The following is a 54,989-nucleotide window of genomic DNA, read 5'->3' as shown; positions in this document are numbered from 1 at the left end:
ATTTTAATTAATTAAATAAATAAGTATTATAATAATGAATTGCGTGTGTGCTTGTGTATGTGTGTGTGTCATGTTAAAGAAAATAGCTATCGTCAAATATACATCACAAATTATTGTCTCTGTCTGGCAATTGATCAAGGTCTATGATTTAATAAGAAGAATTATTTTTAATCAATGTTAAGTAAATGTTCGTTGGAATGTAATAGCGTACGTACAGAAGATGTGAACTTGTCACATGTATCTAGATTCATTCATTGTTACACATATTTACTTAGATTTATTACAATCCATTTTGACATTTATTTCTTGTTAATTCTTAATACAGAAAATTATGTTTTGATTAAATTGTAAATAAGCGGTTTCGTAATATGTAGTAATATATGAAATGTTGCGTGCCAAGTCGATATATTCCGTGTAAAGATGCGTGTCGCATCATAATAAGAGATTAATCATGAGTGTGCACATTCAAAGAATAAAGTGCAGTGTGAAACATTACACTAGATTTCTATATGTTGTTGATATAGATTATCTCTATGTCTAAAACTGTTATTTAGTTTGTAAAATATATACAGCAAGTACAAAGAGAATTCGTATAGAGAAAATATTTAAAAAAACTTATTTTTAAAAGTAAACAAAAATATTTAAAAAACTTATTTTTAAAAGTATAAACAAAAATATTTAAAAAACTTATTTTTAAAAGTAAACATTATCCGGTACGGAATGATTCATCGAATAGATACCGAATTGATAAGATGATATGATAATTCCGATACCAATTCTACGTCGATTCCATGTCTAATTAATGATTATTTGTTGCTGGGTATAATTAATAATTTATTAATAAAGAATAAAATAAACTGTATGTTTCTCAAAAATTTAAAAATGATTTTCTGGCCGCTCAAAACATATAAGTAATCGAAAAATTTAGCATAAAAATCAGGGATACACGCGAAGCTTATTTGTTTATGTTAAAACTAAATTTATTAACCGTAAAATTGCTAATTAATATTTATTTTTTACAAATCAGGCTTTTTTTTACAAAAAATGTTTTTGTACGAATACTTTTTGCTCTTTCTGTATAAAGTTATTGTATCGGCTAGATTTTTCTCATATAAATTTTTAAAGTAATTTGAAAAAAATATATTAAAAACGCTAAAATAGAATTTCAGGAAACTGCTAATATTTATTAATTAATTATTGATTATTTGACTTCTATGACGTGCAGACTAATCCAAAAATTGATATTAATTACTATATAATATATATAATTTAAATTACATCACTTTGCAGCTTTAAATAAAATGGAAATAAGTATTAATTACAGAACGTTATAGCAACTAAAACGTAAAATTACTTTCTTTATTTGTTAATAAATGATTAGCCAACTAAAGTTATAAATATATTAATTTAATATATTTATTAATATTTAACATATTTAGTATAAGAGATGATACAATATTTGTTAGACTACAATACATAAGTACGGTTTCAAATCTTTTCGAATTTTTTCTTATCTTCCAGAAAGTATGATTGCACATGTGTGCCTGAGAGGTCTTGTGCACTTGTGCAATAATCCGGTAGATAATACCAATCGTAAAACAAAAGTAACGTATCTACATATATTCTAAATTTAAAAATTTTCGTTAATATTTATAAGAACCTCCAAATTGATATAACATAACATATTACATATTACATATATGAATAACAATTATAAAAATATAATAAGCATTACTTATTATAGATAATCTTATCATAAATAATGCCGCAATCGTAAATAATAATAGTAAACTTTTTAAATTTTTTAAATACTAATAACTGTGTTGTACAAATATCTTAAAATTTTTCATTTATCTTTTATGTGATTTATTCATAGACTTTTTGTTTACTTTTAAAAATAAGTAAGTGTAATAGAAAATTTGACTATACTATATTACAGAATCTTAATCATAAAAAATTTCGTAGAAATATTTTGTTCATAAAGTTATTTATGTATTGTTAATGGATCTGAGTCAACACACAGCATCATGAGCTACCGTCCTTGGTAGCGATACGATGGCTCATGCTTCCGTTTACAATAATTGTTGTCGACAATGCTGATATTATACGATAAGACAATCTTACGCTTACAATGAATATATATATGTTGCTAACTTTATCAGTAATTTTTTTGATATAATATTTTATATAATTCTTTTTATTAGCCAATCTCACGTGTTTATTATCATTCCGTTTATATTCATTTCCGCATTCGCCTCAATTTAGTAAATCATGTAGTAGAAAATAGAAAGTACCTTATATATGAGCACACTTATGCACTGTTTCGGAGCATCCCCTTTTAAGAACTTTCACCCAGCTGTTTTCGGACCAATCGAACCCTGAAGAGAGCAACATGCACTTTCCAGCACGCTTTTTAGCAATCGCGAAAGCAACTCGTCACAACGTCACCATTAGTGATCACAAACGCATCGCGTCCAGGAGTTCACTAAACTACTGTGTATTCCTTGTGATTTTATGAATGATAACACTCGTTTATGTCTACGTGTCATCTATTGTAAAATTGACGGAGCATCGACCGACTCTCAGTTCGCATACGACTATAACCGACTTCAGCCGACCACCGAGGTCTGGTCGACGCCGGTTGGCCACTGACTGGTTTGGTCGTCAGACGCCTAGCCAAGGCTGACTCTGGTGTTCGCATTTAATCGTATACAACAAAGCCTAGCGTGCATGCGCGATAACTGTGTGCGTCATCGACATTATCTTATACTGTGATTCTCTTTCTTGCCGTTCGATATAATATAATTAATCGATATAATATATTAAATTATTAAATTAAAAAGAACCTTTTATCGTCGCATTTTTTATACATATTTAATGTATAATGTATGTATTATCATATGATGACGATAAAGAAATCGTTATGACAGATTATCTATATATGTTTGCAAATTTATACTATCATGATGACGGAAGAATATAAAATTCGTAAACAATATAAGGTACATATACTATTCATTTTTGCATTTTATTAAATTATTATAAAATAAATTAAATAATTTTTGAATAATAATATCATGATCTCCACAGAGATGGCGCATGACGTTCCCTTTTTTCATTGTCTAGGAAACGAACCATGCTACCGACATATATCAAATCTAGACAAATGATTCGGAGCGCTTCGCAGGCGCTACTGTATATGTATATGTATAACTGACTTATAAAAATGATACACATATACGTATGGTGTATAATAAATTCATTATTTTAAGTCAGTTCTTCGTATCAAGATTATTACTTAGATATTCAACTGTTTCATCATGTAATGGAGTATCGAGAAGTTAAATCCCAATGGTACGCTAGTCACCTCAATCCACGCCCATTGAAAATATGCACACATTTTGATATTGCATTAATGAATTATAAATTCAGCTATAGATGAAAGATTATTTAATCAGATAAAGACAAATGTAAATAGATGGAAAAGGCACGTCAAAAAGGAATATATTTTCAATTTATCTTCTGAGAGAATATATTAAAATTTTAACATTCACTCTTATATTCAAAACTATATATAGCAGTCTTTTTGTTCGCGTCACTATTTTAAACCAATAAAGAATAATTGCTCCAAATGTAACATAAATTATGACAGCATGTAGTAAAATTTATAAAGCTATAAAAAGAAACAGTCCAATTTTTGACGACGTTACGTCAAAGTACATAATTTAATTAATCAATAAGAGTAAAAGAATTTTACTAATTATAATTAACCAATCAAAAAAAATGCTTCGAAGCAGTGTAGTATCAAATAAATGGATCGCGTAGCCAAAGTGTATATAAGAGAAAATAGAAATATTCATAACTTTAACTTCATACATTGATAAAAAATTCAACTAATTAATAATTGTTGTGACAAATTATAATACCTTTCTCAGTAATTTCTACAAAGTTATACAAATGTATCAAATACAATTTTTAATTAAGAAAAAGAGATTCTTGTAGTTTTTATATGCTAAATCTGCCGAATTCCTAAATTAAAAAAAATACTCTAATACACCAAGTTTACGAAAAAAAATCGTTAAAATGCTCCAAAAATACACGATATTATCAAAAAATACATTGAACCTTACTTATTTCAGAAATTTATCGTGCTGGTAAAATTTATTTTTTAACATTCAAAATTTATTTAAAAAATCTTGTCTGATTCAAAGTTCAAACATTTGGATGTAAACTAGTGTAATTAAGAAATAATATATAGGGTTTTATAAGAAGGTCCGGTTATTTTGTATTGTTATATTTTGAATTTTATTTAATTTATATTACAAAGTAAATAAAGTAATTTTTTATGTTTATTATATTTCTATGTTTATGTCTAAATAACAATTTTAACAATGACATGATCTTTACAGAGATGGCGTCTGATATTCCTTTCTCCTCGTTCATTTTACGTAATAAGAAGCTAACCAAACTCCGTTGTGTATCAAATGTATACAAGTAATGTAACCTTCTTATATATAAGAACAATACATAATACAATTATACATAATTTTATATATGTATGTATAAAAAAATAAATATTAAATTTTTATATTTAATAAAGACGTAAATTTATTTTTTAAAACTGTCTTTCATATCAAGATTGTCATTTAGACATCCAATTGTTTCATCATATAATGAAAGATAGCAAGTATCGAGAAGCTAAATCCCAACGGTATGCAGGTCGCCTTAATCCACGCCCATGCACTGCAAATATGCATATTTTAATATTGCATTAATGAATTATGGATTTAGTCGTGTCATTAAAAAAGTTATTATGAAGATAAAAGTAAACATAAAGAAAATGCATAATATGTATACGTTAAAGAATAAATTCAAATCTACCTTCCGAGAGTATTAAAATTTTAACGTTTATTTTTTTCTATACTTATAAAGCAGTCTTTTTGTTTACAGAATCAAAGTACAAAACAATCAAGTATATAAATATTGTATATTGTTTTGAAAAGTAACATAAATTGTAAGTGTATGCAGCTCCAAGCCTATAAAGCTAACAAAGCATATAAAATATATAGCATATAAAATATTCGTATTTTTAATTTTACATCTACTAAAATGTTACTTAACTAATTAATTATTGTTACAACATTTACGCCTCTCAATTTATAAGGTGCAAATATTATTAACATACAGTCTTTAATTAATAAAAGAAAGTGCAACAACTTAATTAAGCCATGAAAAAGTCAGGGAAAAGAAACAAATGATTAATTTAATAATATTAAAGTCGCATCAATAATGTTAAATTACTCGTGAGGATTATCTGATACAGTAAATGGCTTCGTTGGAAGAATTCCGCTATCGTAAATTATTATAGGCACGAGTGGAAATTCATCTTTATCCGTTTTGGTTTGTTCAATCTTAAAGACTACTGCTTCGCCGCTAATCACCTATCACAGAAAAATTATTTAACGAAATTAATCAACAAAAAAGTGTGTTGAATCTATTAACTTAAAATGTATTAAGATATTAAGTAAAAAGAATTGTCCGACTGATTATTTTTCAAATATGTAAAACACAAACAGATAACAAATTAAGTATATTTTTTATATATAATTATATATTTTTTTATTACTTTTCCAAATGCTGTATAGTCATCATCTAGCCAAGGAGTTGGTATAGTAGTAATGAAAAATTGACAACCGTTTGTGTTCTTTCCTCTATTTGCCATGCTGATGATCAATGGTCCATGTTTTATCTCAAAAGTTTCATCGTCAAAAAATTTTCCATAAATACTAATGGAACCAGTACCATCGCGATTTTCAACATCGCCACCTGTAACATACCCATAATCACAAATTGAATTTATAATTTAATGTATGTAATAATAAATACATAAAAATAATTTTATATCAAAAAAATTGAAACGTAACCTTGAATCATAAATCTCTTTGCTACGCGATGGAAATTGGTTCCTGCATATTTTTTTCCATCTATTCCAGTTGTTGCAAGAGTGATAAAGTTTTTCACCGTTTTTGGTGCAATATCGCCGAACAGACCAATAACAATCCTGCCAACTGGATGATTATCAATCATGATATCAAAATATACTTGATCAGTAACTTTAAACGTTTCTGCCTGAAATATGCACTATTGCAAAGTATAATCTTTAATAAGCATGTTATAACTAGCTTATTGTAGTAACAAAGGAATTTACAATATATAGTAGGGGAGAGTGGTCTAAACCGGACCTATTTGCAGTTATTGTTCTCTACAAGGCGTAAATAAAGTCAGATCATAAAACCAATGGTGCCTTTCGAAAAATCATTTAATTTCCTTCACTTTTTGCTTCAAATCATTGACGTATCTCTTACCTGTGTCGAACTATAATGGAAAATGTAAAAATGCATTTTTCGGTCCGATTTGGACACAGGTTCTTTCGAACTATTGGAACAAATTTTATAATAAACCGCAAAAGTAATCACAAAACTCTTGATATTTTTGAATTCTACATTCTTTAATTATTTTAAGTCAATTACCGTTCAAATTTTTAACATCTTTTAAATAATGATTTACAAGCATCTTCTTTTTTAAAATATTTTCGCATGATAGCTGAAAATACATATTTATGTCTATTCTATGAACGTTATGACAAAGTACTGCCAAACTGCTGTCACATGTTCGATGTCTTATAAGGACTTTACATTATAAATAGCACGTAAATCTGCTTAACCGTATTTAATTAAATTAAAAAGGTCCGATTTGGGACACAGTCCGATTTAGGACATTCTCCCCTATACTAATTTTTTTAATAGAACTTACAAGGAAATTACATTCTTATCAAAGTGATCTTTTCAAACATCTATAAAAATGCGTAAAAATATTATAAAGAAATTGTATTATAGTTAATGTTTCAAAATACGATAAATATAGATAGTACAATATGTAGAATTTATAGTTATAAAAAATGTTACATTTAATTAAAATTACATACATTGGGATCACATGGCGTTAAAGTACAAGATGGCATTATTTAAACAGTTATGAACAAGTGTGCAGTTTACTATTTAGTAATGCTGTTAAGAAAAACATTGATAAATAAGTAATTCTAGTACCATCATATTCTAGCCCGCACATTGAAATTCATAATGGAAAGTTGATGTTACTACGTTATTACGTTGCTAATTATTGCAAAGTATAAAGATTTTTGTCTATCTAAATTACTAAATTAGTTTATGTTGAAATTGAAAACGCTTTCTTGTACGAGCGTTATTTCGTTCCATAGTTTTCGCAGAACAAGGTGTAATATTTAATTAAATTAAAAAGCATGTACTTAAAATGGAAATAGCATTTTGTATTTATTAAATAGTTTTTGGAAAACCATTTTTATTTTATACTTGAAGAAAATTACATCTACACTGAAAAAAATAATGTAGTATCAACAATATTAACTAAAAATAATTTTGTTACTTTAACAACACCATTAATGAAACAAATCAATATTTACCCTAATAGAAAAAATGTGTCAAAAGTTGTCCGAAAAATATAAAAAATGATAAATTCAGACATTCTTACCGAATTTGATGAAAAGTATCTAATTTTGTCTGTAATGATGTTTAATCACAGTAAATTTCCTCACAACCAAGGAATAAAATCTGATATTAATTCCATCTAACAGAACATATTACAATAAATGGAAATAAATAAGTAATTAAAGAAAAATAAGAGAAAGAAATGAATAGTATGCCAAAAGTAAGAAAATTTAGGTTAATTTTGAAAATAGATTTATTATAATTGCATATTTTACCGGGAGTGAGGAGGCTCACTATGTTCACAATGATACCATATTGTAAACATTATTCTCAATATTCAAAAACCGGTCTTTAGAACATTTAGGCCAATCAGTGTCAGACACATTGAGTCACTTTAATTGTTTGACGGTATTAAATTGAAAATACCGAAAATATACAAATATCAATTCAATACCGAATCTGTTTTAATACATTTCAACAATTTTCTAAATTTTCGGAGAAATTTCGAATGAATTCGGACACATTTGGACAACATTTGGAACAATTTCGTACAAATTTCTCAACCAAAAAATATGCTTTTGTTTTAATAAAATTTTATTTGTTTCATTAATACTGTTGTTAAATCAACAAGCAGTGTTGGAACAAATACCGTTTGAAAGTATCTAGATATAGAATATAGATATAAGTATTGTGTAGGAAAAGTATTTAGATATATGTATAAATATAGATACATTTTTTACAATTACCTAGGTATAGATATACATATAAATAAAAAGTATCTGAAAATTTGGATATTTTTTAGATACTTTCAACAAAAAAAGAAAACATAGGAGAAAATAAGAAAACAGAAAGTAATAAGCAATGTAAATTAAATATCACATTTCATTTGTTTATTTTAACATATTAAAAAATATCTCGATATTTAAAAAATGTCTCGATAATGTGAAAATATAGAGACTACAAAATATAACTTTACAATGCTGTACATTACAAAACAATTTAAAGGAAGATCTACATAATATTACAAATATTTTTAAGTTTTTCTATTTCTCACGTTTTCTTAAAATTAATAAAGTTTCAAATATTGTGTCGAACAATCGATTTCTTTTTGGAATTAAAATTTAGCCACCTGAACTGTGTATGAACAGCCTTTCAACAGGTGCTGAGGACGGCAGAATAGTATTATATACTGTCTATTCAAATATTTTTGAATTAGATTATAATTAAGTAACGAATCAACAGTCTTGCTCTTATCTTCAAAGTAGCGTAAATATTCCATTTGTACAACGTTTTGTTTTTCTATTGAATTATTTGTATTGAAATTCTTGATGAAAAAGATATGAAAAAAATTTTCATCATCATTACTCGTTGAAGAGTTCCTCTCCTTATTTGTGCCTACTTTCCATCGGTACAACTTTGCACATTCGTATAAAAATAAAATTTTTACTAATTGTAAGTGTAATCATCATCGCTACTATTCAACATCTCAATTTAAATTTTGGATGTGAAACCGTTATCAAGATATAAGGTTTAGATTTACTGTTGTTCAAGTCCAAAATATACCACCAAAAATTTCAAAATATTATTAAATAATTATTCTAAATACGCGAATAAATACAGCTAATTTTGTTGTCAAATTTTGTATAAAACATTTTTTTATATCTCAAATAGTTTTCGAAATATAACAGAAAAAGCTGAAAACTTTTGTACACGTAAGGAATTATTTCACCTTTTCAATGCATTTTTTTTGGCCGCAACTGATCTTTTCTAAATTCATTTCTTTATGTAAGCTACAAGTTCACAAAGTTCCATCAAAATCAAAATTTGACATCTCGAGAGGTTGCCTTATTAGTGAATTTATAGTATTTTTAATTTGAAGTGAGGTAGGAATTACGTAGCCTAAATAGCAAAATTCATTCTGCAGGAAATCTAAAGACTTTGCGATCAATCTCATTACTGTGACATATTCAACTAGAAACTCAATTTCAGTGCTTTTTAATTTAGGTTTCTGGAGTTTCTCGCAAATTGCTGATAGATGATCTCTTAATAATAGTACTCTGTCAATATTATCATAGAACGAATTCCAATTTTACATGCATATGTACCATATATATATCTACGAAACTAATAAATCATAAAATTAATAGTACGTTATCAATTTCTTAATTTTAATTAATCTTACATAAATTTTTAGTAATTTTTAAATATAGTTTTAACCGTAAGAATATCGGTCTTTAAGTATATTAGTGCATAGGAACTAGTACTGTATTGCTAACTTCTGAGCTGATTTAATGTGCCTTCCAACAAGCGACACAGATACGGTGTAAGGCACATTGTACCATTACGTCCTCATTGTTCGTCAATGTTTAAACAAGAATGAGATGATTACTGTGTTGTACTGTGTCGCTTGTTGGCAGGCACGGCGACAGTATTTGTCTTCTTCTTCTTCAATAAATGGCACTTGATCAGAACTAGGTCGAAACAGCCAGTAACGAAAAATGCCGCACAAGACGTGAGTAACGTAAAGTCTTTTTAAAAAAATGACGCAATAACCCGCGAAAATGGTGAGAATCGCACGAACACCGGGCGTCTGCGTCCACGACGTCGCGTCGTCATGGTCACGCCGCTAATACGCGCGTCAGGACGAATAAACGGGACATCCAAAATCGCGGGACCGCTAGGCGGATTTTGAATAATCGCAAGGCATAGTCAAAGTCGGCAACACTTTTCAAAAATATAACAGAAACAAGCACCCGACAAAGACGCGTCCGTCCAAGACGGGTGATGCAACAAGACTCGACAGCATTTGTGCATAAATACATTGTATCTATGTATCTAAAACTTAAAAGATACCGTATCAAAAAATAACTAGATACAAATATAGGTATCTCCGCCTATAAATATCTAGATAATTCACTTAGGTACAGCTAAAATATCTATTATATTGTATCTAGATACTTTTACCTAGATACGTTCCAACATTGTCAATAAGATTATTTTTAATTAAGGTAAAGATGTTAAAACATCACTTGTTTTTAGTATATATACATTTAACTATTTGTAAAATACGTAAATGGTTTTTCCAAGTGTTCACAAGTGTTCGACAGCGACATTGACGGTGAAGGCTCCGTTTGCTTACAAATTGATTGTCTACAGCACCATTTGCCTACATATTTACTGACAGCTTGTTTGCGCACAAAATTATTGTCTACGATTACTATCACGCATAAATATAAAATTAAGAGGAAAAGACGTATGTACACACGACACTATTGCGCACAAACTTCATTAGACACATAATATTATTATCTACAGATCGATTGCAAGCACTTTTGCGTACAAATCTAAAATTAAGATTAAATTATATAAAAAAATAATTTGTGTTTTTAAGCAGAAAATAGTGCTTATAAGCATTCGATCTGTAAGTAATAATTAAACATCGGATTCTTATATAATTTCATATTTTTTAGGAAGCAGGTTGGACAATATTATAATATCAAAATAGAAATTTGTCTTATTGCAAAAGGATTTTAAAAATGCATATTGTTTTGTGTATATTGTGCATATTTGCATATTTGTGCATGCTACAAAAATATCTGCATAAAAAATCCGATATTTAGTAATAATACATGTGTGCAAACGTGTCTTCGTATCTATTATATCTTAATTATACAATATACATATTATATTTATGCGCAAAAATGTTTGTAGGCAATCGATCTGTAGACAATAATATTATAGGTGTGTAATGCAGTTTGTGCGCAACAGTGTCGTGTGTGCAAGTATATATTTTTCTCATTTATGCAATATAGTGCATGTAGGCAATAGAGTTTGCAGACAATTGTTATGCGCAAATAAACTATCGGCAAATGTGATGTAGGTAAACGGAGTCCTTTATTATTGACGTATAAGAGAAATCAAGTTTCGTAATTGGCCAAAACACAGAGAGAGTTTATTCTATAACCAATCTTAAAATTGACACACTGCTCTACTCCAAGACTAATACAAAATTATCAAAATATTGATTATTTTCTAGAATTTTAAATAATAAACGTGTGTATGTGTTTAAATTAAACAATAATATTTAAATATTAAATCTTATCGGACCGTACATTTGAAAAACACAACTAATAAGAAATTGCCTTCAACGGTTGAGCTGGATCTTAGGTGCTATTATAACCCCGGATCTACAATAGATTTTTAAGCCTTATGTCATAAGAAATGGACGAATTACAGTCAATTATTCTCCTCGTATTTGACTGTAATTGGTCAATTTCTTACGGCTTAAGGCTTAAAACAACTATTGTAGATCTGGACTAATTCCGTGTAAATTTATATATTACGTATGCAGTCTCTTTTTTTAATGTTTAGATGAAACAAATTAGATAATATGACGCCGCGTTTATTTCTTACAATAAATTAATATGACGGTTTTTTTATTAAATATGAGAAAGGCTACAAGCTAAAATCAATAGATGTAATGTTCGTAAATAAAAGTAAAGGTAATATAAACATAGTTAAATACATACAAAGGTTTCAACTCCTATCGGGTGATTATCAATGTTAGACATATCCTAATTTAGACGATTAAGTGTAAAAACAATAAAATATAATGCGAGATCTACAATAGAAATGGTAGCAGTAGTAGAAAATTAAGCCGTAGAAATTTAACCAATCACAGTCGAATGTGAAAAGAATACTATAACTATGATTGATCAATTTTCTACGACTTAAGACCCTACGATCACTACGACTTCTATTGTAAACCCCGCATAAAAGAATTACAGACGTAATTATTATAATTTATTAACCATTATTTAACATTATCTAAGATGTGTGGAAGATATTAACTTTTATTTTTTCAATAATACATTTTATTTTATACATAAATTAAATTTAATTGTAATGCAAAAAGTTGCGATTACATTTCGATATTGTTATTTTTTTAAATATTTATAAAAATGTTAAATGTATGTTGCAAATCCTGTTAATATTATTTGAAATGTGCTTTGAATATTGTAAGAGCTTAAAACTAACACAAAAGTATCAAGTAACAGAATAGAACTTTCCTTTCTATTAATTTAATTATATTTGCAAGAGCACATCTATGTAGTTGCATGTAGGGTTGCATTCAAGGCAACATACACATTTACAGAAGAATTATTTGTGTGTAGAGCTTATGATAGATGCGTATGTTTATGTATGCACATATGTATCGAAGAGATCAAAGAAACCTTACAACATATAAAGGTAATACATAGACACGTTCGTCTGACCTATTACTGTTTCATCTATAATATTTTTATTTTCACTGTATATAAAAAAATAATTCCGAACTTCAAGTTAATTAATTTATTGTAAAATAACATTCAAGTTATTATATTATTATGTTAATATATGTTAATATATGTTAATATATAACGGATATAGAATCTTCATTGTAGGATTTATAAAATTATACCTTTTTGATCAAAATTTACCAAATAAATATCCATCATAAGAATTCAACGCGGACGAACATAATATTTTACTATAAATTAAATTCCTTTTTTATGAGAATTCATTATCACTGTAAACAATTAATATTAGAAGTCATCGGAAATTGATATCAAATATACAAATGAAAGAAGAAAGAGGTATTCTTTTAATGCAACAAAACAATTAATTTCTATACCAAACGTTGAATTAACGGTATCAAAAAAATGCAGTTACGGTTAGGGAAGATATAATCAAAATCGTCTTAAATACGCAAAGCAAACGGTACCTTAATGGTCGAGGTAATAGCCATGAGAATAATGATCGTCAATAAGCACTTCATACTTTTACGATTTTGTCCCAAATAATGTCTTCAGGTGATACAGATATTATAGTACTACTTTTTTTTATTAATTGTAATCACGACGTAGCGGTGCAAGAACGATGCAAGAAGTATGTGCAGAAGCCGCGTGTCTGCCCGCGATTTGTACCGTCGTCGTCAAGAGTCGCGTCGGCGCGGTGTCCTAAATTAAATAAAGTAGTTGTGCAATTGTGCATCAATGGGTCTGTTACAATAAAGGCGTCTTATAAGTTACATTACAACTAAACGCTTAAGAGGCTAAAATTATTTTAAGCGTTTAGTTAGTTATCATTACAGTCAAAAAAATTGCAACATTGTTATCACATTGTTATAAAAAGTAACTGTAAAAGTGTGTAACTGTTGGAATTATTCTCTAAATTTCTACTATGTTTTTTAAGGAAAATAAAGTAATTCCAAATAAAATTAATTCCAAATATTTTATAATCCAGAATATAAGATTTTATCCTGCAATTTTTAATTGTTGATTTGATGTTATTGTGAAAATATAGCTTTATACATATAAACATGTCTACAACCGACGCGTGATTCGACCATGTAATGAAATACATTAAATCAAAAGAAGACTGTTTAGATTCATTATATATATTCTTTTATGAATAAAAGTACATATACACACGAGAGTGTCTAACTCAAAAGTATTCGTTAACAGTGCATTTTTATTTTAATATGAATTTGTTACGGTTGGATTCGGCAAACTCCGGATCTTCGATCGAGTAATTCCGTTACTCCCGATCTGCAATCGTGTCGCGTATTATAAAAGCTGGGTATATTTTGCTCTTAAGAACAGTTTCAGCTAAAATGAGGAACAGTGGAAGAGATCACATAAAATTGGTGGCGTTGATAACGATAACAATCGTTGTCTTCGTTGATGCTACCGTAAATCTTAAAACAGACGAATCTATAGCTTATGAGAGAACGGCTAAAGAAGATTTCAAAGAAGTTTTCAGTAAAAAAGTTTATTACGTTGGCGACCAAGTGTGGAGAATCTACAAGCATAACGATTCAGTAAATGATTTGGTGGAGCAACACGATCAACACGGTTGTAGATAATAAATAAAATTTATATTAATTGTAATATTTTATTGTGTTTCAAAATGGATGTACATTATTAAAAGTTTTACAAGATCAACAGCTATAAACAAAATCTAACAGTTTTTTTTTTACATAGCATACTTAATATGGTCGAACCAACCAATGGCTATCGATATTTTCGTTCGAAGCCAGATGCTTTATGACGTCGATTCGTTATTAAACAATTGCAGAATAAAATATGATGTTCTGATCAAAGATGTGCAAAAAGCGATTGATGACGGGAATGTTCGACTTACAACCACAATGCAAGCAGAACTTGAAGGACGCAAAGGTTTTTATTACAATGCATTAAACTTTATCATTTTTTTAATTGCTATATCATGAAATTATTCAGCAATATAATCGCAGGGAAGATAAAACATTCTTCAAAGATAAATAGTAATAACAATACTATTAATATTTACATATAATAACATTTATTGATATATTCACGCATTGTTTGAATGCTTTTAATAATAATTATTATTAAGTGGTCACACTTCTCATCAAATTATCACAGCTTATTGTTTATGCTTCACAATTAGTCGCTCTTCATCATTTTTCTACACTTTTTGACAATCTCATTAATAATGAAAAAGAAGCAATCAATCTTTACAGTTATCTTATTTCACTGATTCATAAAATTTTCAGAAAATTACTATCATTTGATTGGTAATTATTATTAAGAACTTAAATACTTCGTATCACAAGTCATCGTTGCTTATTGTGTGTGTTTATGCTTCATAATTAATATTACTCTCAATTTATTATTTTTATTCATTTTTTAACAATTTCATTAATAATAGAAAAGAAGCAATAATTAGTCTTTGTAATTTGTTTCTCATTGATATTTGTAAAGTCATGGAAGAAATTATTGTTTGATTAGTCATGTAGCAAAAGCAGCTAATTAAAATAAATTAATAATTTATTCAAATATATACACTCAAAAGTGAGTTATTGCTAATGACAGATAGTTGTTAATTTTTAATTGGATTACGTAATTTAAATAGTTTCTCTTTACTTAATTTATTATTTATTTAAAATTGCAAATTAAATAATTAAAATAAATTTAAAATTCCATTGTTCTAATTAAATATTCTTAATTGTGTCGTAATTAAACTAAATTGTTATAGTATTTGTAACAATTAGGACATTATGTAAAAAAATACAGTGAACATTATAACCAAAAAACTATAAGAATACTTATTAATAATAACTATATCAGTATAAAACAAAAATAAAGTTGAAGGACTCAGACCCTTTATGTAATAAAGAGATTTAATTCAAAACATAATAAAGACGGTTACATTACATACGTTTTGATATCGATCGGGTCATTTTCATGTTACATTAATTATTACAATTGTATTTTGTAACGGAAAAATTATTGGAAAGTATAATTTCCAAACTATAAGTTATATAACAATGTGAAAATTGTTTAGTGTAGATTAGTAATATATTTTGAAAATTGTGCCATTTTATGTAATACATGTATGTGTTAAATATGTGTAAGTTATTGTTAAAATCGTAAACTGGAATACACATATTCCAAACAGGAAAGTTAATACATTAATTAAGGTAAATGTACCGATTATTGGACAGTTAAGGAATTGCACGACGAAATCATTTATTTAAACTTTAGAAACATTAAAATTTTAGTTTATTACACATGCTTAGTAAGAATGGATGTTTTCTGAAACTAAATCCATTATCAAATATGTTATTTGTGTTTATTATAAATTGTATTTAGTCATAAATATAATATCATTCAAATGTCCTAATTATTGGACAAAAAATGTGACGTGTCTCTGTGTCCATAAAAGTATGACCCAATTATTAGACAAATAATAAGCAATTTTCTTATTATAGAAGAGAATCGCATTTTACTTACTTATCAATCAAGATTGTTCAAAAAAGTTTATCGAAATTGTAATTAGTGAAGTTTTATATAAAGTTTTATATGTAATATATACAAAATATGTTTGCAGTAAACAGGTACGCTAATGTCCAATAATTGATACACGCATATATGTCAATGTCCTAATAAATGGACAATTGTCCATAAACGAAATTTTTTTTACAAAAGTATCATTTTTAATATGAAAAAATTATATAATACTTAATTTCTAAATAATATGAAAAATTGCTTAAAAATTCATTTAGAGTAACACATATCATCAAAAGCTTAATATTTAAAATTGTCACAATTTGTCCAACAATTGGGTCGTGTCCACGAACTGGTACATTTACCTTAATGACTTCAAATTATTATTCATTTTCAAAGAAAAACAGTTTAAAATGAATCGAGGTTGTTGACCTTGTGTGAATCCCACTTAGTAACCCGGTTTCGCTTCAATGCTGATTAACATTAACAGTTATACTTTACTTGTAAGGCGTGTGTTAAACACACACGTAGTCTTCGCACGTATAGGCGTTCAGCGACGTTTCATCGTTTTCTGCGATCGTTTGCATAGTCGGTCGATCTGATCTCGATGCCGTTATCCAAAGCGGATTCGATGAGATTCGGTTTTCGTGCAAGAAATTATTACATCTGTAAACAGTATTGAAAAAATCGAAAAGTCGCTGAAACGCGAATTAAACTATAGGAATAAATATGAGTATTTGGGAATTTTTATAATAAGTGCACCGCTTTCGTCATCGAGTATTCAGTAATTTTTTAGCTCGTTACGCTTGGTGGCAGGGAGTCAGACGTAGATATCCACGTCCTCGTCCTCTTCGTTATCCTGTTAGTGTATATGGTGGGGGTGCTCCGTGGCATTTTAGGGGTGAGCTTTCTTTAGACGCGCTTAATCCGTTTCGTCGATTCAGAATGATATATCAAATGTATAGTATAATATAATGAGAATTGAGAAAAGTATTTTGTAAGATGAAAATGCCTGCGTTTTGTGTTGAGCTGAATCTACGAAGCGGTTGCTATACAAGCTCACGAAGGCACGGAACGTGCAATCTCTGAATAATCTTGAAGATATATCCATCAGGTCATCGAATGGAATGGACCAGCTACCATGAAATAAATGACATATATAACTACTTGGATTATCTCGCGAACACGTATCCCGATGTTTGCTCCGTTCAGCACATCGGTAATTCCATCGAAGGACAGCCCCTTGTGGTAACCATCTAATCTATTTTAATACTGATAAAAAAATTTGATGTTTAAGGTCTTAATAGTTTTATAAATATTAAAAGGTTCTAAGAATTAGTAACGGTAAGAACAAGAATGCACCTGCGATATGGATCGATGGTGGTATACATGCCAGAGAATGGATCTCACCTGCAGCTGTGACTTATATCATCGATTATCTGGTAGAAAATAGCGACGTTTCAGGAACAGACTATTACATTCTGCCAGTTATCAATCCAGATGGCTACAGATATACTTTTAAATACGATCGTTTATGGAGAAAAAATAGAAGGAAAGGCGTTGTATGCTCAGGTGTAGACTTAAATAGGAACTTTGGTTATCGCTGGGGTGGAAAAGGAACTAGCAAAGATATGTGTCATGAAACGTACCCAGGATCTAAACCATTTTCAGAGCCAGAAACTAAAGCAATTCAAAATTTCTTCGAAAACAGTTTAGCAAATTTCAAGGTTAGTTAAAATATTTTGCATAAAAATCCACGAGTTTGTATTTACTTGGCATTAATGATTTTATTTTTTTTAAATGCATCAATTATAGCAATGCTATCAACAACTATTTTTAACTTAATATCGTGAACATAATAATAGTTAGATCATACGGATTTTTTTTAAATTCAAAATATTTTACAAATATATATGTGTATATATTATAATAATAACATTTTATATCAATCAATCCACGGACAATTTAATCTCAGAAATTAAGTTTATAAATTATAAATATTCCATTCATGTCACTGCACTATTCCATTAAATTTTCTTACAGGCATATGTATCATTTCATTCATATGGTCAATATATTCTCTATCCATGGGGATATGATCAATGTTTGCCGCCTGATTATCGAGATCTTAACGCGGTAGGGCTTGAAGCAGCTAGATATATGAAGTATGAAGGAGGCAATAATACCGTGTACACCGTCGGCAATAGCGCGATATTGTTGTACCCTGCTGCTGGTGGCTCTGATGACTGGGCTAAGGCTTTAGCCAAGATCAAATATACATACACGATTGAACTGCGAGACACTGGCAGACACGGCTTTCTACTTCCACCGCAATATATCATTCCAACAGCCAAGGAAGCACTGGCCGCAATAAAAGTAATCACGAGTGCTATCAGTCGTAAATGAATTGTTAAATATACATTTGTAAAATATATTTGATTGGAGCATTTGACTAGGAAAATGAGTTTTTCAACTATTTGCCTTGCTACTATATTTTATATACTGTATAAAAGTCTAAAGAAGTCTTTAATTTTTAACATTCGGATTAGTGCATGGTTATTCAAAACTATTTTTTGTGATATTCTATAAATGTATTCTTATTTAATCATAATATAATAATATTATCAATCAATGGCATAAAATCTGAAAATAATTCTTTACAGTGCAATAGTTTGGTATCTATCGCATTTAAATTTACGTATTAAAAGGTATAAATTGAAAATATATGTAATTAATTTATTTTGCATGTATATTGCATATACATTTTGTGAAGCTATACCTCATGCTTTTCCGCATAAGTTTAATAATAATTTCAGTTTGACATTTGCAACGTTAAATTTATTTTTGTAATAATTATATGATTATTCTATTATTAACTATTAGATTCAAGAATAGCTTTTGTTTCATGTAAGTATATTAATTACTTAGAATAGGTATTATATAAGATGTATTAGCCAGTGCCACTGCGACAAGTATATATTTATAAGATAATTTATGTATGGCTATTATTTGTCGAATAAAATTAAAACACGAATAGTTATCATAGTTTTCTTCATTTGATCAAATTTATTACTATTTAGTTTTCTACTATATGTAGATTGGAATAAGAGACATTATTTACTTATATAAGATCATTATTTACTTAAGCTACATGTTTATTTTTCGTCGAATAATATACAATAATTCGTCATTCAGTATACATTTGATACATTGTCAATATTGCTACTATTAATAATTACCGGTTTTCTGTGTGATCCAATTATTGAAACTGGATACCTTGGTGTATACGGATGGTGCACCGGCAGTGCCACATGGGAAAATACCCCAAGATACAATTCCAGTGAGTAACGGTTTTTGTCCATTACATGAAATTAATGGGCCACCAGAATCGCCCTGAAAGTGTATTAAAAACTCAACATTAAATAATTAATAGACTATAACAAAGCTATTACCATTCACTGAATTTATTATCTGGCGAACGTGTCTGGTACTTACGCTGCATGCGGAAGTTGCTTTATTCGATGGCCCAGTACAGATATTGGTTTTGTGAACAGGAGAAGGAGAAGATCCTGTCAGACTACTGACGGCTTCGTCGCAAGTTGTGCGATCGATGTACTCCATCTGAACTTGTTGAAGTTTATCTGGCATTCTGGGAAAAATGCTAGTTGAGGTGGATCCCCATCCACAAAGCCATGCCTTTCCAGTTGGTTCACTTTCTGGCGGTGCTAATTCAATTGCTTGTACGTCCTTCGTTAATTTCAATGGAGCAGCAAGCTTAAGCAGAGCAATGTCATATGGCCCAACACCACTAAAAAGTATAAGATCGTATAAAATATGACGTATAATTACAAAATTATATATTCATTAATAAGAAATAGATATTAATTAGTATATAAATTACGAGTCCTTATTGCTGTTTAATATTTGACTTACCCTTGATAATTTTCATGTACATAAACTTCTATTACTTGGACCGTCTGTTCGGAAGCTTCATTAAGTCGAATGTTGTATTTTCCAGCCTTAACGCAAAGAAGGTTCAAAGAAGAAACTGCCTGAGCACAGTGTGCAGCTGTTATGACCCATTCTTTGTTCAAGATAGATCCGGCGCAAAAGTGCCGAGAATTCATTTGAAGGGAAACTATAAATGGGTAACCTCCTATTGGTGCATCTTCACCTCCGACTACTTGAGGCAGAATCGGGCGAGAAAAATATGGCAAAATTGGCGGCATCTGAAGCCCGACTCGGGGCTTTTCTAAAATTTGAATTAATATTTGTGTAACTATGTATATTTGTGACAGGAATAATTGATAATAAGAGCATCTGAAATAGCTTCTCATGAAATAAGGTTAGATGTTAGTTTTATTTAAACTCCTTGCACAGTTTATTTTTCCTTTTTTTTCTCCAACGTGAAAATAAAGAGGAATAATAAAGAAGTTCAACTAAAAAATGCAGACCGTAAAAGAATTTGTAATAATAAATAAAAATTAAATCTCTCTTTTGTTATTTGCTTCATAATTCTTGAACTGATAATTTAATTATTATTTGTTTAACAAATTTAAGATTGTCTAATAAAAAAGTTTCTTTATGTATTATTTTAACGTAAATTTTTTAGATACGACATTTAATACAATAAAAAAAAATATATATATATACACCGAAAAAATTGACTTACCAGTGACTGCCACTGCTAGAAAAGCAAAAAGCACGACTACTTTGGGAAACATTTTGCTGTTTGATGTTAATCCAATGAATTGGCTGCATTTTATATTGGTTAAGTGCACTTGCATCATAAGATATCAGTAACGATAATGCGATAATTCATTGTAATCTATAAAAATTCATGATACGTTTACGATAAGAAAAATCATATTGTGTGCTGAAATTCTCTTTGTTACTTGAGGTGTATTGACATAAATATTGAATTAGGTGGTATGTGTGTGTGATGTAGCTGATTTAAATAAAACAAATCTTCTAATTTGTCACATTTACAGAATATTGCAATACAAAACGTTTTCTACAAAAATTAGATATGCTGAAAAAAATGTATTATAAAAACTGAAAGTTCCATAAAGGGACCAAATATATTATACATATTTTATATATAAAGTTTAATTTATTTAATTTGCAGTTAGATCAAATCTCCATTAGAACAATGTTTTAGGTGAAATTTCTGTATTTGCATATTTATGTATATTTAAACATATATTTATATATATAATGTTTAAGCATATCTATATAAAAGTTTTCCGAGATTTATTCTTTTTTAGATAAAAGTGCCTATGCGGAAATCAAACAAAGCTATTCAAATAAAATTATGTTAAAATAATAGATGTAAAACTATAATAGATATAGGTATTTTAAATAAAAGATGCTCTAATTATTCTGATATAATTTTGAAATAAATTAATTCAAGAGAAACAACAATAATTATAAAAATATCAACTTTCTTTCTATTTGTGTGCATGCCACCTTTGATTCCATACATTTTAAATTATTGTCTTAATGTGCTACGTAAATATAAAGTTTATTTAAATACCGAGGCCTTATTAATAATATTCTTCGCAATAATTGGTATATGTGAAGTAATAAACGTTATGGACACTTGCGCGTAAAGTAAGATATCCGGGTTCGATTCCCGACCGAGGTAATATTTTTCGCAATAAGAAGAATTATTTCCAGATTTAGTATTTTCAGATCTTAATATAGTTTAACATCGATATAAAATGCCAAAAAGAGCATCAATTAATTATTAAATTGTTAATCAATTTAATTCGTGTACTATGGTAGTTTATTAGAGTTGCGTTTTAATACCGACAATTGTTCGGCGCGCAGTTTGGAAGGACTACACATATTAGTATATCAATTCACGCAAAATTACATATATAAGTATCTAAAATCCAAGCTAGACTGTTATAGGCTTCGTATTCGTATTAGTTACGTTCTTACATTGACGGTCTTTAGATTTGAATATTGTTTATTTAAATAGCCATAAAACATTTTTTTAGTTTTTTTTTAAGTTATAAATTTATGATTGATCGTGTTATTGTTAACAGATCATATATATGATCTGTAATCAATCTGTATATGATCAATCATAATCCCTCAATAAAGATATGAAAGGAATGCGGAAAAATTGACAATCTGATACACAATATGAAAGAATAAATAAATTTATTTATAATCAAGATTAAAATCTAGCTGTGATAAAAATAAATTTCAGATTTAAAGTGCAATCCCAATAAAGAGTTTATATCGAAAATAAAGTAATTACGGAGTATATCTTTAAATAACGGTCATCAATAATTAATACTTATTTCTACGTTTTAAATATATTTTTTAATTACATATATTTTTCTATATACATATGTATATATGTATGTATGAACTATTTGAGGATTATTATTTATCGAAAATGCAATTATAAACTGAAATTGGCATAGAATTACAAATTAAATTGACTGTCAATTTTAATTGCCTTATTCGACAGTCTTTTATTTATTTGTGTTAGGTTATATAAATAACCTAATTTAATGGTTTATTTAACACATATCATTTGAAAAAGATAATGTTCTTTTTTATTTGAGATAAAACTGAAGTTAATTATAGGTATTAGTTAATTATTTGACGTCTTTTCAATTAATTTCTGAATGATCATTAAAATAGATATAGGTATTTTAAAAAAATTTGTTATTGTTATCTATTAAATAAAATTAATAAAATAAATGAGAATAACAATGTCTTTTGTCACAAATGTTTATCTCATAAAATTCATGTTTAGTTTTTGTATAATATTATGTAGGATAGGAAGAAAAAGAACATTAATTTCAATTTATGCTGGATATTTATTTTACACGTTAAATAATATGTAATAATTCGTTATTCAGTATTATACATTCATACATCGTCAATATTGCCATCGTCAATTTTTGATGTTCTGTTCAATCCAAGAAATGAAATGGGATACCTTAGCGTATACGGATGGTGCGTTTGGACTACCACATGGTACAATACCCCAAGATACAATTCCCTGAATCACTGGTTTTCCTCCTTCATTCGAGATAAGTGGACCACCGGAATCACCCTAAAAATATATTAAAAACAATATATTAAATTGCTACATTAATAGAGAATAACAAAGTTATTATTATTAACTGAATTTACTGAACGTCTGGCACTTACGTTGCATGCGGAAAGTGGTATCTGCGCTGGCGAAGTGCAAATATTGGTTTCATCAACAGGAGAAGGAGATCCCAGAAGTTTAGTCATGGCTTTGTCGCAAGCTACGTAATCGAGGAATTGCATCTGAACATGTTGAAGTGTAGATGGCATTATTGGAGAATTAGTAGTCGAGGTAGAGCCCCATCCACTAAGCCATGCCACTCCAGTTGGTTCACTGTTTGCTTGTGGTAATGCGATAGCCTGTACGTCATTGTTCAATTTCAATGGGGATGCAAGCTTAAGCAAAGCAATGTCATTCGGGCCAACATCACTAAAAATTAGAAAATATATATTTCAATACACACACACACACACACACACACACTAAAAAAAATATTTCAGCTAACGTGTTAAACTATAAAGACGGTTGTAGTATTACTGAAAGAATAGTATTAATCTACAGAATTAATTGAATACACGTGTATATGACAATATAAATGATAAAATATAATTTGTATATCATTACTTATTTCAGATGTAGCTTTCTAATATCATATTATACTTCCAATATTAGATATATTTTTCTAATATTTTAACCAGTAAACCTACCCAAGTATGACACTCCGATTTTAATGAGTTTTTAATATGTTGTTGTCCATACAAAAATAAGGAACACGTATTTTTTTATACGTGCTCATACGTACTTTTAAGGGGTGAAACACTCTTTTGAAAAAATCGGTTTTTCTCTTTCTAAACGAATATCTTCGAAACAATAAGAGGTAGAAAAAATTTCTAGAATAAAAATTGAATGGATTTAAGAGTACTTTAGAAATGTAATTAAAAAAATTAGTTTTTATAAATAAATATTATTATAAATAAATTTAAAAAAAATATTATTTAATTATAGGTTTTTAATTATAGTTTTAAAGTACTCTTAAAACCATTCAATTTTCAATGTAAAATTTTTTTCTATCTCTTATAGTTTTGAAGATGTTCGCTTCGAAAGAGAAAAAACCGATTTTTTTCAAAGAGGTGTTTTTCACCACTTAAAAGTGCGTATGGTAACGTATAAAAAAATACGCTTATATTTATTTGGAGAACAACGTACTAAAAACTTAAAATCGGAGTGTCACACTTGAGTGGGTTTAATTATAAGAAATCATTACTGATCACACGATATTGATATCAATAATGCGACATTACATTGTCAATAGTAGTTTCCTTCATTGTACATTTATTTTACAAATAGTACTACTGTTCGGTATTGATGCAAGAGCTATTATGTTCAAGATTATCTCTATATGTACAATTAAAAATAAGTTATAAACATAATATTAATTAGAAATAAAACAGATATTACTTAAATATAAATAAATTTAATTGTTCGTGTATTTACTGCTAACGTTCTGCTTACCCTCTATATTTGGAATGTACGATCGCTTTCGACACTCGGACTGCCTGTTCGGTAGTCTCTTTTGTGTTAAGATTGAACTTTCCAGCCTTGACGGTAATAAGACCTGCAATAGGAACGGCACCTACACAATGCCCTGCAGTTACAACATATCTTTCGTTCAAAATGGATCCGCCGCAAAAGTGTTGGGACAAAAATTGAAGGGAAACTATAAATTTGTATTGTCCAGTTGGTGCTGTGGAACCTCCAACCACACGAGTCTCAAAATTACGAATATGAGGCAGCTGAACACGTGGCATATTGTGGCCGATTCGCACTACAATTTAAATTAATAGTGTTTAAGAAAACATTTATGGAAGATGTCGATCATAGCACATCAAAATTATATCTTTATAAAATATTATTTTAGAAAAAAATTTTTAATTAGAAACAAAACTTTGCTATTTGCTCTGTAATTTTTACAACAATATACAATAAACAAACTAGAAGAAGGAAGCCATTAACGGTCAAAGCTGGATCACAGTGCTTATTATAATTGTGTGAATTTTAAATACTGCGTATATAGTTCCCCCCCGCGACGCTGATAGATTTTCAGCATTGACGCATACATATTCACTACCGCAGTAATATCAGTTAAATGGACAAGCAATCTTACAATCTGATGCTTATAGCATCTTATTGGATCTTAATAATATGTTGAAAGACATATATTAAAATTTTTTTAACGATGTAATATCAAAGTAATGATTAATTAAATTAAACCCTATGAAAAGTAAGATTTGCGAAGAATATCACAAGTTGGCGTTTCGTCCCGGTTTCCATTACTTGACTCATCAGTAAGGTATTGGGAAACCTATGTACCTTAGACGCCGGTGTAAGTTATTAAATCGAGATTCTATATAAAGAGATATACGCGTGTCTCAGCACTTGTGAGAATTTACGAATATCGATAGACCGTTAATGGCTTCCTTCTTCTAGTTTGTTTATTGTTCATCAATTGTACGGTCATAAAATAAGATATAATATACAATAATTTAGTTATTACTTATTTAATAAATTTAAAACTTTTTTATTAATAGGAGAAATTTTTTTGTAGTATTTTAGTGACTATTCTTTAAGCAAAACTGTGTACAAGCTGTACGTAAATTATATGTATAAATCGAGAAAATTGACTTACTATCAGCGATCGCCATGGCTAGGAAAGCAAAGGACACGATAGCTTTGGAATACATTTTGCTGTTTGATGACAATCCCGTAAATTGGCAGCATTTTATACTTGTTTTGTCAGGCGCATCTGTACGCTGACAAGCCATTATTATCTACAACAATTAATTATAACTTTTTTATGATACGAAAAATTGTATTCCAGATGGTACTTCTTTATAACTTGACGTATATTAATTAATATAAATATTGAACTATACGACATAACACAGATGATTTATACCTATACAAAACAATGCTATTAGTCGTATATATTGTGCATCCCCATAACAATACTTTATAGTAGAAAATTGCTTCTATAAAATTAGGTATACTGATATAAAATACGTAAGTACATGAATTTACAGTATTTATAAAGGATGAAAAAGTATTATTATCTCCATTTAATATTTAAAATTTAATTTATTTAGGCATTAAACTTAATTAATTGTTGTTACAGAAATAATGCCCATTATTAAAAATAAAGATATCTAAATAAAACACATGTAATGTTATAAAATGAGTATAGAAATTAATAAGGAATAATCTGATAATGATTTAACTTTAAAGTAAACAAATTTTTTAAAAGAGTCATAAAATAAATTACACATAAGACGAGACCATAACAGTAATATTTTATTAACGAATTCATTTTTTTATGTTTCATTCGCATTAACATTGTTTAACAGCATTTTAAACTGATTGAAAATATAATTGTATAGAAAATTTATTTTAATAAGTTGTAAAGTTATAATATTCTTCAATTAATTAAGTAATTACAAATTCTATTGCTGGTATGTACAATAAGAAATAAACAATGAACGTAATAAACAACAGATAAAAATGTGTTACCTTTTCATGAGATTAATGTATGGCAAGAATTATCCTAAAAGTGTATTAAAAACTCAATACACTAAATTGCTCTATTAATAGGCAGTAACAAATCTAATGTCATTTATTAAATTTACATAACACTAATTATAAGATACATGCGAGGATTTCATAGTTCAATTGCTCAATACAGGTATTCGTTTTATGAATTGGAAAAAGAGAAGATCCTGTCGATTGATGACATTGTCGCAAAAAGTACAATTAATGTATTACATCTAAACTTGCTAAATTAGAATAAGTGATAGTAATAAAGATAAGCATATATGAGTATTAAAGAGTAAAAGTATTAATATAAAGATTTATAAATTTATTAGATATAAGTTTAGTATAGAGAAAAATTTGCTATATAGAGATCAATTCAGAATTTTAGTACTGATTTCAATATTAAAATTGCTTATTAAATAGTGTAATTTTTAAATATAATACTTTACATAATCAAAATGTAACAAAAAAGTATTATATATAAAAAGTAACTATAATGATATCGTATTATTTTTATACAGTTTCTAATCCTGAACTTAATTTAAGAATTAATGTAAGATAATTAATTGTTAAAAAGTCCAATGCAAATTTATGAACAAAATAATTGTTTGAAGACAAATTCCCAAATAAAGTCTTCAATGAAGGTATTGTAAATAAGATTTATTACGATAGATTACAATTTCCATTTTAAAATAAAATAAAATTCCACATACACAGATAACTAAATAAACGCGGTAAAAACTTAAAATAAATATTATAATCATTTAAATAAAGTAATACAAAAACATTAAATTTTTCACATTCTCAATCGAAAAGTAGCTTTCTGGATGTGGATTTTTGACGTCTCTTCAACTATTCATTTCTCACTGAGCATTGAAACTATACGTATATTTCAGAAAATAAAGATTATCATCTGTTAAATACAAAATAAGAATGACAATGTCTTTGGTCACGAATGTCTTGTTTATCCAATAAAATTTCTGTTTAACTTTTGTGTTATGTGGGGAGAGGGGAGATAGGAATAAAAGAACATTACTTCAAATTTATGATGGATATTTATTTTGTATTAAGTAATACGTAATGAACGATTCAGTATTATACATTTATAAGTCATCAATATTGCCATCGTTAACAAATTATTAATTACTATTTTTCTGCGAAGTCCAATTATTGAAACTGGATACCCTAGCGTATACGGATGGCGTTTGAAGTAATATATGATATAAAATCTCAATTCTAGTTAGTACCGATTTTTCTTCATACGAGGTTAGTAAACCACCGTAATCAAAAAGTATATTAAAAATGGTACATGAAATTGCTATATTAATTGCCAATATTGCTACAATCCACATTGGGCCAGAGGACATAAATAAGTGGCAAAAAATAAAAAGGTCCTAAAATTCGGCTGCAATTGCACATTTGGTTTGGGGGGGGGGGGGGTTGGAGTGGCTGAAACCGAAACTGTGATAAAATTGCAAAACCCAAAATGGCGGATTCAATATGACGAATAATATTTTGAAAATGTTTGAAATGTTTGTAATTGAATAAAAAATTATTGAATTTTTATGAAACTTTTGATTTTGGAGATTCTACCAATTTGTTATTAAAATTAAAGTGCTTTTATGAAATTTGTTGCCAGGTCAGATCAGGGTCTGTTTAAAATTCCTGAAATTGCGGTGTAAGCAATACAAGGGACACAAGTCTGCTGAAAAGGAATATAATACGCGTACACATACGCTGTGGCACAAGCCGCTCAAACATCTTTCTTCAATATAAAAATGCGCAAAAAGGCGCAACTTTGTCTTGAAGAATATATTCTAAGGAACACATCCGTGTAAATTAAAGCTGAATATCTAGTGGAACGCCGGGGAACGATGAATCGAAAAATGGGCAACATTGAAAATCGCTGAAAAATGAAAAAAAATGATGGAAAATAATAATATATACGGGTTTTTCGGAGATTATATACGTTTGATTTAGATTTAAATTACATTTATAATTACGGTAAAACCATAGAGAAATTGATATGATACAGAATTATAAATCTACTCTGCCTTTTTGAAAAAAAATAGTTCATTTCAGTTGAACAGAATCTTGACATACTTTTCTTTCCCAGCATCGCATTGTTCAAGTAAATGCTTCTATACTTTGGTAAATACTTCTTTTATATGTTGTTATTAAGGACACATATTTACTTTTTGTCCATTTCAAAGTGAGTTTTTTGCCTCTTCCTAGTCTCCCCTGGCCCACAGTGCAATCATTCATTGAATTTTCTTAATATCTGGCACATATGTTGTCTTCGGGAATTGGTTTGTTCAATGATTTTGTGCATAAATTAGTTTCATGAATAGAAGAAGGAGAGGGCCCCGTTAGATCACTGACAACTTTGTCGCAACTTTTTCACAGATTTTAAATTATCATTACTTTAATATTAAATTTTAATATATGTCTTTCAACATATTATTAAGATCTAATAAGATGCTATAAGCATCGAAATTTGTTAGATTGATTGTCAATTTAACTAAAGTGATATTACCGCGGTAGTTATTTGGAGTTGCGTTGTAAAGTCAGAAAAAATTTTCGGCACGCGATTAAAGGAACTATATACGCGGTATATAAAATTCACACATAATGATAATAAGCATCGAGATCTAGCTTTGACAGAGATAGGCTTAGCTTTGTGCTTCCTTCTTTCTTGTTAATTGTTTAACAATTGTATGGTCGTATAAATATAAAATTAAGATTCTATTATTTGATAAGTATATATATATCTATATATACATATATATATGTAGGTATATATAATGATACATCAATGCATATAATACGTGAAACAGAATGCAACCTATACCTATTTGACACATACGTTGCATACAGGAATTTGTTTGTTCAATGACCCAATGCAAATATTGGTTTCATCAACACTAGAACGAGAAGTTCGCATCAGTTTACTCAGGTCCTTGTCGCAAGTTATGCGATCGACGTACACCATCTGAACATGTTGAAATTTAGTTGGCATTATTGGAACATTAGTAGTCGAGATACAGCCCTATCCACTGAGCCAAGCCCCGCCAGTTGGTTCACTGTTTGCTTGTTTTAATACGATAGCTCGTACGTTATCGTTCAATTTCAATGTAGATTTAAACTTAAGAACAGCAATGTCATATGGGGCAACTTCACTTAAAATTTGAAAATATATATTCCAGTTATATACAAAATTTTATTGTGTGCTGAAACTCTCTTTGTTACTTGAGGTGTATTGATATAAGTATTGAATTAGGTGGTATGTGTGTGTGATGCAGCTGATTTAAATAAAACAAATTTTCTAATTTGTCACATTTACAAAATATTGCAATACAAAACGTTTTCTATAAAATTAGATATGCTGAAAAAAATGTATTATAAAAACTGAAAGTTCCATACAGGGACCAAATATATTGTCCATATTTTATATTTAAAGTTTAATTTATTTAATTTGCAGTTAGATCAAATCTCCATTAGAACAAATGTTTTAGGTGAAATTTTTATATTTGCATATTTATGTATATTAAACATATATTTATATATATATAATATTTAAGCATACCTATATAAGTTTTCCGAGATTTATTCTTTTTTAGATAAAAGTGCCTATGCGGAAATCAAACAAAGCTATTCAAATAAAATTATGATAAAATAATAGATTATTAAAATAATAGATTATTAAAATAATAGATTATTAAAATAATAGATTATTAAAATAATAGATATAAAACTATAATAGATATAGGTATTTTAAATAAAAGATGCTCTAATTATTCTGATAATAATAATAATTTTGAAATAAATTTTAATTCAAGAGAAACAACAATAATTATAAAAATATCAACTTTCTTTCCATTTGTGTGTATGCCACTTTTGTTTCCATACATTTTAAATTATTATCTTAATGTGCTACGTAAATATAAAGTTTATTTAAATACCAAGGCCTTATTAATAATATTCTTCGCAATAATTGGTACATGTGAAGTAAGAAACGTTATTGACACTTGCGCGTAAAGTAAGATATCCGGGTTCGATTCCCGGCCGAGGTAATATTTTTCGCAATAAGAAGAATTATTTCCAGATTTAGTATTTTCAGATCTTAATTATATAGTTTAACATCGATATAAAATGCCAAAAAGAGCATCAATTAATTATTAAATTGTTAATCAATTTAATTCGTGTACTATGGTAGTTTATTAGAGTTGCGTTTTAATACCGACAATTGTTCGGCGCGCAGTTTGGAAGGACTACACATATTAGTATATCAATTCACGCAAAATTACATATATAAGTATCTAAAATCCAAGCTAGACTGTTATAGGCTTCGTATTCGTATTAGTTACGTTCTTACATTGACGGTTTTTAGATTTGAATATTGTTCATTTAAATAGCCATAAAACATTTTTTTAGTTTTTTTTTTAAGTTATAAATTTATGATTGATCGTGTTATTGTTAACAGATCATATATATGATCTGTAATCAATCTGTATATGATCAATCATAATCCCTCAATAAAGATATGAAAGGAATGCGGAAAAATTGACAATCTGATACACAATATGAAAGAATAAATTTATTTATAATCAAGATTAAAATCTAGCTGTGATAAAAATAAATTTCAGATTTAAAGTGCAATCCCAATAAAGAGTTTATATCGAAAATAAAATAATTACGGAGTATATCTTTAAATAACGGTTATCAATAATTAATACTTATTTCTACGTTTTAAATATATTTTTTAATTATATATATTTTTCTATATACATATGTATATATGTATATATGAACTATTTGAGGATTATTATTGTCGAAAATGCAATTATAAACTGAAATTGGGATAGAGGATTACAAATTAAATTGACTGTCAATTTTAATTGCCTTATTCGACAGTTTTTTATTTATTTGTGTTAGGTTATATAAATAACCTAATTTAATGGTTTATTATTTAACACAGATCATTTGAGAAAGAAAATGTTCTTTTTTATTTGAGATAAAACTGAAGTTTATAGGTATTAGTTAATTATTTGACGTATTTTCAACTAATCATTTCTGAATGATCATTAAAATAGATGTAGGTATTTTAAAAAAATTTGTCATTGTTATCTATTAAATAAAATTAATAAAATAAATGAGAATAACAATGTCTTTGTCACAAATGTTTATTTCATAAAGTTCATGTTTAGTTTTTGTATTATGTAGGATAGGAAGAAAAAGAACATTAATTTTAACGTATGCTGGATATTTATTTTACACGTTAAATAATATGTAATAATTCGTTATTCAGTATTATACATTCATACATCGTCAATATTGCCATCGTCAATTTTTGATGTTCTGTTCAATCCAAGAAATGAAATGAGATACCTTAACATACACGGATGGTGCGTTTGGTTTACCACATGGTACAACACCCCAAGATACAATTCCCTGAATCACTGGTTTTCCTCCGTCAATCGAGATAAGTGGACCGCCGGAATCACCCTAAAAATATATTAAAAACAATACATTAAATTGCTACATTAATAGAGAATAACAAAGTTATTATTATTAACTGAATTTACTGAACGTCTGGCACTTACGCTGCATGCGGAAAGTGGTCTTTTCCCTGGCGAAGTACATATATTGGTTTCATCAACAGGAGAAGGAGATCCCAACACTTTAGTCATGGCTTTTTTGCAAGCTACGTGATCGAGGAACTGCATCTGAACATGTTGAAGTGTAGATGGCATTATTGGAAAAATAATAGTCGAGGTAGAGCCCCATCCACTAAGCCATGCCACTCCAGTTGGTTCACTGTTTGCTCGTGGTAATGCGATAGCCTGTACGTCATTGTTCAAATTCAATGGAGATGCAAGCTTAAGCAAAGCAATGTCATTCGGGCCAACATCACTGAAAATTAGAAAATATATATTGCAATACACACACACACACACACACACACGCACGCACGCACGCACGCACATATATATGATTATATAATTAAAAAAAATATTTGTGCTATAGTCCAGTCGTCAGAGATTTGACCTCTAAAAACGCGACGAGCAAGCTGGATTTTGCTGTGGATGTCAATTTTGGGACCCCAAAAAAGATGCAAAAAAGTTTGCCACTCCTACCCCCGAGCTTCCCCCTAAAACCCTCCCTCGTAGGGGGGAAGAAACGAAAAACATCGATTTACCAAGAATCTGTACGCCGTAGAAAAAAATGTTTCAAACAAAAAATGCAGCTGAGATAATTGTGAACATAAATGTTTCTTAGCACTTTTTGTGTAGAATGAACCATTCTCTCAGAAACAACGCTTGAAGCGACCGGTGATTTTGAATGTCAGTTACGCGCGCGAAATCAATTTTTCAAATAAAATTTCTATCAACTCGATGGTAAAAATTCGATATCTTTTGATCAGAGTGTCCTATCGACAAAAATCAAAATGCGTTTTAAAGGTGAAGAGTGCAGCTTTCGTATGCAATTTTTGCATTTTGCCGCAAATGAAGTCAGTTTCTATAAAGCTGTTAAATAAATAAACGTTGCGCGATTTTTGCCATTTTTTACGATTCTCATGAGATCAATAAAATTTATCACTTCCATTGATCGGTCGCTGTGGAATTTCCATTGTTAGAGCCTAAACTTCAAAACCTATAACATGAAATTTCGATTTTGAGTTTTGGCAACAAATATGAGGCATTTGAAATATCTAAAAAACGCTGAATTTAAACTTTCACATTCGATCATCACAAACGATCTCACGTCACGGGAAATGCTTCCACGAAGACGTCATTGGGTGAAGATGTGTAGTTTTTAAACACGTACTTGTGCAATCGAAAAGAAGCAGTTTTAAACGTTTTATTTGAAGTATAAGGCCAAATATCACGATTTTTTTTTTTTTAGGAATATTTCAAATGCCTCATATTTGTTGCCAAAATTGAAAATCTGGAAATGCTTCCACGAAGACGGCATTGGGTGGAATTTGTAGCTGAAGATGTGTAGTTTTTAAACACGTACTTGTGCAATCGAAAAGAAGCAGTTTTAAACGTTTTATTTGAAGTATAAGGCCAAATATCACGATTTTTTTCTTTTTAGGAATATTTCAAATGCCTCATATTTGTTGCCAAAATTGAAAATTAAAATTTCATGTTATAGGTTTTGAAGTTTAGGCTCTAACAATGGAAATTCCACAGCGACCTTTCAAATGCCTCATATTTGTTGCCAAAACTCAAAATCGAAATTTCATGTTATAGGTTTTGAAGTTTAGGCTCTAACAATGGAAATTCCACAGCGACCGATCAATGGAAGTGATAAATTTTATTGATCTCATGAGAATCGTAAAAAATGGCAAAAATCGCGCAACGTTTATTTATTTAACAGCTTTATAGAAACTGACTTCATTTGCGGCAAAATGCAAAAATTGCATACGAAAGCTGCACTCTTCACCTTTAAAACGCATTTTGATTTTTGTCGATAGGACACTCTTATCAAAAGATATCGAATTTTTACCGTCGAGTTGATAGAAATTTTATTTAAAAAATTGATTTCGCGCGCGTAACTGACATTCAAAATCACCGGTCGCTTCAAGCGTTGTTTCTGAAAGAACGGTTCATTCTACACAAAAAGTGCTAAGAAACATTTTTGTTCACAATTATCTCAGCTGCATTTTTGGTTTGAAACATTTTTTTCTACGGCGTACAGATTCTTGGTAAATCGATGTTTTTCGTTTTTTCCCCCTACGAGGGGGAATTTTAAGGGGAAGCTCGGGGGTAGAAGTGGCAAACTTTTTTGCATCTTTTTTGGGGTCCCAAAATTGACATTCACAGCAAAATTCAACTTGTTCGTATGATTTTTAGAGGTTGAGTGGCATTTTCGTCTCTGACGACTGGACTACTAACGTGTTAATACTATAAAGACGATTGTAGTATTAGCGAAAAAATAGTATTAATTTACAGAATTAATTGAATACACGTGTATATGACAATAAATGATAAAATATAATTTGTATATCATTACTTATTTGAGATATAGCTTTCTAATATCATACTTCCAATATTATATATAGTTTTCTAATATTCTAACAAGTAAACCTACCCAAGTATGACACTCCAATTTTGATGAGTTTTTAATATGTTGTTCTCCAGACAAAAATAAACGACACGTATTTTTTTATACGTGCTCATACGTATTTTTAAGGAGTAAAACACTCATTAAAAAAAATAGGTTTTTCTTTTTCTAAGCGAATATCTTCGAAACTATAAGAGGTAGAAAAAATTTCTAGAATAAAAATTGAATTGCTTCAAGAGTATTTTAGAAATGTAATTAAAAAAATTATTTTTTTAAATAAATTACTCATTATAAATAAATATTTTAAAAATGTTTTTTAATTATAGTTTTAATGTACTCTTAAAACCATTAAATTTTCATTGTAAAATTTTTTTTCTATGTCTTATAGTTTCGAAGATGCTCGCTTCGAAAGAGAAAAACCGATTTTTTTCAAAGAGGTGTTTTTTACAGCTTAAAGAGTGCGTATGGTTACGTATAAAAAAATACGCGTCGCTTATTTTTGTCTGGAGAACAACGTACTAAAAACTTAAAATCGGAGTGTCACACTTTAGTGGATTTAATTATAAGAAATCAATGCTAATCACGATATTGATATCAATAATGCGACATTACAATGTCAATAGTAGTTTCTATCATTGTACATTTATTTTACAAATAGTACTACTGTTCGTTATTGATGCAAGAGCTATTATGTTCAAGATTATCTCTGTATATACAATTAAAAATAAGTTATAAACATAATATTAATTACAAATTAAAAAGATATTATTTAAATATAAATAAATTTAATTGTTCGTGTAATTACTGCTTTCAACGTTCTGCTTACCCTCTATATTTGGGATGTACGACTGTTTTCGACACTTTGACTGTCTGTTCGGTAGACTCTTTAGTCTTAAGATTGTACTTTCCAGCTACGACGGTAGTATCACTTAAATCAGAAATTGCGTTAACACAATGCCCTGCAGTCAGAACGACATCTTTGGTTATAATGGATCCGCCGCAAAAGTGTGAGCCTTTATGTTGAAGGGAAACTATATGTTTGTAATGTCCAACTGGTGCTGGGGAACCTCCAACCACACGAGTCTCAAAATTACGAATATGAGGCAGCTGAACAGGTGGCATATTGTGGCCGATTCGCACTACAATTTAAATTAATAGTGTTTAAGAAAACATTTATGCAAGATGTCGATCATAGCACATCAAAGTTAGCTCTTTATGAAATATTATTTTAGAAAAAAATTTTTAACTAGAAACAAAATTTTGCTATTTGCTCTGTAATTTGTACAACAATATAGAATAATTTAGTTATTATTTATTTAATAAATTTAAAACTTTTTAATTTTAATAGGAGAAATTTTTTGTAGTATTTTAGTGACTATTTTTTAAGTAAAATTGTGTACAAGCTGTACGTAAATTATATGTATAAATCGAGAAAATTGACTTACTATCAGCGATCGCCATGGCTAGGAAAGCAAAGGACACGATAGCTTTGGAATACATTTTGCTGTTTGATGACAATCCCGTAAATTGGCTGCATTTTATACCTCTTTCGTCAGGCGCATCTGTACGCTGACAAGCCATTATTATCTACAACAATTAATCATAAAATTTTTCGATATAAAAAATTGTATTCCAGACGGTACTTCTTTATAACTTGACGTACATTAATTAATATAAATATTGAACTATACGACATAACACAGATGATTTATACCTATACAAAACAATGCTATTAGTCGTATATATTGTGCATCCCCATAACAATACTTTATAGTAGAAAATTGCTTCTATAAAATTAGGTATACTGATATAAAATACGTAAGTACATGAACTTACAGTATTTATAAACCTTAAAAAGTATTATTATCTCTATTTAATATATAAAATTTAATTTATTTCGGCATTACTTAATTAATTTTTGTTACAGAAATAATGCCCATTATTAAAAATAAAGATATCTAAATAAAACGCGAGAAATGTTAGAAAATGTGTATAGTAATTAATAAGGAATGTTTGAACTCAGACATTAAATTGAAAACATATAATGTGTGGATAATTTGTACGCGGTCTGTTTTACCGGCTTATTACTTTGTCTCATTTTGAAAACGGTGCAGCGCTAGCGGCGCGTATTTATACTTTTCACGAAAAATCGGCGAGAACTTATTCAAGGTCCTAATAATAAATTAAGAACTGTTTGATAAGAACATTTATAATGCCTTAGAGATCCATTTTTTAAATAAAATTAAATATAAATTGTACGTATATCATATAAATCGAGGAAATTGGATGGACTTACCATTAGCAACCGCCACAGCTAGGAAGGCGAAGGACACGATAGCTTTGAAATACATTTTGCTGTTTGACAATTTCATGAATAGACTGCATTTTATACTTGTTTCGTCAGGCGCATTTGTACGCTGACAAGCCATTATTATCTACAACAATTAATCAAAACATTTTTACGGTACTAAAAATAGTATTCCTCAGTGAGAAGTGACAATGAAATCGACATCGAAGTGATGTCGATTCGACATTGAAATCATTAATTCGACGTCGAACTGACATTGATTCGACGTCGATTCCATTGCCATTTCTCACTGGATCCAGACGATACTTCTTTGTAATTTGACGTATAATAATTGATATAAATATTGAACTATACAATATAACAAAGATGATTTGTATTTATATATGAAATAATGCTATTAGTAGTATGTATTATACATCTCAATAACAATAATTTATAGTAGAAAGTTGCTTCTATAAAATTAGGTATACTGATATAAAATGCATAAGTACATAAATTTATAATTTTTATAAAGAATGTAAATGTATTATTATCTACATTTAATATTTAAAATTTAATTTATTTAATAGCTTAGTTAATTTTTGTGTTATAGAGATAGTGCGTATTAACAGAAACAAAAATATCCAAATAAAACATACATGATGTTACGGAATGCTTATAAAAATTAACAAAGTATAATTCAAGAATTCTGATAATAATTTAACTTTAAAGTAAACTAAATTTTTGAAGAAGTCACGAACTAAAATAAATTACACGAGAAACGGGAATATAACAATAAAATGTAATAAGTATTATTGTTACAGAATTTATAATATTTCTTATTTGTTTTAATATTACTAAATCATATTTAAACTAATTGGTACTACAATTAAATATAAAAATTATTTAAGTTGTAATGTTGAAACACTCTTTAATTAGTTAAGTTGCAAAAGTTCTATTATATTGGCTCATACAATAGATAAACAAGGGATAAAAATGTGAAATTAATGAAGCATCATTATCAACTTAAAAATGTATTAGAAACTTAATACATTAAATTGCTATATATATTAATGGCGGTAATAAAATCACTGTTAATTAATGCATTTATTGTACGTTGACACTTACGCTGCATGCGGAAAATTTATCGTCCAATACAGATATTAGTTTTATGAAATGGAGAAGAAAGAAAATTCTGTCAGATGATTGACGACATTATCGGAAATGGCATAATTAATGCATTACATATAAATATTACCGAATTAATTTATTTGATAATAAAAATAACCATTACGAGTATTATAAAAGGTAAAAATATTAATTTTTTCCTCTTGCGTTATGTATGATCAGAGTTTGCAGCTGGTGAGTACTTTTTCAAAGAATTTAATATATTTTTTATTTTATAATTTTATTAATTCAATCATGTTGTATGCCAACCTTCAGTGACACACTTAACTCTAAGGTTAATTGGCATTAATGTTTCTCAAAAATATCGAATTAAAGAGGCTCTTCTGGCTGCTCATTCGAACCTCACTGATGTGAATAATGTATCCATTGTTTGACATCGCTGATGATAACTCGAATGGAACAGAAACATAGAAATTTTGCGAAATTTTTTGCGAATGCAATGTAATATTGTTTTTGATTAAATACATTTGTTTATTATACGCATGAATAACTGCTTTATTCTTAGCTCTCAATTGCTCGCTAATTAAGTTTACATTTATTATTTTTGTTTTAAAGCTCGAGAACTCCATTTATTTTATATTAGTAAAAATATTCATATAAAGATTTATAAATTTATTAGATATAAGTTTAGTACAGAGAAAAATTTGCTATATAGAGACCAAATCATAATTTTAGTAGTGATTTAAATATTAACATTCCTTATTAAATAATGTAATTTTTAAATATAATACTTTACATGATCAAAAATAACAAAAAATTTATAAAAAGTAATTATAATGATATGGTACTATTTTTATACGGTTTCTAATCCTGAACTTAATTTAAGAATTAATGTAAGATAATTAATTGTTAAAAAGTCCAATGCAAATTTATGAACAAAATAATTGTTTGAAGACAAATTCCCAAAAAAAGTCTACAATGAAGGTATTGTAAATAAGATTTATTACGATAGATTACAATTTCCGTTTTAAAATAAAATAAAATTCCACATACACAGATAACTAAATAAACGCGGTAAAAACTTAAAATAAATATTATAATCATTTAAATAAAGTAATACAAAAACATTAAATTTTTCACATTCTCAATCGAAAAGTAGTTTTCTGGATGTGGATTTTTGACGTCTCTTCATCTATTCATTTCTCAATGAGCATTGAAACTATACGTATATTTCAGAAAATAAAGATTATCATCTGTTAAATACAAAATAAGAATGACAATGTCTTTGATCACGAATGTCTTGTTTATCCAGTAAAATTTCTGTTTAACTTTTATATTATATGAGGAGGGGGCAGATAGGAATAAAAGAACATTACTTGAAATTTATGATGGATATTTATTTTGTATTAAGTAATATGTAATGTAACGATTCAGTATTATCTATACATTTATAAGTCATCAATATTGCCATCGTTAACAAATTATTAATTACTATTTTTCTGCGAAGTCCAATTATTGAAACTGGATAGGGTATACGGATGGCGTTTGAAGTAATATATGATATAAAATCTCAATTCTAGTTAGTACTGATTTTTCTTCGTACGAGGTTAGTAAACCACCGGAATCAAAAAGTATATTAAAAATGGTACATTAAAATGCTATATTAATTGCCAATATTGCTACAATCATTCATTGAATTTTCTTAATATCTGGCACATATGTTGTCTTCGGGAATTGGTTTGTTCAATGATCTTGTGCATAAATTAGTTTCATGAATAGAAGAAGGAGAAGGCCCTGTTAGATCATTGACAACTTTGTCGCAAGTTGTGCGATCGATACTCCATCTGAACTTATTGAAATTTTTCTGGCATTTTGGAGAAAATGTCCCCGCAAAAAAGGACCCCGCACGTTTCTTATGAGAAAGTACTTTCGGTCAAAATGGCTGAAAATTTAGTATGTTGTAGTTTATGGTGTCCTGATCAAAAGTCTCAATGGGCACGTGGTCCTAGAATCAACAAGTTCTGAGATATTGGAGTTCAAAGGGCGATATCGGCTTCATATCGATTATTATGAAAAGTAACATATTGCTACATATTGCCTTCTAATATACAGTATAAATATTTTATTGGTATATAAAAAAAACATGTTTTTATTGTCTAGAATATATATTTATTATTTCACAGTATGTTAACAACCGTAGTGATTAATTGGGTATTGTGATGCGTGTGTAAACTTTTACCGCAGCACCTGTAAAGCCTCGGTGGCCTAAGAAAACCATTTTCTTTCCCTTACATGAGTATTTGTGTTTGCAGAAAATGGTTAATAGATTGCGAATACCATGTTATATATGTGAAACAGCTCTAATGCCTCGAAATATGGTCAAACTGTATGGTGATGATAATGCAGGTAAGCTAGAAATAATTATGTCCAGACGAATTGATGCTGGGAGACCGCCTCTTGAGATGCACTTATAACTGAAAGTCTTGAAAATCAAAAAGATGAAAATGGCGAATTGTTGTTAAATGAGGAACTTTAATCACCGGAAAATATCAATTAACGATTTACGTCAAAAAATTGTATAGGAATGTAGAGCTATTCCAGCAAATACTTTCCAAATGTTCATTCAGAGTTCCAGAATCGCCTTTATTATTGTTTAGCAAACAACGGAGAACATTTTAAACGTTTGTTATAATAAATAATGAAATTTTATGCAGTAACTATGCCTTGATATTTTCTTAAATATCTCCTAAAATAGTGATCAAACAAAAAAATGTTTCCTACAGAAGTTACTTGTTTTTTTACGTAGAATAAGATCCTGTAATAAAAAAATATACATTTCCATATAAAAAAATTAATTTGACCTTCAAATGACGTTGAAAATGCCACCCAAATAAAGAATTGAGGGTGCCATTCTCTTTCCCCCTCGAAATTATGGAATACATGTTTTAACGTTTTTTTGTATTTTTTATAAATGAATTGAAGATTTGAAGGACTCTTTTATATAATAATAATTAACACGTTAAATAGGGCGAATAAGAGTCAAATTACAAATTAAAATCTAAATCTGATAATTTATTCTAATATTATAATGGGTGTCCCATTTTAAAACTTCCACGCGGTTATTTCAGAAAGAAGGCGTTTATCGAAAAAATGTTTCAGACAAAAATTGTTTGACTTGAAGGGGGACATAAGGTGGTGCCATCGATTTGATCTTGGATAGTCCTCTGAAGGTTACGTGAAGGTCACCTTTAATTTTTTAAATGGAATTATGTAACTTTTTTTAAATAACGTCATTTAATGTGTTAATATTTAACGTGTTAATTTGTATTTTTTATATTTTTCGAGATAATCAGCTGGAAAGTTTTCAAATGAACACCTTGTATGTATGAACTATTTGAGGATTATTATTGTCGAAAATGCAATTATAAACTGAAATTGGGATAGAATTACGAATTAAATTGACTGTCAATTTTAATTACCTTATTCGACAGTTTTTTATTTATTTGTGTTAGATTATATAAATAATCTAATTTAATGGTTTATTGTTTAATACAGATCATTTGAAAAAGATAATGTTCTTTTTATTTGAGATAAAGCTGAAGTTAATTATAGGTATTAGTTAAATATTTGACGTCTTTTCAACTAATCATTTCTGAATGATCATTAAAATAGATGTAGGTATTTTTAAAAAATTTGTTATTGTTATCTATTAAATAAAATTAATAAAATAAATGAGAATAACAATGTCTTTTGTCACAAATGTTTATCTCATAAAATTCATGTTTAGTTTTTGTATTATGTAGGATAATAAGAAAAAGAACATTAATTTTAATTTATGCTGGATATTTATTTTACACGTTAAATAATGTGTAATAATTCGTTATTCAGTATTATACATTCATACATCGTTAATATTGCCTTCGTCAATTTTTGATGTTCTGTTCAATCCAAGAAATGAAATGGGATACCTTAACATATACGGATGGCAAGTTTAGGACACCACATGGTACAACACCCCAAGATACTATTCCCTGAAGTATTTGTTTTCCTCCGTCAATCGAGATAAGTGGACCGCCGGAATCACCCTAAAAATATATTAAAAGCAATACATTAAATTGCTACATTAATAAAGAATAACAAAGTTATTATTTTATTAACTAAATTTACTGAACGTCTGGCACTTACGCTGCATGCGGAAAGTGGTTTCTTCCCTGGCGAAGTACATATATTGGTTTCATCAACAGGAGAAGGAAATCCCAAAAATTTAGTCATGACTTTGTCGCAAGCTATGTGATCGAGGAACTGCATCTGAACATGTTGAAGTTTAGATGGCATTACTGGAGAATTAATACTCGAGATAGAGCCCCATCCACTAAGCCATGCCACTCCAGTTGGTTCACTGTTTGCTTGTGGTAATGCGATAGCCTGTACGTCATTGTTCAATTTCAATGGGGATGCAAGCTTAAGCAAAGCAATGTCATTCGGGCCAACTTCACTGAAAATTAGAAAATGTATATTGTAATACCTACACATACACACACACACACATACACATATGTAATTATATAATTAAAAAAAATATTTGAGCTAACGTGTTAATACTATAAAGACGGTTGTAGTATTAGCGAAAAAATAGTATTAATCTACAGAATTAATTGAATACACGTGTATATGACAATAAATGATAAAATATAATTTGCATATATCATTACTTATTTGAGATATAGCTTTCTAATATCATACTTCTAATATTAGATATAGTTTTTTAATATTCTAACAAGTAAACCTACCCAAGTATGACACTCCAATTTTGATGAGTTTTTAATATATTGTTCTCCAGACAAAAATAAGCGACATGTATTTTTTTATACGTGCTCATACGTATTTTTAAGGAGTAAAATACTCCTTTGAAAAAATCGGTTTTTCTCTTTCTAAGCGAATGTCTTCGAAACTATAAGAAGAAGAAAAAATTTCTATAATAAAAATTGAATGGCTTCAAGAGTACTTTAGAAATGTAATTAAAAAAATTATTTTTTATAAATAAATTACTCATTATAAATAAATATTTTAAAAATGTTTTTTAATTATAGTTTTCTTATTATAGTTTTAAAGTACTCTTAAAACCATTCAATTTTCATTGTAAAATTTTTTTTCTATGTCTTATAGTTTCGAAGATGTTTGTTTCGTAAGAGAAAAACCGATTTTTTTCAAAGAGGTGTTTTTCACCGCTTAAAAGTGCGTATGGTTACGTATAAAAAAATACGCGTCGCTTATTTTTGTCTAGAGAACAACGTACTAAAAACTTAAAATCGGAGTGTCACACTTGAGTGAGTTTAATTATAAGAAATCAGTGCTAATCACGATATTGATATCAATAATGCGACATTACAATGTCAACAGTAGTTTCCATCATTGTACATTTATTTTACAAATAGAACTACTGTTCGTTACTGATGCAAGAGCTATTATGTTCAAGATTATCCCTATATATGCTATTAAAAATAAGTTATAAACATAATATTAATTACAAATTGAACAGATATTACTTAAATATAAATAAAGGGCATAGCGGAATAAGCATGTCAAATCTGCCCCCGCACCAATCGAGCTCAAATTGGTATCATTAGTTCGGTACTTCTGAGATGTAAAACTTCCCCAAATATTAGCCTTGAAATTGCATTTTTTTGGAGTTATGGAGGGGGAAAGCGAAATCAAAAAAGTGTTTTTTTTCGAAAACGACTGTACTAATTTTAATGAAAAAAATATATGTTGTAAACATCGTTCAGATAGTAGTAGTAATAGTAATAATTGCAGGTGGGCTTTATTAGCCTACTAACGCGACCTAGATCCGTGGGGTTCCTATGTCGCTCCCTGCTTATTCCGTAGGTCATTCAGTCAAGCCCAGCCTCGTGTCACTTACCAGACTTATTAGACTGCTAACCTTCGCATTTTCAAAATCCTTGGGTGTCATAAACATATGTCCCCAGGATTTGTATCTTTTGCAAGCGAGTGCAGGGGATCGGCACAATAAGTGCAGGTTGTCCTCGCCTTCTTCTCCACATAGCCGGCATTCTTTCTGCTCCGCTAGTCCTAGATTGAATAGATGTGCTCTGAGGGGCAAGTGACCTGTCAGTAGGCCTATGCCACTTCTCAGTTTAGCCTTTCCCATAGCCAGCAACTCTCTGGTTCTTGCTGGATTTGGAGATCTCATGAGTTGTTTGGCTCGTTTACAGCCCTCTGCCCCCTTCCAGGAGTTCGAATGCTCCCGTTCAAGCCACTCTTTGATTGTTTTTGTTCCTGCTGAAAATGGGACTCCGACGATCCTTTCAGCAGAGATCTTTTCGGTACCCTGCTTTGCCAGCTCGTCCGCTCCCTCATTTCCAGGTATCCCCTGATGTCCAGGGACCCATACTAGGGTTACTTGGTTAGTTACCCCTAGTGTTGTGAGTGCTTGAAAATAACTGCGCCATCCCTCTCCCAGGTGCCGATGAAGGTGGGCGCTAGCCCGTCCTCGGGAAGTTCGAGGATGCGCGCCCTGACCAGTCGCCTGATCTCCTTCACCTCACTGGCACCCAGTTTTTTCTCAGGATAGCCTTCTGGAACGAATGCCATCCTTATCATGCCCGTAATCGCCCGGGCATACGCCACTTGGTCAGTGACCTTGGGTCTCTTGCTCGGACGATTCTTCGCCGGGCTAGGCGTTTGATTCACCGGCCTGGCACGCATCTGCGTGCCCACCACCGCACCACCCTCCCCGCCCGGCGGAGTAGGGGTATCTGAAGGAGGAGGAGAGATAGCTTTCTCAGCCCTCGCCTTCTCCTTATTGTGGCGGCGCCTTGCAGCACCGCTGTAGCGAATGCGAGTCTTAGGTGGACCCGCACTCTCTGTTTTTACCTCCTCTAGTTGTTCGCTTCCTAAGGAAGCCACCCCCGAGAGGACTTTATTAAAATCATTGTTTTCGTTTATATTCGTGTCATCCATTTTATTCCCACGAGTACCGCGGTCGCGCGATCTCACCCGGGCAGAGCCGCGAATGCCCGGGGCTTGGCTATGTACTCCTGGAGTTCGCCCGGTATCCAGGAGGCACCGTTGGCAGATCAACAATTAGTTGTTGCTCCCATATTCCCTCAATAATATATTATTTATCTTACGCAAGGTAATTATCGAAAAATTTTAAACCGGCAGAAATACTCAGCGATATATTTAAGAAGATAATTCCATTCCTGTCATTGAAAGTGATAGTGACGATGATTAAGAATTAATTAATTCTCTTCTGTTGTGTGGATGTGAGAGGCGAGGGGACTCACGTTAAAAAACACTCCGAAAATATGGAGTTTAAAAACGTACTGCAACCTCCTCGTGCATGGTAAACTCCGGGAACTATAAGTTTCATAGGCTAACTGCAGACATCCTTAATGGAAATATGTTATATTATATATTATAATGTTCATTGAATAAATGTGTATTAAACATTGCAACACAGCAACAAGGTTAGTATATAGTTCTATGGCAACAGCCGCCAAGCGCCGCGGTGCGCCGGGACCGCGACCGCCCAGTCGGCATGGCGTTGAGCGAATGATTGATTTTTTTAACCATGTTCCACCACTTCGAACGATTTAAAAAAAATATATGTTAAAGTTGAGAGTCTACAGATTATTTTCATGAAGTATAAGAGTGGTCACTCAAAAATATCAACAACAAAAATTCCTAAAGGATTAAAACATTTTTTTAATGGTTTGTTTACATCGTAAAAATTTCAAAAAATTTTCTTCAACTTATCTGAACGATGTTTAAAACATATATTTTTTTCATTAAAATTGGTACAGTCGTTTTCGAAAAAAAACACTTTTGATTTCGCTTTCCCCCTCCATAACTCCCAAAAAAATGCAATTTCAAGGTTAATTTGGGGAAGTTTTACATCTCAGAAGTATCTAGTGATACCAATTTGAGCTCGATTGGCGCGGGGGCAGATTTGACATGCTTATTCTGCCATGTCGTTTAATTGTTTGTGTAATTACTGCTTTCAACGTTCTGCTTACCCTCTATATTTGAGATGTACGACTGTTTTCGACACATTGACTGTCTGTTCGGTAGTCTCTTTAATCTTAAGACTGTACTTTCCAGCCACGACGGTAGTATCACTTAAATTAGGAATTGCGTTAACACAATGTGCTGCAGTTATAATGACATCTTTGTTTAAAATGGATCCGCCGCAAAAGTGTAAGCCTTTATATTGAAGGGAAACTATAAATTTGTATTGTCCAACTGGTGCTGGGGAACCTCCAACCACACGAGTCTCAAAATTACGAGTATGAGGCAGCTGAACACGTGGCATATTGTGGCCGATTCGTACTACAATTTAAATTAATAGTGTTTAAGAAAACATTTATGCAAGATGTCGATGATAGCACATCAAAGTTCGCTCTTTATGAAATATTATTATAGAAAAAGATTTTTAATTAGAAACAAAACTTTGCTATTTGCTCTGTAATTTGTACAACAATATACAATAATTTAGTTATTACTTATTTAATAAATTTAAAACTTTTTAATTAATAGGAGAAATTTTTTGTAGCATTTTAGTGACTATTTTTTAAGCAAAACTGTGTACAAGCTGTACGATAATTATATGTATAAATCGAGAAAATCGACTTACTATCAGCGATCGCCATGGCCAGGAAAGCAAAGGACACGATAGCTTTGGAATACATTTTGCTGTTTGATGACAATCCCGTAAATTGGCTGCATTTTATACTTGTTTCGTCAGGCGCATCTGTACGCTGACAAGCCATCAGTATCTACAACAATTAATCATAACATTTTTACGATACGAAAAATTGTATTCCAGACGATACTTCTTTATAACTTGACATACATTAATTAATATAAATATTGAGCTATATACGGCATAAAACAGATGATTTATACCTATACAAAACAATACCATTAGTCGTATATATTGTACATCTCCATAACAATATTTTATAGTAGAAAATTGCTTCTATAAAATTAGGTATACTGATACAAAATACGTAAGTACATGAATTTACAGCACTTATAAAGGATGAAAAAGTGTTATTATTTTTATTTAATATTTAAAATTTAATTTATTTAGGCATTAAACTTAATTAATTTTTGTTACAGAAATAATGCCTATTATTAAAAATAAAGATATCTAAATAAAACACAAGAAATGTTAGAAAATGTGTATAGTAATTAATAAGGAATAATTTGATAATGATTTAACTTTAAAGTAAACAAATTTTTTAAAAGAGACAAAACAAATTACACATAAGACGAGAACATATAACAGTAATATTTTATTACCAAATTTATTTTTTTATAAGTTACATTCGCATTAACATTGTTTAACAGCATTTTAAACTGATTGAAAATATAATTGCATAGAAAATGTATTTTAATAAGTTGTAAAGTTATAACATTCTTTAATTAATTAAGTAATTACAAATTCTATTGCTGGTATGTACAATAAGAAATAAATAATGAACGTAATAAAAATGTGTTACCTTTTTATGAGATTAATGTATGGCAAGAATTATCCTAAAAGTGTATTAAAAACTCAATACATTAAATTGCTCTATTAATAGGCAGTAACAAATCTAATAACAAAGTCACTTATTAAATTTACATAACACTAATTATAAGATACATGCGAGGATTTCATCGTTCAATTGCTCAATACAGGTATTGGTTTTATGAATTGGAAAAAGAGATGATTCTGTCGACTGATGACATTGTCGCAAAAAGTACAATTAATGTATTACATCTGAACTTGCTAAATTAGAATAAGTGATAATAATAAAGATAAGCATATATGAGTATTAAAGAGTAAAAGTATTAATATAAAGATTTATAAATTTATTAGATATAAGTTTAGTATAGAGAAAAATTTGCTATATAGAGATCAATTCAGAATTTTTGTACTGATTTCAATAATAAAATTGCTTATTAAATAGTGTAATTTTTAAATATAATACTTTACATGATCAAAATGTAACAAAAAAGTATTATTTTTATAAAAAGTAACTATAATGATATCGTATTATTTTTATACAATTTCTAATCCTGAACTTAATTTAAAAATTAAAAGGATAATTGTTAAAAAATCCAATGCAAATTTATGAACAAAATAATTGTTTGAAGACAAATTCCCAAATAAAGTCTACAATGAAAGTATTGTAAATAAGATTTATTATGATAGATTACAATTTCCGTTTTAAAATAAAATAAAATTCCACATACATAGATAACTAAATAAACGCGGTAAAGACTTAAAATAAATATTATAATCATTTAAACAAAAGTAATACAAAAACATTAAATTTTTCACATTCTCAATCGAAAAGTAGTTTTCTGGATGTGGATTTTTGACGTCTCTTCAACTAATCATTTCTCACTGAGCATTGAAACTATACGTATATTACAGAAAATAAAGTTTATTATATGTTAAATACATTAAATATAAGAATGACAATGTCTTTGGTCATAAATGTTTTGTTTATCCAATAAAATTTCTGTTTAACTTTTGTATTATATGGGGGGGGGGAGATAGGAATAAAAGAACATTACTTCAAAATTTATGATTGATATTTATTTTGTATTATGTAATGTAACGATTCAGTATTATACATTTATAAGTCATCAATATTGTCATCGTTAACAGATTATAATTACTATTTTTCTGCGAAGTCCAGTTATTGAAACTGGATAGGGTATACGGATGGCGTTTGAAGTAATATATGATATAAAATCTCAATTCTAGTTAGTACCGATTTTTCTTCGTACGAGATTAGTAAACCACCGGAATCTAAAAGAATATAAAAAATGGTACATTAAATTGCTACATTAATTATCAATATTGCAACAATCATTCATTGAATTTTCTTAATATCTGGCACATATATTGTCTTCGAGAATTGGTTTGCTCAATGATCTTGTGCATATATTAGTTTCGTGAATAGAAAAAGGAGAAGGCCCCGTTAGATCACTGACAACTTTGTCGCAAGTTGTGCGATCGATATACTCCATCTGAACATATTGAAATTTTTCTGACATTTTGGGAAAAATGTTAGTTGAGGTGAATCCCTATCCACAAAGCTATGCCTTTCTAGTTGGTTCATTGTTTGGTGGTGCTAATACGATATACGATAGATTGTACGTTATTGTTCAATTTTAATTTAATAAAGGAGCAATTTAATAGCAAAGCAATATCATATGGATTAACATCACCAAAAATTAGAAAATATATATTGCTATACATATATATATGTATATAAATTTATGTAATACTTATTAATTATACATTTTGAAAAATAAGACGTGTTTGCATTAATGTGTTAGTATTAGGGACTAGGATTACTGTTGGTGGTACATTCATAGAGCTATCGTACCGCTTGGAAGGCTCATACTAGTACATGTTTTTTATTTTAATCAAAATAATTAATTTTAAACAAATAAAATTAAACCTACAATATTTAACAATTTATTCAGTAATAAGCAAAATTTGCTAGTAATCTGCAAAATTAGTAGAATAATACATGTCATCTCATAATAAATGTCAAAAACAAAAATTTATGCGTCATTACTTATTCAAAATATATTTTTCTAATAACACATATATTTCTAATATCAGATATAAATTTCTATTCCTCAGTATTAACGCTGAAATCACGGTGTTAATATCAATGTCAGCTACATAATACATTACTAATAGTAGTTTCGATTGTTATACATTTATGCTATAAATAGAACTATTGAATTTTATTGTAATAAATCCGTTAATTGTTTAAAGAGTCGAAAATAAATTCATAAACAAAATAATTGTTTAAAGACAAATTCCCAAAGTAAAGATCTATGATAAATGTATTGTAAATGAGGTATACATATTTTGATAGGTTGCAATTCTTTTGCCAAGAATGTTCTGTATATTCAATGTAATTATTAATTAATATATACATACAATATAAAATATTATTTATATTTATTAGGATAGAATCTCACGTAGAATCTCGCTGGTCTCATCACTATAGTCAATACATGTTAACCTATAAGTGTGTTCCGTTTCACGCATAGTGCGTAATGATACATTACTTTATCCTTATCGTTCACCGAATATTAATGAAAGATAAAATGATACATCAATGCATATAATGGGTGAAACTAGAATGCAACCTATATGTAAGTGTGAACTGTGAATACAATGTGAAAAAGGGCGTTGTGATTACGTGATTACGAGAGCCAATCAGACCAATTCCTTTAACGTCGAATCTCTTTTTTCTATAGCTTTAATTACGAATAAAACTTTTACGTAGATAGAGATAAAGTAACGATAAAAGTAACCAGTGAAATCGTTACCATTACCCCAAAAATGTCACTTCGTTACCATGAACGCTACTCCGAAGAAAATGTAACGTAGTTACCTATTTGTTACCGAAAAAAGTAACTTATGACGGTAACGACATAACAAATAGCGCATTACTTGCAACCTTTGGGAGGATAGAAGTAAAATAACATTGCTTTCAATGTTTGCTAAATATTTATTTTATGTTAAATAATATGTAATTTCTTATTTAGTATTATACAATCATATATCGTCAATATTGCCATCATCAATTTCGAGCTTTTTGTATAATCCAATTATTATAACTAGATACTCTAGTGAATACGGATGGCGCGCCTGGGTAACCACACGGATTAATACCCCAGGATACAATTCCAGTTTGATACGGTTTTCCTCCTACATAGGAGACAAGTGGACCACCGGAATCACCCTGGAAATATATTAAAAAGGATTCATGTAATTGTTACATCAATTGCCAACAATGCTACTATCCATTCACTGAATTTATTAAATATCTGACACATACGTTGCATCCAGAAATTTGTTTGTTCAATGGCCCAGTGCAAACATTGGTTTCATCAACACTAGAACGAGAAATTCCCATCGATCTACTGAGGGCCCTGTCGCAAGTTACGCGATCGACGTACTCCATCTGAACATGTTGAAGTTTAGTTGGCATTATTGGAACATTAGTAGTCGAGGTAGAGCCCCATCCACAAAGCCAAGCCACGCCAGTTGGATCACTTCCTGGAGGTGCTAATTCGATGGGTTGTACCATATTTGTCCACTTCAATGGAGATGCAAGCTTAAGTACAGCAACGTCATATGGGAGAACCTCACTTAAAATTTAAAAATATATATTATAGGTCATTATAAAGAAAATTATATATAATTATTAATTATACAATTTTAAAAAGATATGTGTTTATGCTAACGTGACTAAAAAAAAGGTAATATTTGTAAAAAAAATACTGGTAATCTGCTGAATTAGTAAAATACATGTGTATATCAAAACAAAATATAATTTACTTGTCTCATTAGATATTAAAATACAATTTCCTAATATATGTACAGTATTACTAATATCACATATAATTTTCTGTATAATAATAACATTAAGTCTAGCTAATCACGATATTAATGACAAATAATGTTGCAATATTACATATTAGTAGTAGTAATTTTGATTTTTGTACGTTTATTCTATAAATATAACTGCTGATTATTATTGATGCAAAAGTTAATATATTCTAGATTATCTCTAAATATGGTTAAATTTAATTGTAAATGCAACATCGATGTCTGACATATTATACAAATATTATTTGAATACGAATTAATTGAATTGTTCTTATTTTTATCGTGTTTTGCTTACCCTCTATAATTTTCATGTATGTGTATTCTTTGCACACCAACTGCTTGTTCAGAAGCTTCCCGAGTGTAAAGAATATTCTTTCCAGCTCTGACAGTAAGAACAGCTGGATTCCTAATTTTGTCAACACAATGTGCTGCTGTTAAAATTGTTCCTTCGTTGTAGATGGATCCTCCGCAAAAGTGTTCTCCGCCTCTTTGAAGAGAAACTATGAATGGATAACGTCCTGCTGGTGCTCCGGAACCTCCAACCACACGAGTCTCGAACGGAGTAGAACGTGGGCTGATAGGCATCTGGACGTCGATTTGGGGTTGCACTACAATTCAAATTATTAGTGTTTAAGAAAACACATTTGTGGAGAAGTTGATTATATCACATCAAAGTCAGTTCTTTATGAAATATCATTTTAGAAAATAATTTTATATTAAAAACAAAATTTTGCTATTTGCTCTGTAATTTGTATAACAATACAATAATTTAGTTATTATTTTTTTTTATTTAATAAATTAAAAACTTTTTAATAAGAAAACATTTATAATGCCTTAGAGATCCATTTTTTAAATAAAATTAATTATAAATTGTACGTATATCACATAAATCGAGGAAATTGACTTACCATTAGCAATCGCTATAGCTAGGAAAGCAAGGGACACGATAGCTTTGGAATACATTTTGCTGTTTGACAATTTCATGAATAGACTGCATTTTATACTTAATTTTTCAGGTGCATTTGTATGCTGACAAGCCATTATTATTATCTATGTCAATTCATGATAATATTTTTACGGTACGAAAAATAGTATTCCAGACGATACTTCTTTGTAATTTGACGTATAATAATGGATATAAATATTGAATTATACGGCATAACACAGATGATTTGTATTTATATGAAATAATGCTATTAGTAATATATATTATACATTTCAATAACAATACCTTATAGTAGAAAGTTGTTTCTATAAAATTAGGTATACTGATATAAAATGCATAAGTACATAAATTTACAATTTTTATAAAGAATGTAAATGTATTATTATCTATACTTAATATTTAAAATTTAATTTATTTAGACATTAGACTTAATTAATTTTTGTTACAGAGATAGTGCCCATTAATAGAAACAAAAATATCCAAATAAAACATATATGATGTTACGGAATGCGTATAAAAATTAATAAAGGATAATTCATGAATTCTGATAATAATTAACTTTAAAGTAAACAAAATTTTTGAAGAAGTCACAAACTAAACTAAATTACACAAAAAACGAGAATGTAACAATAAATTGTAATAAATATTATTGTTACAGAATTTATTCTTTTCTTATTTGTTTTAATATTACTAAATCATAAATAGAAACTAAAAAGACAAATTAAGAGTCAAACATTAAAAAATTTTTTTAATCACATAATAAAAAGATAAAAGGTTTTATGATTAAGCTTTTTTTATTTTTGTATTAAGTTCGTTCTTGTTTTTTTCATATTTATGTATATATTTTTATATCTTCGTATTTAGTCTTGTTTTTCATGTTAATTTATATTAATTTATTTTATCTTTTTACTATGTGATTAAAGAAATTTTTTAATGTTTGACTCTTAATTTGTCTTTTTAGTTTCTATTTATGTTTGAGAATAAGAGTCCTTTACTTACTTATTTATTGTTACTAAATCATATTTAAATTGTTCTATTATATTGGCTCATACAATAGATAAACAAGGGATAAAAATGTGAAATTAATGAAGCATCATTATCTTCTTAAAAATGTATTAGAAACTTAATACATTAAATTGCTATATATATTAATGGCGGTAATAAAGTCACTGTTAATTAATGCATTTATTTAACGTTGACACTTACGCTGCATGCGGAAAATTTATCGTCCAATACAGATATTAGTTTTATGAACTGGAAAAGAAAGAAAATTCTGTCAGATGATTGACGACATTATCGGATATAAATTTTACCGAATTCATTTATTTGATAATAAAAATAACCATTACTAGTATTAAAAGGTAAAAATATTAATTTTTTCCTCTTGCGTTATGTATGATCAGAGTTTTTGCAGCTGGTTAGTACTTTTTCAATGAATTTAATATATTTTTTATTTTATAATTTTATTAATTCAATCATGTTGTATGCCAACCTTCAGTGACACACTTAACTTTAAAGTTAATTGGCATTAACGTTTCTCAAAAATATCGAATTAAAAAGGCTCTTCTGACTGCTCATTCGGACCTCATTGATGTGAATAATGTATCCATTGTTTGATATCGCTAATGATAACTCGAATGGAGCCGAAACGTAAATTTTGCGAAATTTCTTGCGAATTCAATGTAATATCGTTTTTGATTAAATACATTTGTTTATTATACGCATGAATAACTGCTTTATTCTTAGCTTTCAATTGCTCGCTAATTAAGTTTACATTTATTATTTTTGTTTTAAAGCTTGAGAGAACTCCATTTATTTTATATTAGTAAAAATATTAATATAAAGATTTATAAATTTATTACATATAAGTTTAGTACAGAGAAAAATTTGCTATATAGAGACCAAATCATAATTTTAGTAATGATTTAAAAATTAACATTGCTTATTAAATAATGTAATTTTTAAATATAATACTTTACATGATCAAAATATAACAACAAATTTGTAAAAAGTAATTATAATGATATCGTACTATTTTTATATGGTTTCTAATCCTGAACTTAATTTAAGAATTAATGTAAGATAATTAATTGTTAAAAAGTCGAATGCAAATTCATGAACAAAAGGTAAATATTA

At 29.0% G+C, this 54,989-nt stretch overlaps 5 protein-coding genes across 5 annotated transcripts; 1 reads left to right on the top strand and 4 right to left on the bottom strand.

Annotated features, from left to right (window-relative positions):
- Window positions 1-5,297: 5,297 nt before the first annotated feature.
- LOC108783082 (peptidyl-prolyl cis-trans isomerase, rhodopsin-specific isozyme) lies at window positions 5,298-13,376 on the bottom strand. The gene is made up of 4 exons (XM_018551538.1): window positions 13,288-13,376; window positions 5,925-6,129; window positions 5,627-5,826; window positions 5,298-5,441 (listed from the first exon to the last, which is right to left on the bottom strand). Exons 1-4 carry the CDS (start codon window positions 13,339-13,341, stop codon window positions 5,298-5,300), a joined length of 603 nt encoding a protein of 200 aa, XP_018407040.1. The 5' UTR covers window positions 13,342-13,376.
- Window positions 13,377-14,178: 802 nt separating this feature from the next.
- Window positions 14,179-18,789, top strand: LOC108783064 (carboxypeptidase B). The gene is made up of 5 exons (XM_018551513.1): window positions 14,179-14,419; window positions 14,549-14,743; window positions 17,451-17,584; window positions 17,662-18,063; window positions 18,380-18,789. Exons 1-5 carry the CDS (start codon window positions 14,179-14,181, stop codon window positions 18,740-18,742), a joined length of 1,335 nt encoding a protein of 444 aa, XP_018407015.1. The 3' UTR covers window positions 18,743-18,789.
- Window positions 18,790-19,502: 713 nt separating this feature from the next.
- On the bottom strand, window positions 19,503-26,145 carry LOC108783096 (trypsin I-P38-like). Its single transcript, XM_018551558.1, has 6 exons — window positions 26,083-26,145; window positions 24,909-25,221; window positions 23,503-23,825; window positions 20,270-20,519; window positions 19,832-20,144; window positions 19,503-19,729 (listed from the first exon to the last, which is right to left on the bottom strand). Exons 1-6 carry the CDS (start codon window positions 26,135-26,137, stop codon window positions 19,565-19,567), a joined length of 1,419 nt encoding a protein of 472 aa, XP_018407060.1. The 5' UTR covers window positions 26,138-26,145; the 3' UTR covers window positions 19,503-19,564.
- Window positions 26,146-32,227: 6,082 nt separating this feature from the next.
- LOC108783098 (trypsin-1-like) lies at window positions 32,228-36,559 on the bottom strand. Its single transcript, XM_018551561.1, has 4 exons — window positions 36,497-36,559; window positions 35,878-36,190; window positions 32,585-32,894; window positions 32,228-32,486 (listed from the first exon to the last, which is right to left on the bottom strand). Exons 1-4 carry the CDS (start codon window positions 36,549-36,551, stop codon window positions 32,325-32,327), a joined length of 840 nt encoding a protein of 279 aa, XP_018407063.1. The 5' UTR covers window positions 36,552-36,559; the 3' UTR covers window positions 32,228-32,324.
- Window positions 36,560-42,296: 5,737 nt separating this feature from the next.
- LOC108783060 (transmembrane protease serine 9-like) lies at window positions 42,297-52,869 on the bottom strand. Its single transcript, XM_018551508.1, has 8 exons — window positions 52,816-52,869; window positions 52,203-52,515; window positions 51,354-51,666; window positions 51,108-51,257; window positions 47,123-47,264; window positions 46,506-46,818; window positions 42,652-42,961; window positions 42,297-42,551 (listed from the first exon to the last, which is right to left on the bottom strand). Exons 2-8 carry the CDS (start codon window positions 52,490-52,492, stop codon window positions 42,390-42,392), a joined length of 1,680 nt encoding a protein of 559 aa, XP_018407010.1. The 5' UTR covers window positions 52,493-52,515; window positions 52,816-52,869; the 3' UTR covers window positions 42,297-42,389.
- Between the last annotated feature and the right edge of the window lie 2,120 nt (window positions 52,870-54,989).

The sequence above is a fragment of the Cyphomyrmex costatus genome, unplaced genomic scaffold, assembly GCF_001594065.2.
Source record: "Cyphomyrmex costatus isolate MS0001 unplaced genomic scaffold, Ccosl1.0 scaffold141, whole genome shotgun sequence".
In the NCBI taxonomy this organism is placed as follows: domain Eukaryota; kingdom Metazoa; phylum Arthropoda; class Insecta; order Hymenoptera; family Formicidae; genus Cyphomyrmex; species Cyphomyrmex costatus.
This window is presented reverse-complemented; position numbering and strand designations above follow the sequence as displayed.

Bases quoted from the DNA above. Each gene is read 5' to 3' on its own strand.
- LOC108783064 (XM_018551513.1), top strand. From the start codon at position 14,179: ATGAGGAACAGTGGAAGAGATCACATAAAATTGGTGGCGTTGATAACG. The intron at 14,744-17,450 runs GTTTTTATTACA...TATATCCATCAG, and splicing joins AGAACTTGAAGGACGCAAAG to GTCATCGAATGGAATGGACC. The intron at 17,585-17,661 runs GTAACCATCTAA...AAATATTAAAAG, and splicing joins TCGAAGGACAGCCCCTTGTG to GTTCTAAGAATTAGTAACGG.
- LOC108783082 (XM_018551538.1), bottom strand. From the start codon at position 13,341: ATGAAGTGCTTATTGACGATCATTATTCTCATGGCTATTACCTCGACC. The intron at 6,130-13,287 runs GTACCGTTTGCT...TGCATATTTCAG, and splicing joins CTATTACCTCGACCATTAAG to GCAGAAACGTTTAAAGTTAC. The intron at 5,827-5,924 runs GTTACGTTTCAA...GGTATGTTACAG, and splicing joins AAAGAGATTTATGATTCAAG to GTGGCGATGTTGAAAATCGC.
- LOC108783096 (XM_018551558.1), bottom strand. From the start codon at position 26,137: ATGTATTCCAAAGCTATCGTGTCCTTTGCTTTCCTAGCCATGGCGATC. The intron at 25,222-26,082 runs GTAAGTCAATTT...TTTAAATTGTAG, and splicing joins AGCCATGGCGATCGCTGATA to TGCGAATCGGCCACAATATG. The intron at 20,145-20,269 runs GTAAGTCAAATA...TATACTTTTTAG, and splicing joins GTACATGAAAATTATCAAGG to TGGTGTTGGGCCATATGACA.
- LOC108783098 (XM_018551561.1), bottom strand. From the start codon at position 36,551: ATGTATTCCAAAGCTATCGTGTCCTTTGCTTTCCTAGCCATGGCGATC. The intron at 36,191-36,496 runs GTAAGTCAATTT...TTTAAATTGTAG, and splicing joins AGCCATGGCGATCGCTGATA to TGCGAATCGGCCACAATATG. The intron at 32,487-32,584 runs GTAAGTGCCAGA...ATATATTTTTAG, and splicing joins GACCACTTTCCGCATGCAGC to GGTGATTCCGGCGGTCCACT.
- LOC108783060 (XM_018551508.1), bottom strand. From the start codon at position 52,492: ATGCCTATCAGCCCACGTTCTACTCCGTTCGAGACTCGTGTGGTTGGA. The intron at 51,667-52,202 runs GTAAGCAAAACA...TTAAATTTTAAG, and splicing joins ATACATGAAAATTATAGAGG to TGAGGTTCTCCCATATGACG. The intron at 42,552-42,651 runs GTAAGTGCCAGA...ATATATTTTTAG, and splicing joins AACCACTTTCCGCATGCAGC to GGTGATTCCGGCGGTCCACT.